Source organism: Heptranchias perlo, chromosome 27 (genome assembly GCF_035084215.1).
Source record: "Heptranchias perlo isolate sHepPer1 chromosome 27, sHepPer1.hap1, whole genome shotgun sequence".
In the NCBI taxonomy this organism is placed as follows: domain Eukaryota; kingdom Metazoa; phylum Chordata; class Chondrichthyes; order Hexanchiformes; family Hexanchidae; genus Heptranchias; species Heptranchias perlo.
The window spans coordinates 21,655,362-21,720,929 of NC_090351.1; the positions used below are offsets into that span (position 1 = coordinate 21,655,362).

The window sequence follows — 65,568 nt, forward strand, 5'->3', positions numbered from 1 at the left end:
GAAAGTGAAGGGGCAAAGGGATAAGGGAACAGCATCCAAGAGTTGGTTGAATTTATGATTCTTATGTCTAAAGAAAGAAAGTTTTTTTTAAAGCATCAGATGAGATGAAGGAGAATATAGAACTGTGGATCAGAACACTAGTATAAATTGAGCCATTCCTGTTGAACATGGACATTATGGGTATGCATGCGATACTGCGTGCTAGAGAGGGTGAATTGTATGAAGTGCCAAAATCACCTGCTCTCTAACGCTAAGTTTGGATTCTGCCAGAACTACTTGGCTCTGGACCTTGTAATTCCCTGATCCAAACAAGGACGCAGGGGCTAATTGCCAGAGGAGAGGTGAGAGTAGCTGCCCTCTAAATCAAGGCAACCATCGACTGAGTATGGTACCCAGGAGTAAAACTGGTCATTAGGGATCAAAGGAAAAACCCTCCAATAACTGGGATCATACCTGACATAACTGAAGATGGTTGTGGTTGTTAGAGGCCAATTATTGCTGCAGCTGTCAAGGTGGATAGAAGGCCAGAGGAGAGGAAGTTGGGAATTTGTGAGGGTGGTTGAAAGAGCTGGGGGCTATTAGTTCACCTTAGTTTTGATCTAAATTATACAAATTGCCATTTTCAGAAAATTCACTTTTTTTAGTTCTTTTCCATTTGAGATAATAATCAGAATATTGTACTTTGGAGGCTGATTCACCTGGAGGGTATTAGCTTCAGGAAGAATGATCACATTATTTGGTCAGCAGAAATAACGTTGAGACTTGTTCAGATTCTGCAGCGACTTAGTCTATGAAGTGATTCATGCTTGTGTATGAAACCAGTAAACGCTTGTGTTCAAAAACAAGCCCTTTTGGAAAATAATGTGCTTTTCACTCTCCAATATATTTCATTAATATCTGTACTTTGGAATTCTGGCAGTAAAAAATAGCCAATTTAAATCTGTATATTTTGGTTTAAAACTAGCTATGGCATGTATTATTCAGAATAATGTAATAGTATATAAAAAATATGTATTAGAGGAATTCAGCAAGGAAGAAGAGCTGTCCTGCTTGTAAACTTATAATTCCATTTAAAAAAAAATAGTATAGTGTGTATGTGAAGGACTTGATTCATAAAAAATAAACTAAGTTGTGTTGACTTCAGACTCTCAGGTTATGCAGGTCCAACTCAATGGTAGTTATTTTTCCATAAGCAGTCTGTGGTGAATCTGTCTTGTGTACACCATGGAGTGATTTTGAGAGTTCATTTCACAAAACAAAACCGAAAATAACATTAAAAAAGACTCATTAGTGAGCTCATAAAATGTCCAGGAGATCCAACAGACCACCTGAACCCTTTTTAGACCTGGCTGCTCACTGGATTGGAGTTGGACTCCACCTGGTGGGAAGCCCAAGTGTTATGAGATGGCTTCCTAGAGCGCAGCTCGCACCATTTGGCCTTATCACATTCGGGAATCTGACCCTTGAGTTCTGCTAAAAAGAAAAAAAAGTGCTGGAAGTTTGAATTAACAATTGAAAATGCTGAGAGTACAAAGCAACCACAGCATCTGAGAAGAGGTAGGTAATGTTTCAGATACAGATCCTTTATTTGTCCAAAACATTAATTTATGCGTTCTCTTTTCAGATGTCGATTCACCTGCTGCATTTTCTCTTTATATCATATTTCCATTTTTTGCTGTATTTCCTCATAAGAGTTTATTGACTTGTGTCATTTCTTTGTAAAGTTTTATTTCATGTGGTCTATGATATGAGGTTAGCAGCAAGATTACTTCATTGCCATGCAAAAATACATGAGGTCTTAATTTTCACAAGGTGTAACTTTGGTAACCCACATGGGTCCTAGCTATGCCTGCTAATGTATTCCTTATGCAGCTTTCTAAATATGTGAAATCCAATTATTCCAAGAGAAGTGTATTGAGGCAGGAAATTATAACCTTTAAATTACATTTGCAAAGATTAGCATATGAAATTCCTTGGTCCATTTTTAATAGTCCATTAAAATAAATAGATTGAATGTGCCTGTTCAAAACCATAGAATTTGATGCAAAACCATTAAACATTTGTCTACTAATCTGCCCAGCATAATTTCAAGGGCAATAATGTTTTATTCCTAACTCCATTTTATAAGCTTTAACATACTGGGCCAAATCTTCCTGGAAAAATAAGCGTGTAAAGGACCCATGCCATTATTAATGCGCAAATCGGACAGCACGTTCAGAGTATTAAGAGATATGCCATGGGTTGCAAATCTCCAGAACTTGCTGGTCAATTTATGCTGCTCTGTTGTTTGCCTTGCACAAAGGGCATCTCGCCTTTAGCCGCCCAGTGATTTTTAAGAACTTGCTGGATTTGCACATTAATTGCCCATTAAACGCACCACAGAAAGTTTGGGTGCATAATTAATAGCATAAGTACCCTTTTAATGACATGATAATTGTTAATGCAATGCCAATCAATCTCTCTGGCTCAGAAAGGGAACAATTTAAACTGTTAAATCTCATTCTTGCATGTAGTAAATTGTTAAGAGAATTTTAAATTTTTTTCTTACTTTTCCTTTTTGTCTCTTTATTCTCTCTCCCTTAATGCAATCTTTCTTTCCCTCTCTTTATTTCTGTTTCTGTACCTGATTTGACTCTAATTCACCCTCCTTCTCTGTCGTTCCTCTGTTTCTTTCTCAATCTTTAAATCTCACTGGTTAAGGAGATAGACTGTTGGTCCTGTCATTCACTAAGGTCCCAGATGCCCCATTGCCCTCGCCGTGTCGTTATCAGCTCGCACTTCCAGCAAGTTATGCCGCAAAAAATTTTTGAGCTAAAGAGTGCAGGAAAAAGTCTAACTAATGGCGCACAGCTTGAGATGCCCTGCTCTAGCAAGATTTGGGCCAATGTCTTCCAAATGATGGAAAGAATTATAGAGTAATGATGCTCTTGAGAAGTTTGATTTGAGGCAATGCACTGCACTTCTCTATGGAGTTGCTGACTAAAGCCAAATTTGTGAATGCTGCAGATTTTACACTCAAATTGAGTATACTTACTTTGCTTACTTACATTTAGGTTCCACTGTTTACATTTAACGTTTGCTGCAAACAATCTAAGCAGAAATGACATCATCAACCTCCTGCTGATAACCACCTATAGCCCCTCTTAATTGACAGATCACTATGGCTCCATGTTGAACATCACTTGAAGGAAGCAAGGGCACACATTGTACTCTGGGTGGAAGATGTCAATGCCTATCCTCCAAGAATCGCTCTGTAGTACCACCATTGATTGAGCTGGCTCAGTTTTGAAAAACGTAGCTGCCAGACTGGGCCTGCATCAGGTGGTCAGGAAACCAACATGAAGAAGTAACTTACTTGACTTCATCCTCGCCAACCTATCTGTCAGGCATGCCTGGCCACAATAACATTGGTAGAAGTGAGCATTGCACAGTCCTTGTTAAGACAAAATCTCAGCTCCATGGTGGGGACATTTTCACTCGTGGAGTGTGGCACTTCTACCAGATTAAGTGGATGATCCAACTCGGCTTCCCCCAAGGTCCTGACCATCGTGGATCCCAGTGTCCAGGTAATTTAGTTCACTCCACATGACATTAAGGAGTGGCTGAATGCACTGGATTCAGCAAAGGCTATGGGTTCTGATAACATGCTTTTCTATTGTATTAACAGAATGCACTATGCAAAGTGATATGAATATATTGCCACATCATATTTCTCAATATAGCCTCTTAATAAAGTTATGGGTCATCAGATACATGGGTGCTTGCAGTCTACTATGACATTACTTGATGTTTACATTTTGATGTTTGTTCTTTAGCATCAACAATTGTATTTGTCTAGCATTCCTTACATGCAGGAAGATGATTTAGGAAGCTTTACAATAAGAAGGAAAAGGATACAGAAAACACCAAGCATTGGAAAATGGAGAAGCTACGTTGGGGAACCAAAGGCGTAATTGAAGAGGAGGTTTTTAATAACACTTTTAATAGCAGGGTCAGAGGTGGCAAGGCAAAAGCAACTGGGTAGCAGCCAGAGGACAGGAGCATGGTGGTTGAATATGCAGTCACTATTGGCCGAGTGGAAGGAGTGAGGGGCAAGGAGTGGCCCAGTGTTGGGGAGTGAAGGATATGTGCAGGGAAGAGAAATCACTAAGGTAGGGTGAAGCAAAGCCATAGAGAGATTTGAAAACAAGGATGAGAATTTTGGGATCAACACACTGGAGCATGGGGGAGCTAGTGAAGTTTGGTGAGGATAGGGATGATGGGACTGTAGGGCTTAGTGTGGCTGCAGATGTGTGCTGTGGCATTTTGGAAGAATTGAAATTTGAGGGTTGGTGCTGGCTGGTTGGCTAGAATAACATTGGAGAAATCAAGCCTTGAGATGATGAAGGTCTTGTCTAGGATTTCAGTGGCAGAAGGGGAGAAATAGAAGCAGAGGCAAGCAATGTTGCAGAGATAGAAGAAAGTGATTTTGGTAATGGAACAGATGGGGAAGAAGGGGGGCCATACGAAAGTGGAAACAGAGGTTGGTTATAGGTGACCAAGAAGTATCAAAGGTATGTTCTGTATTATCTATACTGAGAGAAGTTAAGACAGTTTTGTTTTTTGTTTGTGCGTTGCATGGAATTGTGCTAAACAGTAACAGGGTGGAAGGCTGCTAACATACTAAAAAGACAGTTAGTAATGATAAAAGCAGCTGTGCATGTTTTTCGATCTTAAACTGTTTGATTTTCAATTTTAAGCAGGGTTCTGAATTTGAGTTATCCAAGTAAGGATATACCAGACAACTATTTAAATGCAACAGAACAACTTCGTTTTATTTATTTGCCAAGTATTATGTAATTGCACTTAAAACACAAATAGGTCAAGCGTAGAATCTATCAACATCCACAAAAGAACTGATTTATCATTTCTTTTTCCAATTTTTGATGTTGGTTTATTTGGTAACTTGATCATCTATAACAGCTACTTTTTGTGTAAATATAATTGCGACTGTGCCCTTTTAAATGTTTATATTGCCCTTTGACTGCGTACACACCCTGTACCTGGGCGGTTCATATTTTGGGAGACAGGAAGTGATAACCTGATTTCTTAATCATCGCGAAACTTTCATTACAACCATTGTTCAAGAAGTTTGGAGAATCGTGGCATTTGCAATCGAGGATTTCAAAGTTTTACGCTTTAATCATTCCCCAAACAACAAGACAATGAATGTTACTAGTACACGATTCTCCCGTCACGACATAGAGAATACCGTGTGGGAAGTACCAGACCGATATGTGAACATTTCTCCCGTGGGATCTGGAGCCTACGGGACAGTTTGGTAAGTTTATAAAAGTGGACCTATCAGCGTATGCTTGGGAGGTGTGGGCTAAAAGACAGATGTGCGATTATTTGCTTTGGTTGTAAATTGTGAGAAATATAAAACAATCGAGACCAGCCTCGTTTTTCTCTCTCACTGTGTCATTATAAAATCTCTCATTAACAAAATAGCAGAAATGCTGATGTCGGAGCATAAATATTTGTTTTATTTGCATTCTGGTATGAACAGCTCAGCCACTGACAGACGAGCGGGGGTCATGGTCGCAATTAAGAAGCTGTACCGTCCATTTCAGTCTGAAATTTACGCCAAGAGAGCTTACAGAGAGCTGAAACTTCTGAAACACATGAAGCACGAAAATGTAAGTTTCACGGAGACCAATTTGGTAACAGCGCGGCGTAATAATGGCTTTAAGGTTTTATATCTTTTCAGCCTCATTAAATGAAACTAAAGTTGGAAGAAGAGAATACCGAAGTAAAATTTTGTTTTAAACAATTGGGCTTTCTCAGTTGTTTCTCCATTTACGAGTGAATCTTTCATGGCATTACTCACTAAGTCAGAGCATACTCTGTTTTATTAAAGATAGAAACATTATACCACACTATTATTTTGCTGCTAAAGGGAAACTGTGAGTAAAGTGGTCTGTCTCTTTAAGGCCAAATAACTGTAAGGTCTTGAGGTTAATTAGAAGCTGTTTACTGTTGCTGGGGAAATTTCTCCCTACATTGGAAATGAATTTTATTTGAGTGGCAAGGAAATTTTACATGTGACAGTGTGACTACCAGAAGCATGATGGGCATATCTCAAAAATACATATAGCTTAGACTTACATTACACAAGTGGTAAAGCAAAGCAGGTGAATCTATTGAGGTTGCTATCGGTTGCCACAGAGTGCCTTCACAACAATCATATGAGACCACATCAATGAATAACTAATCATACACCCTAATATAAAATGTAAAATAACATATAGGGAGGTACTTGTGGAAATAAAAGCAACTTGGAGGTGGAGGATATTACTAAATATTGATTAAATCCCATGGCACATCTGGAAGAAGAGCAGGGGAGTTCTCCCCGGTGTCCTGGCCAATGTTTATACCTCAAGCTACAGCACCTAAAAAAAGATTATCTGGTTATTATCCCATTGCTGTTTGCTGTTTGTGTGACTTTGCTGTGTGTAAATTGGCTGCCACGTTTCCTACATTGTAACGGTGAATGCACTTCAAAAGTACTTCTTTGGCTGCAAAGCGCTTTGGGATGTACTGAGGTTGTGAAATGCAAGTTTTTTTTTAAGCTGGAAGATGTGCAAGAACAGGCCAGGGTGAATTGTCCACTGATTTTTTTCCTTTCCTATGAGAGAAATGTTTAGCCTCTGTTTTACAAATCCCCTCTGATGTAACTCACCATGTGGGAAATCGTGGGAAATCATGGGAACAAACCCTGCTACTTATCATGTAATACTGCTGATATCATGTTCGTGAGACTAGACGAACTGAATGGACTGGTTGAAATCAAGCACAAGCATTTTTGGACTTATCAAATTTGATTGTGTGTGTGTGCGCATTGCTCATGCAACCTGATCACAGGCTGCTAAATGAGCACTGAGAAGAGGGTTGAGGGAGAACCTGGCAGGGCCCAATTAATCCATTTAGATTGCTCTTTCATTGGCTGGTTGTGAAGTGCCATTGGCACAGTCTGAGGAGAAGACAAAGGATAGCCATTTGATTAGAAGGTTTTCTTTGTGCTGTTTGTGAAGTTGGGTACAGAAATATCATGTTGTCTATGATTTTCTCCTCCCAACCTTAAATATAATGTAAAAAGTAAAAACACAATTTCTGAAACTGAAAATAATAAACTCTAAGGGAGCTGGGAGCTGAGGATATGGACAGAAAACAAACCAAAACATTGGATTGCACTCAGCTTCAGAAACAAAAACAAGGTGATACCCATGGTTTTAATTTTTTTTTAAACTTGGGATTAGCAAATTTTTCAAAAAAAATGAGGATGTAGTTTTCACGAATGCTGATGGTGAGGTCATTGTAGGGTCTTATCCTGGAGTGTTCCTTTCAGGGAAAAAGATGGACTGAGATACAAAGGAGAGTTGGGGCATCTTTTGCTGGTGACACAGGACCATATGACCCGTTGTCAAGATGGCTTTCATGCTGAAAATCAGTTATGGTTAGGATAAGATATATAATAGCAATTTTGAGTTCAGGAGGATATATGCAGCATTATACTTGGGATAAGCAAAAGACATACCTTCTTAGTTAATGGGAATGCAGAAATGAAAAGTACAATTTAGTCCATCCAGTTTCAAAAGGAATTGCAGTTCCAACTCTTCGTTTCTCATTGCAGTTTATAGAATACAAATAGAATGCACTAAATGCAAAAATGTTATTTACTGATCCGATGAGACAAAAAGTATTGCTCACCGTGTCTAGAAATTTTTTTCAAATGTTCTTCATATGCAGTCAGAAATGGTCCATGGTTAATAATTATACACCAAATAAATTAACCATAGATAAGATTTGTAACTCTTGAAGAACCAGTAACAGACTCTGTATTGTTTGTATTAACATATCAGGTTTCTATTTAAATGACATCCTCTGTGACTGTGACTGAGGTGCACTATCCGTCCTCATCCATCTCAACCTATCTTCAGCATTTGACACAGTTGACCACACTATCCTCTTCCAATACCTCTCCTCCATTCTCCAGCTGAGTGGGACTGCCCTCGCCTAGTTCCACTCTTACCTATTCATACGTAGCCAGAGAAGCTCATACAATGGCTTCTCTTCCTGCCCCTGCACCATTGCCTCTGGAGTCCCCCAAGGATCTATCCTTGGCCCCCTTCTATATCTCACCTACATGCTGCTCCAAGTGACATCAACATGACATGACAACAGGTTCCAAATGTACACTCTGACACTCAGTTCTGCCTCACCACCACCTCTCTTGACCCCTCCACTGCCACTGTGTTGTCAGGCTGCTTATACGACATCCAGTAATGGACTAGCAGAATTTCCTCCATTTAAACATTGGGAAGCCCGAAGTCATTGCCTTCAGTCCCTGCCACAAACTTCATTTCCTGGCCACCGATTCTTTCCCCCTCCCTGGCCACTCTCTCGGGCTGAACCAGACTGTTCACAACCTTGGCATCCTATTTGACCCTGAGCTGAGCTTCTGACCCCATATCCTCTCCATCACACAGACCACCTATTTTCAGTTTTGTAACCACGCCCGTCTCCACCTCTGCCTCAACCCATCTGAATCCAAGCTTTTGCTACCTACAGACTTGACTATTCCAATGTACTTCTGGTTGACCTCTCATCCTCTATAAACTTGAGCTCATCCAAAACTCTGCTGTTCGTATCCTAACTCACACTCCATTTTTGTCTGATTATGCTGCTGTGAAGAACCTAGGGATGTATTATTACATTAAATGCACTATATAAATGCAAGTTGTTGTACTAATGGTGGTAGAGATAAGCCTTAATCTTTTGAATGAGTCAAAAGGTAAAAGTGTCCAGGAAACAGATCAGTTTTGTTTTTAAAAATCATACTCGGGCAGTGTTAAGAAGAATGTCTCTACTATACTATTACTAATTTATTTTCATTTTGGTGCCAATGTTTTGTTGCAATGAGTAGCAACTTCCTTTATTCCCCATATGCAAAGAAACCCAAACATTTGATGTAATGATTAACAGTGGCTCAATTTTTTTTTACAGCCTTATAAAACACAGAGTAGGTTAGAGCATAGGATAATTATTAGGTGATATAGTGTACATTAGTAAATGTTAAAATGTAGTTTTCTCTATTTACAGAATACATAAAATGTCTACAATCTATTTTGTGGGAAATTCTACTTTAAAATAACTGAATAGGTTGAACAGTTTCCTTACTTTGACCAGTTTTATCTTGTTCTTTATAACCACTTATTTGCACAATTTGCACTTTATAGTGAACATACGAACATACGACAAATGAGGGACACGAAAAGACCTATAGGTCCATCCAGCCTGTCCCATACAGTTGCGATGTCTTGCACACTCTCCACCCCGCCTGGAAGGCAAAAAACCAGATAAATACCCTGGCCAATTAGGGGGAAGGGAAATCTGGCAAATTCTTCTCCGGCCCCCTTTGGCGTTCAAAACTAATCCAGGAGACCACCCTGGCCCTAATTAACATTACAAGGTACCTACCTCTTGTATGAGGTGATCTCTGCCTCAGTCAGAAATAGATCCAGCTGTCGCTTGAAGGACTACAGCGAATCAGCATTCACCGCATGAGCCAGCTACCTGTCCCAGAGGTCCACTATTCTCTGGGAAAAGAAGCGTCTCCTAACATCCAACCTAGTTCTGCCCTTGTTAAACTTGTAAAAATGACCCCTGGTCCTCTCTGACCTATTCAGTTGAAACAATTGGTCTACACAAACACAATTGATGTCCCTTCATTATCTTAGAAACCTCGCTCAAATCACCCTAAGTCTACACTGCTCTAAAGTATAGAGACCTAGCTCTCTGAGCCAACCCGGGTAATTAAGATGCTTTAAACTCGGAATTAAACTTGTGGCCCTCCCCTGCTCTCTTTCCAAAGTCTCAATATCACCCACCAGGTGAGGAGACCAAAAGTGGACACAGTATTCTAACTGAGGCCTAACCATGGGCTTCTTTTATAGTGAATTGTCCTGTAAATACTTACTTCATTCCACTATGATTGCAATAAATTATATAAAGTACTCCATTTTTGATGACTATAGCATTTTATTTCACCATGTATATAAAACATTTTCCAGAATGTTTGTGCTTTTCACATTCTAAAAAGTCTGAGAATGTATTAGAGGTGACTTATCAGTGATATAAGGCAAACCTCATGTTGCAGGCACTGGTGCTTGTTTCCTTACTTTAACCAGTTTTATCTTTATTCTTCATAGTCACTTACCTGCACAATCTAAATGTTCTTCATTCCACTATGATTGCAGATAAATAGGCTTCAGACAGCTCCATGCTTGTTCTAACAATGCCTCTTTGCTCTACCAAGAAGGGGATCACCTATTGAATAGTACTTGGAGCAAGTTGGGGGTTGGGGAGGGGGTGATGTTTGTCCTTCTTATGCTTGGATGGGGAGTCCAGCAATTCAGTTGAGAACTGATCAAATGTTATGTATTTTCTGTGTTCTGGCTCTCCCATACAAGCAGTCCAGTTGTGGTCTGACACCTATGCAGCCATCTAAATTAGTCAAATAGAATCATTCTCAATTCATCTATGATAAGAAACTCACGCCAGTATCTCCTATGAAAATGGTGCCAGCAGAGTGGAAAACATCAAGACATCCTGCCCTATAATAGTAAATGTGCTGCTTCATTGAGCTCTGCAATGTCAGCAAATGTTCACTTCTGCACCATGGGGATTCTTTGGCTTCTCATCTGAAAGTAATCCATCTATTGTAGGCAATCCAACTTGGAATTCAGCCTATTGCAGTGCAGGTTCAAAACACTGGTCTGGAGAAAGTACTTGGTAAATATTATTGTTAAGGGATTCTTGCGTTCCCATCTTCCCTTATGCTATTTCTCTTTACAATAATGCTCAGTTAAATTCTCAGTTCTTGCACAACCCTGAGTTTCTTTGGCAGGAAATCCAAATTGCTACAGCAATAAACAAATACAAGTTTCAGGGAATCAAAACAAACTTTATATAAAGGTGACCTTCACTGACTATTTACCAAAATGTTTCCATCCATAAATAGATTTTTCTGTGTTAGCATCTTTGAAAAAGAACCAATAACATTGTCTAGAAAGGCTTCATAAATTATAAAGTTTTTCAGATTGGTAGCTATGCTTTTAACTGCATAGACTCTTGCTGCCTTTAATCCAGATATTTTAGTATTTTAATTCAGTCTCCTGCAAAATTTTATGATGTTGATTTAACTTCATAATAGTTAACCCTCTATACCAGTTAGAAGTTTTGGATCATGTTTGATTACTGCTCGTCAACAGTAACATGTCACTCCAAAAATGAGGATTGGTTATGAATGGATGCCTGGAAAACTGTAAATAAATATGCATCCATAAATAGAGTAATCCCACTTATTCAACTGCATACATTGAACTATAAATCACCCAGTTCTACATTTTAACAACTTTCTATTATTCAAGAACTACAATTCCCAAAGTTCTTTGTACATTTTGATGTTTGATCTGCAAGTTCAGCCTTTGCTCCATTTTTTTTAAGTGTTCAGTTCTTGTAACAGATTTTTTTTCTCAGGAAGGTTTTTTTTTGCAAGTAAAATGATGCATGTGTTGCAAGGAATAGTTAAGTAAAATACTAGGCAAGGGCACAAGCAGTGAATTGCAATTACATTCCTGTGTGTTCTAATAAGTACTTGATGCTTTGTTGGAAAGCAAAATTGGAAGTGAGCTCTTGCCATAGACTGTGCTTTCTATCAAAAGCAAGTGAGCTAAAAATGGGTAATCAGCTCAATAAAAAGATCAACTTTCAAATGTGATTTGCTCTCACCAAACTGCCTTGTGTTGGAAACCTGACACACTGGGAGCAGTCTGTATCAGTTCATGTATTGTAACTACATGCATTTTTCTGATAAGGGTAAATGATATTTCCCCTTGGACGCCTAGGTCTGTTTTATCAGTGGGGTTACTGAGAACCAACTTCTTGTATATGCTGACCGAAACAGACAGCTGAAGTGAGAACTTCTAAATTCATTTTGACAGGCAATGAAGCATCTAAGTGGCATTCAGCAGAATGCAAATCTCCTATCCATATGCATTGTGAAAGATTTATGGCCTATAATATGTTTAGAAACAACTGTCTCTGTCCTCCTGCAATTTCCTCAGAGTTTGCCAAGCCTCCTAATTTAGTATCATCAATAAACTTCATATTGTTCTCTTGTGTCTATGTTCAAATAATAGAGCAGAATAATGGGACTAAATTGAGATCTCTTTCAGCGAGCCAGTTCAGGTATAATGGGCCAATTGACCTCCTATGCTATAAAATTCTACAATTCTATGATTTTATAAATGGAAAACAAGAGGTCCCTGGGGCACACCACTGCCCACATCCAGCCAAACTTAAAAATATCTATTTATGCCAACTCTTTACTTCCTGTTTGCAATCCACTTCTCCATCAAGCAGCTACATTCATCGTGGCTCTTAATTTTTGTAACGAGTCTCTTAGCTGGCACTTTATCAGCTGCCTTCTGAAAATCCATATATAACATCCACTGTATTCCTCTTATCTGTACACTTTGCGATTTCCTTAAAAAATGTAGTGCAGGACTGCCCTTTACAAATTCATGATTCATTTATGTCTTTCTAACTGTTAACTAATTTCATCCCAGATTATGAACTCTGGAAGTTTACCTGCAACTGAGGTAGATTAACCGGCCTATAATTTCCTGTTTATCCTTTTCCTCTTTCTTGAATAGTTGCATAACATTTGCCACCATCCAGTTCTTTTGGCGCAATTCCTTTTTTCAAAGAGTTTTGGAAAGGTATGGTTAGTGCCACCCCTATCTCCTCCCCAAACTCTGTTCTTTCTTGCTTATCATGCAGGCCTGGTAGATTTTTCTACTTTTAGCCCTTTTGAGTTTTTAAATACAGTTTCCTTTTTTATATATTTATTTCTGGTACTGACTCTTATCCTCCTGAGTTACTCATACAGTCCCATTTTCATTTTTCTATATTAAAACTGAGGCAAAGTTCTTATTAAGCAACTCTGCCATTCCCTTACTCTCAAGTACAAGGTGGCTCTATTCATCTGTAAGCAGTCACACCCTTCCTTTAACTATCCTTTTATTTATGTACTTAAAAAATCCCGTGCTGTTTCCCTTTATGTTGACCGTAGGTGTTCTTTTATACTCCCCTTTGAACTTTGCCAATCTCCCTTTTTGTTTTCCTTCTATACTTTTTATATTTTTCATAGTTTTCTTCTGTATGATCCCCCCATCCCCAATATTTATCATACGCCTCTTTTTAAAAATTTCATTTTTGCTCTAACTTCTTTATTTATCCAGGAAATCCAATCGTCAATAAACCCCCTTTACTCCGAAGCAGGAACATATTTAACCTGTACCTTATTCAGCTCATATTTAAGTATCCCCACTGCTAACGCATTGTTTGATCTCCTAATTTTTGAACCAATTAATCTGGCCTCCTTTCATCCCCCAGAAATGAGCTAATATTAGACTCCTCGTTTTCTTTACTTATTTTCAAAGTGAATCCTAACTTTCATTATGGTCACCATTCCCAAGTGTTTTCTTATCTTCAGGTCTGCTTCGTTACACAGACGCAGATCTGGCAATGCATCCTTCCATGTTTGAAATGCAACATCCTGAAATGTGAAAAACGTCCTGGCTGCCAAGTTTTCATTAAGGCTGCAGCATCATGCCCCTCAAATCTAAGTGATGCCTGTAGTTGCCTGATTTCATTTCTAATTCTTTGCACATTGCTTGTAAATGCAGCAACCCTAACTGTTTTATATTCCTCAGCTGTGCTGCTTAGCTTGGAAATGTAACCAAGTGGGAGATTGAGTTTGGCTCCCACTAGTCTTTGGCATCATGCCAAACCACTGTTCTTTTCTTTTAAGTTGATAGTTTTTCTACACCTTTTGTAAAGTCTCACCACACTACTCACATTTCCAAGAGAATGGACAGAGACATGTTCCTTGGCTCCCACCAGGACCATTCAATATTTTTTTTTTATTCGTTCACGGGATGTGGGCGTCGCTGGCGAGGCCAGCATTTATTGCCCATCCCTAATTGCCCTTGAGAAGGTGGTGGTGAGCCGCCTTCTTGAACCGCTGCAGTCCGTGTGGTGACGGTTCTCCCACAGTGCTGTTAGGAAGGGAGTTCCAGGATTTTGACCCAGCGACAATGAAGGAACGGCGATATATTTCCAAGTCGGGATGGTGTGTGACTTGGAGGGGAACGTGCAGGTGGTGTTGTTCCCATGTACCTGCTGCTCTTGTCCTTCTAGGTGGTAGAGGTCGCGGGTTTGGGAGGTGCTGTCGAAGAAGCCTTGGCGAGTTGCTGCAGTGCATCCTGTGGATGGTGCACACTGCAGCCACAGTGCGCCGGTGGTGAAGGGAGTGAATGTTTAGGGTGGTGGATGGGGTGCCAATCAAGCGGGCTGCTTTATCTTGGATGGTGTCGAGCTTCTTGAGTGTTGTTGGAGCTGCACTCATCCAGGCAAGTGGAGAGTATTCCATCACACTCCTGACTTGTGCCTTGTAGATGGTGGAAAGGCTTTGGGGAGTCAGGAGGTGAGTCACTCGCCGCAGAATACCCAGCCTCTGACCTGCTCTAGTAGCCACAGTATTTATATGGCTGGTCCAGTTAAGTTTCTGGTCAATGGTGACCCCCAGGATGTTGATGGTGGGGGATTCGGCGATGGTAATGCTGTTGAATGTCAAGGGGAGGTGGTTAGACTCTCTCTTGTTGGAGATGGTCATTGCCTGGCACTTATCTGGCGCGAATGTTACTTGCCACTTCTGAGCCCAACCCTGGATGTTGTCCAGGTCTTACTGCATGCGGGCTCGGACTGCTTCATTATTTGAGGGGTTGCGAATGGAACTGAACACTGTGCAGTCATCAGCGAACATCCCCATTTCTGACCTTATGATGGAGGGAAGATCATTGATGAAGCAGCTGAAGATGGTTGGGCCGAGGACACTGCCCTGAGGAACTCCTGCAGCAATGTCCTGGGGCTGAGATGATTGGCCTCCAACAACCACTACCATCTTCCTTTGTGCTAGGTATGACTCCAGCCACTGGAGAGTTTTCCCCCTGATTCCCATTGACTTCAATTTTACTAGGGCTCCTTGGTGCCACACTCGGTCAAATGCTGCCTTGATGTCAAGGGCAGTCACTCTCACCTCACCTCTGGAATTCAGCTCTTTTGTCCATGTTTGGACCAGGGCTGTAATGAGGTCTGGAGCCGAGTGGTCCTGGCGGAACCCAAACTGAGCATCGGTGAGCAGGTTATTGGTGAGTAAGTGCCGCTTGATAGCACTGTCGCCGATACCTTCCATCACTTTGCTGATGATTGAGAGTAGACTGATGGGGCGGTAATTGGCCGGATTGGATTTGACCTGCTTTTTGTGGACAGGACATACCTGGGCAATTTTCCACATTGTCGGGTAGATGCCAGTGTTGTAGCTGTACTGGAACAGCTTGGCTAGAGGCGCAGCTAGTTCTGGAGCACAAGTCTTCAGCACTACAGCTGGGATGTTGTTGGGGCCCATAGCCTTTGCTGTATCCAGTGCACTCAGCCGTTTCTTGATATCACGTGGAGTGAATCGAATTGGCCGAAGACTGGCTTCCGTGATGGTGGGGATATCGGGAGGAGGCTGAGATGGATCATCCACTCGGCACTTCTGGCTGAAGATAGTTGCAAATGCTTCAGCCTTGTCTTTTGCACTCACGTGCTGGACTCCGCCATCATTGAGGATGGGGATGTTTGCAGAGCCTCCTCCTCCCGTTAGTTGTTTAATTGTCCACCACCATTCACGACTGTATGTGGCAGGACTGCAGAGCTTTGATCTGATCCGTTGGTTGTGGAATCGCTTAGCTCTGTCTATAGCATGTTGCTTCCGCTGTTTAGCATGCATGTAGTCCGGAGTTGTAGCTTCACCAGGTTGGCAGCCATTAGGAAGCATGTATGATTAGACCTTCAATTTTCTCTCCCTCTGAATAGCTGCCTAGCCTCCAATTGTCACCTCACTACAGCAACACAGGTGAGACTGGAAAATCACTGGCATGAACCACATCTGACTAGTCCATGGTACAGGAGTTGAAAGGCAAATGTACTGCAACTATCTGATCCCCTTCATAGGATGTATATATTCATTTTTTAAAATGATGTGTATATATAGGAGTGATATACAAAGCTGTAATCTCATTTTGGGATATAGATAATGGTTATAAACTACTCAAAGTTTGCTTTCATAGCTTGACAAGAGTATCCAACCATTGGAGCAGAGGCCCAGATCCTTGTGGTGCAACCATTGAGTGGGCTGCATATCATTAAGGGTGAATTGTAAACAGCTTTTTCCTAATGCTGAAGTTGTACTGTAAATGCTAAATGTACTAAATTGCTCTCCCCATCTTTCACATAATCTCTCCCTCCTCCTTCACTTCAGTCTCAATCTGCCTTAATTTCAGCCTCTGTCCTCCTTCGTTTGAGTGTGCCTCTCCCCTTCTCTGCACTTTTACTTTGCATTTTTTCTCTTTCCCCTTCTTATTTTTCTGTTTTTATCTCTCTCTTCCTTTGCCTCTATAACCACAGCTGGTGATTCGGGTAGTGGGCAGAAGCAGCAGCATCAGGACTGAAGGTAGGTGGGCGGATTAGAGATAGCCACTGTGTTGCATAGCAGGAAGGAAAGCATGTGTTTGGAGTGGGGATCCCAGAGTCTCTTCATTGGTGACCAACTACAGAGGCAGGTGTGCTGGGAACTGCATTTGTCAGCTCGAGTCAGTCAAGGTGGAATATTCGATGAAAAATGCTTACCTCTTGGAAAAACCTGCTGGTGGAAACTGCTGATTGCTAATGGGTTTGTGGAATTAAAAAAAAATCTCCATCAACACTATGAGCTTTCTTAACAGGAGTGCACTGGATTAACATGCAGCTCCCACTTCCAGTAGTGCAGCTCTCCTCCTTTGGTCACAACCTGCCTCAGGAATCTACAATACTGCAGATCCCAACATGTCAAAGCAAATAGCGCTGACTGAGGTTTTTGTAAAAAAATTTCCATGAACTCATCAGCAGATCAACTGTTTCTATCGGTGGAAGGGACAGAAGCTGAGGCCCCTTATTTGCATATGCAGAGGGCCTAATGCCTGTTTCAGGCGTGGGGTCTGGGTGCCTTTTTTTTTCCTTCACCAATATGGCAGGCGGTGTACCTCCGGCTGGAAATGTGCACGGGCTTCCTACTTGCTATATTGGGGGCTTAGTAGGCCAGTTAGTGCCTGAAAAATGGGCGCTCTGTGTGGTCAAACATGTAGATTAACATCTCTGCAGAACAGATCACCACTGGCATCTGCTGCAAAATCCAATATTGGCAGCAAAAACGCCTCAACACAGAGTCCCTTCCAACAATTTTAAGTTGAAGATTATGTTTAAATCTGTCCACAGTATATGTGATGTTTCACATTAAATTCTGTACCCTTGTTGTGGATGGAAGGAAGGGAAATGGTAGCCTGGAGCCCAGTCAGTCCTCAGCAGGACAGGATTTCAGTCATGCAGAATATAAGAAGTTAATAAAACAATATAAATTCATTTACACCCACAGGCAGAATTACTGCAACCTGTGCTTTGTTGTTCCATTAAATTCTAGTGAAAGAAATGGCCACCGTACCTCATTTATTGAAAATATTTCATTTAAACTTTTAGCCAGGGAATAATCAGAATTTCAGACGTTAGTAAACAAAATAGTATTTATATTCACTATCCTCTGCCCTGGTTACTTAACAGTTGACAGCATCAGTTGAAGGCATCAGTGTTTTAAATGAGACATCACAGACACAGCTGGGCACTACTGGGTTTAATTGCCAAGTGTGATAAATCTACAGTTTATGAATGCTAAAATATGAGGTATTTCACAGTGAACTAAAGCTAATAATTTTCAATACCCTTCCAGTGCATTGCATCTTTTATGCTTTTAGCAAAAATTCAAATCTGTAAAAAGCCCTGAATTATGTGGCATGAACATTTTCTCTCCAGCTGGTTGCTGACTGTTCCTGCAGTGTCACTGGAGCTCTGCATATGGCATTGACTGTTCCTGTTTTAACATGTTTAATGATTTTCACTTTGAGTACTGTGAAATATCGATGTAGGGAATCATAGCAATAGCACAGAATAAAATTATTTACAACATTCAAAGCAGTTTATGTCTCTTTATCTCTGTTCTCCTTTCATGTTTCTCTGTTTTCTTTCCACAAACTGTTTAAATTTGTCTGTGGTCTTTTAGCTGTCTCATGCAGTAAACCTTTACGATTATTAAATCTTTACCAGTCAATCAGGTCCACACAGAAAATCAGCAATTCAACACGGGAAGTAGGTGTATTGGCCCGAAGTGCTGCCACGGCATCTACAGAGTTAGAACCTCAGGCACATCATGAGCTCCCACTCCTTACAGATAACAACTTCCCCTCATTAGTACTGATCTATTCTCTTCCTACTGCTGTCGATGCTTGTAGAATATTTGTCGGGATGGAAGAGAATGGTCGGGCATTGTATGGGAATCGTTTATAATTCTTGACAGGATGAACGTTGCGGGTAAAAATGAAACAGGACATTTGAGGCCTGGCAAACATCACATCATTTTTGAAATGCTCCCTGTAGGGATTAGCAATGTGTCCAAGGTGTTGTGTTTTCTTACATGTGTAATGTGTTTTTTTTGGAAGAGGAGTAGTACCTGTTGTTTTATTAGGACTTTTGAACATCCATGAGCAGTAAAAGGGCTAATGGTTAAACAAATGCATTTATTCAGATACAACTGACAGGCATAATGATGGTCGCTTTATATTTTAGAATTTTTACTGCGTATTTTTATTTAACTCCTTTTTTGGTTTCCCCAGTTTTTGATCCAGCTTCATCACATACCATTCTTCCAACAGAAAGAGTGTGACCAGCTCTGAGGATTCTAACAACACCTCTCGAGAAGCAGCCATTTTCTTTGCTTATCTTTGATGAATTCCCCACCTTGCCTCACTTTGGATATGAATAGGAATAACATACATGCCCACATGTTACCAATGTGCGACACAGTGCTTTAGTAAACCAACCTACTGGTCACTCTATAGTGAAAGGGAAGGCTATAATGTTGAACAGCTCCCGATACTATATGGGTTGGCTTTCATTTCAGTGTAAATATGCTTTTGCGAGGCTAGCTGCCCTCACAAACAAGATTACCTAATACTTCTGCTCCAGATATTAGTGAAATTGTGCCCCCTTGTGGCACAAAATATTATCACCAATTGATGTATTTTACACATAATTAAAAGTGTTCAAGTGTGCAAATGTCACATTATGTCTTTCAAAAGCATTGGCCTACATTTTAACCCCACCAACGGGTGGGTGGGAAGGTAAAAATTGTAAAAAAAAACTAAAACCCAACCCCAACTCACCTCCAACCCGCCCAATTTCAGTTTTAACTTAGGGGGGATGAGGGGCGGGCAACCAATTTGCTCTCAGGAGATGGGCCGGTCAGTAAAAGCTTTCAAGGAGGCTGTGGGCCTCCATTTTTGCAGCTTTTTTATTTTTAACTCCAAGGGGCCAGATTCCCGGGCCTTCTGCTTCACGCCACATGAGAGGAGGCGAGAAGGCTCGAAATAGCAGGAAAGTGCCTTTATCGCATTTCTTGTAGGTCTGGAGGAGCAGGAGTGCTTCCCCCAGGCCCAACAGGACTACCTGCAGTGACTAGCCCCCCCCCCCCATATCAATGGCTTATCTGCTTGCATCGGCTTCCTGACTCTTCTCCTGTCTGACTAACAGCCGGCCTGTCAATCAGGCTGGCCTGTTGGGCAGGAAAGCATCAAAGAAAAAGACGTCCTTATGTCAAAATCGTAAGGACACCCGGGAAACCAAATTTCAGGTTTCACGTCAGGAATTCCCCTTCCCCCCGCCCTCTTCTGGGCTCCGGGTTAAAATTTAGGTCATTTTGTCTGAAAGTGTCACACTTCAGGGTTATCAATCAAACATCCAATTGAGTAAATATAAGCAAATCAAAACCAGTTTGATTGAGTCGCTACATACCAATGAGGAATGAGTATACATGGAGTATACGCTATGAGTATAATAGAAAACAGAGCATTCAAATCACTTAACCTTTTTTTCCAAAGCCACCAATCCTAAACTAGCAAGTAGTAGAAAATGGGCAATTAAGTTGCTAATAAAATATTGTGAACTTGGCTTAAACTGCCATCTTTATTCAGCCAACTAAAATTTATTTATGTAAGATTTACAACATAAGAAACCGATAAAAATTGAACAACTCAGAATAAAATGAATATTCTTTCTCATGGAATTGCCTATATGGTGTTGTAGGTCCATGGAAAATGCTTATCGCAAAGGCTCTCTCCTCTATCGGGAGCCTGGGGCCCAATTTAAAGTATTTGGCTATAGTTTGAATCATTGTGTTGGGCTTTATTGCCCATTTTACTACTGATGCCTTATTCCTCCTGGTTGGTTGCAATCCATGTTAATCATGACTCTTCATGGTTACCATCCATCTGTTTCTTAGTGGGATATAAAATTAGTAAAGGTTTAGTTTTCAGCTGCTATTTAAGAGCAAGCGTTTTGCAAATGCACCAGTGTGTGATTTCAATCAATTACTTAGTTTTTATTAATGTCATTATAGCCTTGAGTCAATGAATTTCAAAATTCTTACAATTGCAATAGACTGTCAAATGAAGTGTGAAACTCCTCCTTTGTTGTTTTTGTTCAGTACTGCAAAAGGTGCAAACTACACTGCTTTATTCCTATTGGGTTGTGAAATTCATGGGATAGATTTTCAACTTGCCGCACGGGTGTAAAACTGGCGTTGGGGATCAGCCGCTTATGATTGAAATGACCCAATTTTTATTTCCATGGCCACAGCTCCCAAGCTCTCATCTCTCTCTCACTGGCAACAGACCTCCGTGTCCCCTCAATTCTCCCAAATCCCCAACTTCCTAAGTCCTCTCTGATTTCCACTTCAGTGCTCCCTTAGTACTCCAAGCCCCCTTCCCCACACATAGCAGTCCCACCAGAGTCCAGCCAGCCCCAAGTCCTTCCAGGCTCCAGATCACAATCCTACCAAGCGTTCCCAGATCCCAAGCTCCCCGCAATCCCTCACAAGTAATGGCCCTTTCCACCTGCTCCCTTCTATGCTCCAAACCCAATCCCTAGCTAGCTGTCACAGCTCTATCTCCCCTTGGCTTGATCCTCAGCCCCACCTTTTCTCTCAACCACCCATCTCAACACTTGAGGCATATGACAGAGAGGAGACTGAGGGAAGGAGACACTTGCAGAAATAGTAAGACATAAAGAGTCAGACACTGATACAGACACCACAATGAGAAAGGTCTGTAACATCCACACAGAGGGGGAGGTGGACAAAAACACAGAGCAATGCAAAAAGAATTGAAAGAGTGGAAAACAAGCTGACAGACACAATGGAAGGGAGGTATTTTTTTTTTGTCCTTGAGCAAAGCCCTGAAAGATCAACTTTATTAATTATACATTGTGTGGTACATGATATCAAGCTGCTGACATTAGAAGTTAGTATATCCTTTGATTCACCACGGCATTGCTCACAGTGAGATCCACAAATGAAGATAAACTTTGGATAACTGAATACGGAAGAAGCATGTGCACTTATTATTATTATATGCCTTAGATAATGCTTGAATAAGTATTATTTGAAAATAACTTGCATTTATACATTGTCTTTAGTGTCCTCAGCATGTCCAAATTGCTTCACAGTGAATGAATTACTTTTGGAGTGTAGTCACTGTTGTATGGGCAAACTCAGTAGCCAATTTGGGCACAGCAAAGTCCACAAACAGCAAATTAGATAAATGATAAGTTAATTTTGGTAGTAGTTGAGGAATAAATATTGACCAGGACAAAGAACTTCCTTCTCGTCTTTGAACAGTGCCACAAGATCTGTTACGTTCACTTGAACAAGCAGATGGGGCTTCAGGTTAATGTCTCATCCTAAAGCTGGTATCTCTGCCCATGCAATACTTCCTTAATGCTGTACTAAAGTGTCAAGCCTTGATTATGTGCTCTGGTCTTGAGAGAGTTATCAAATGAGCCAAACTGACATCTACAGCATAGAATGGGACCCAGAATAAGAAAGTGATTGTAAACAATTACAATTCAAATTAATGGAAATTGATCAATAGATCCAGTTGGGGAGATAAGCCATGGTTAAGGTTATATGGAGAGTTACCAGTTGAGTGACTGTCCTTGAATTGCCCAAAGCTCCATAATACATACGCATCAGGGAAACATAAATGGACATAAATGAAGCATGTAACTAGTCAAACTAGATTAGAGATCAACCTATGTATCCTAAGGACCTAATACAAGAACATTGGTGCAGGAAAGGACTTTGGGTATACTACCTGAAAAATCATTCAAGAGGCACCAAGGTGGTGAATAAAATACAATCAGAATGAAATACTGATTTGTAACAAACATTTGTTAATTAATAGTAATGTTTTGCTTTAAGTATATGTTGTGAAAACTGCAGTTGGTGTTGAAAAACAGTTGTGAAGACTGCTTTATGGAGTTGCAAAAGTAGCATGTTGGGTGTAAGGACACTGTGATTGTCCTTTCAAGGAACTGTGCAAAGCAAGTTGCCTTTTTTCCCTTCTCCCCCTCAAAAAACGTCCTAATCCCCTGGCAGACTCACTATTTTGAATCAGTGCTAGCTGCAACTATTTTAACTGTCCATTCCTAACTCTGGCAGCCTGACCCATTTCCACAGGGCACAACTGACAGATAGGTTCACAGTTATCAGTCCATCATTATATCTGACCCTGGACAATCAAGGAGGTCATCAGGAGGTTGGCCTAATTGAAACTACAATATCCTAAAACTTATAGAATTCAATATTAAAGAAACACGGTGCAGAAAGTTTATTTTTCTTTTATTTAAGAAAACTAAGAGAAATACATCTGCTGTGAGCAGGAACCAGAGCTTGGAAAACATGATCTGGAGTGTCATACAAAGAAAAGGTCAGGAACTTGCCAGGTTTTCCTCAAGATGACTTTACAGTTAGAAAAACACATTTTTGTCTCCACTCTAATAATCTTCCTGAGGTTGGGAAGGTGGCCAGGTTTCCGAAACAAGAAATTAACTTGCATTTGTAACACAGCATTTATTCAGTTTTCACAGGAGTTGGTGAAAAGTGGTTTATGTAAGGCAGAACCTGCCTGAATTACTGTACAATTCGTTTCCAGGTTATTGGTCTTATTGATGTCTTCACACCAGCTGTTACACTGGATGGATTTCATGATTTGTAAGTGTTCTGAAAATATATTTTATATTATTGCCGTCACAATCACATTGAACCATTAAGTTTACTGTCAAAAATAAATAATAAAATCTAGTGACAGAGAACAATCATAGAGGCACACTGCCAATATCAAAAATGAGGAGATTATATTTAGTAGGCTTTAAGCAATGATATTTCAGCAAATATTCAGCTCCTCATAGTTCTGCTCACTTTTACCACCAAGTCTCGCCCACCTGGATTTGCAGTTAGATAGTCTCTCTTTGGCTGCCTTGTCCAAGTACCTTTCAAAATTCAAATTTTGGTATCAGTTTAGCATTTGGCAGCCATTGCCTGCAACCTTCCCAGACCTCAGTAAAAAATAAAATATGGCATGAGGCAAGCGGAGCCACCTGCACGCCTACAGCCCCACAAGTCCTAAAGAAGATAAACTGAAAAAAAATTGTCTCAAATTACCCACAGACTCATGGCCTTTGGCCAACTTGAGGACAAAAGAAAGGAAATTGTTTCCTGTTATTGGGGATGCATTGCGGCCCCAACTGGTGATGCATTGTGGCCACAGTTTCTCCCATGCCGCCCTCAAATTGCCACCTATGGATCAGCACTTAATCAGAGTAACAGCTGAGAATGGAGAACCCAAACCATCCAATTGCAAATGGATGAGATAGCTTGCATTAAGCATTAGGGCTGGGTTGAAGCAGTGACTTACTCTTGGAATTTGATGATACTTCAGAGCATTGATTTTGTCTATCAGTGACTGCTGTTTCCCAGATCTTCTTTGCCCGTATGATCTAAGATGGAAGTTGGTGTTTGTGAGCCTCGAATCCAATAGAATTGGATTAAAGGATAGGTACAGGAGATATTTTAAAAATAGTTGTGCTAATCTGAGCACATGCAACCCAACATTCACTGAGAATACTTTGGTTGAATTTGTGCAGCTAACTGTCATTTTAAGTAAAGATTTGGTGTACTTATCTTGAAATATTTTAATTTTAGCTACCTAGTTATGCCATTTATGGATGCTGATTTGAACAAAGTCATGGGAAGGCTGACAGATGATAGAATTCAATACCTTTTATATCAGATATTAAAAGGCCTTAAGGTAAGTAACAAAAAAAATACAAAAATGTTGATAACTTAGAAATTTTTGGAAACTTTATTCAGAAGTGTTTTGACAAACTTAGAAATCAGTAAAATAAATTTTGAACTCGAGTGTTTAGTTCTAAGCCTAAATGTGTAACAGCAAGAATGTGTGAGTTGAAGTAGGTGAAATGGCCTTTCACGAATCTTCTGAATGGTGTAAGAGATCACAGTGACACTGTGTCAGCGTCAACACTATTCAAATATGATCCTTTTGGTAGTGGAACTGCTTAAGAGAAATTGTTGTTTTCTCTCTTTCCTTATTGAATGCCTCTGCATTTCTTTTGTTTGACTTTCACCTGTGACATTGTGAAACTCAAGCTGAGAGTTCAAGTACAAGGATCTGTAGTCTCATTTACAGTGTTAATAGTGTGTTCAATGGAAGGAGCTACATCTGTTTTTGAAGGATAAAATAGCTGAACGGAGCATCCATTAGGGTGCAGATGTATCCAGACAGTACTCTACCATTTGTCAACAGAAAAGGCTAATAAAATTATGATACTTACTTTCTTATTTCACAGAATGTATTTGATTTTTTTATACAGTCAGGTTTCTTTGTAGGTGTAACACATTGTATACATCTATCCCGATCCTTATTTTGATCAGAGCGAGTAAGTTATAGATTTCTCAGTGATTTCAATATCAAAGGCTTTTTGTGCTCGATCAACAGGAAACATGCTGCTTTAAAACAAGATCCATTATGATGTTCCTGCCCTCTGGATTTGCTGGAGTTCTATTTATAACTAGGACAAGTTCCAATAAAACTCCTCACAACTGTATGCTGATAGCTCAATTTGTTAGGAATTGCCAACCTTTGAACCCATGATCATGTGAAAATTTATTGCATTTATGCTGTATGAGTGTTGATTTCTAGAAGGACGTAAACCTACAATGACGATAGATGTGAGGTTAATTGGTTAATCACCAAGTCATTCCCACCCATTAAATCATTGGAAAATTCTAATTATCCCACAAAGTAGGGCTTTGCTGTTTGATATGGATTGATTGACAGGTAGAGATTATGTAAATAAAAAGAAAATAAAATACATATGGAGGCTTTCATTATAAGGTGCATCATCTTTGATAATGGCACAAGTTTCCTTTTGGGATATTTGGGTAAAAATAATGTGTAGTCAGAGAACAACTAATTAAGAAACATGGCTTACAATTTTTAAACTGGTTGCTGAGATCAGAGGAAGATCTGGGGAACGTGTACCAGGGTGCCAGTGGGCAAGCCAGATGTGTGATCCAACAACCCTGGTTCAAGTAATGACCATTAACTCTATTTGAATTTCCGCTTACAAGGCAGATGCTGAATGCCTAAATGATGTCTATTCCATTCTTGTCCCTGTTTTAGAGGCCCCTATGAAATCCATCCCTGACAAAGGGAGAGTCTGGCAGTCTGGCAAGGACTCCTGTCTGTCACTTTTGAGGAGAGCACAAAGAGATAAAATAGCATCATAAATGTAGTCACCCTCCACTTTTTCCTCTTTTCTCCTAACAAACTAGAAATTAGGAGCTCACAGTATACCAAATTGGGATTGTAACACATCATGTTGGTATATCGATGCACCACACTATGTGCCTGCTCTATGGATTCTTTCCATTATGCCTATTTTGATACTATGGTTCTGTGCTCCCATTTTACAATTTCACTTTTGTCTTTGTTCATCTGATGAATTTACTTTGAATAAACCAGAAAATTTGATGAAATTAATTAGTTATAAAAATTCTTGTGATAATAAATACTATTCATTTTGTTTCAGTATATTCATTCAACTGGAATTATCCACAGGGTGAGTGTTTTTAAAAAGTCTGATTTTAAATTTCAATGCTATTAAGAAGAATATAGAGAGGAGCTGTATTATGATTCAAAAATTAAAAGTTGCATATGGCAGATGCAGAGGATCCATCCTGTTTTAAATCATAAGACTATCTCCATAATACATACTTTTTAATAGAAATTTGTAATTATGCCAGTTTTGTAACAATTTTAATATGGCTTCTGTGACTATCTTCTGGGAGAGAATTTCATTTGTCTTTGTTTTCCTATGTTGGGGGAAAATGTAGAACATACAACCCTGTCTGGTTTGTATATTGTAAACAATTTTACAACACCAAGTTATAGTCCAGCAATTTTATTTTAAATTCACAAGCTTTCGGAGACTTCCTCCTTCCTCAGGTAAACATTTACCTGAGGAAGGAGGAAGTCTCCGAAAGCTTGTGAATTTAAAATAAAATTGCTGGACTATAACTTGGTGTTGTAAAATTGTTTACAATTGTCAACCCCAGTCCATCACCGGCATCTCCACATCATGGTTTGTATATGTCCACATCAAAGGGGGGATAACGCACATCTGTTGATATATTGATTACTTAATGTATTAGAAAAAATAAAGCCCACCATCTACAGGATACACTGCAGCAACTCGCCAAAGCTTCTTCGACAGCGCCTCCCAAACCCGCGACCTCTACCACCTAGAAGGACAAGGGCAGCAGGCACATGGGAACAACACCACCTGCACGTTCCCCTCCAAGTCACACACCATCCCAACGTGGAAATATATCGCTGTTCCTTCATCGTCGCTGGGTCAAAATCCTGGAACTCCCTACCTGACAACACTGTGGGAGAACCTTCACCACACGGACTGCAGCGGTTCAAGGGCACCTTCTCAAGGGCAATTAGGGATGGGCAATAAATGTTGGCCTTGCCAGTGACGTCCACATCCCATGAACGAATAAAAAATAAATTGATAGTAGCCCAATGATCAATATTAATTACTTCTAAGTGCCTGTACTTAGTTTATTGTAATCACTGAAGCCTCCTATCAAGGAGCCTTGCAAGCAAGACTCTTGTGGCTTTGGATTGTCCTGAAGGTGTGTGATGTGCTGGTGTCAGGAATATAAGAGGCCTTTGAAATATTGAATTGGTTGACAGCTTTTATTAATTGTGTAGGTACCTTTTTAACTTCCCTTTGAGGAAGAGGGGTATACAACCTGAGCTGGCAGCCATTGTTCCTCAGTGTTTTCATGTGTTGCTATTCTGCTGTATGAAGTGCGGGGCTAAAAGGACATGTCATGGGTTCATTCCCATGTAATACTTGTTATCGTGGGTGCATGGCCCAAAGATGGAGTAACGTTAAGTGAAGTACTGCAATCTAACTAAATCTGCTAATATTTTTTGCTTCTGTATAATTTTACTTCTTGATAAATATGGAATCATTAGTTTTTAGCCCAAGCTAATGGTTTTTACCATCATGCTTTCCATCAGTCAGGGAGATCTGGGGAGTAGGCATGTATCCCCTACAATTTCTAATGTATATCCCAATAGTGAAAAGATTAATTCTTTACACAAGGGCCTACTATACCAAGATGTTTTAGTTAGTAAGAAGTATGTGCTTGCCTATGGAAACTGGATTTTGCATTGCACATATGTACAAAATATTGGGGAAGAGCATAAATTGTAACATTGAGTTTCAATTCTAACTAGACAATTTGAGTTCAAAGGAGACAAAGCTTATTGGTTTGACTCTGGTATTGTGGAGATTGCTCAATTTTACCTCATTGTACCGCACAGTTTCAATAGTGGTGGTGCAGCAGGGAAAATGGGGTGGGAGGTCTACTGACACATTCCTGCCCCTATGTCCGCTCTTTGAGAAATTCCTTACACCCCCCCCCCCCCCAAGCAGGAATCTTGGCCTTCTACTCCTTGACTGTCCTGTTGAATTTCAATGACTGTGAGGGGAGGGGCTTAATTACCCAGCCAATGTCCTTGCCTTACTGTCTGTGGTACCACAATCTATAATCAAAACAGAAAGAGGGGTGGTGGTACTGACTGTGCAGTAGCAGTAAGATCACTGGAGAGAATAAAGGAGGAAGAGGGCCTGGCCCTGACTGTCTCTTCCTCTCCTGTGCACTAATGTAGAGTCATTTGCAGAATTATTTGTTCACATCTTCAGGGGGCTTATGACCTCTTTAGCACATCCCCCTTTAGGGGCTACAAAAATAGCACCACAGGATTTTCCAGGTGACTCTTCCCCAAAGACTAATTTTTAGTTCCATGGGACGAAGGGTATGTAAACAGGGGCAACAAAGTAAACCAAACTGATAGGACAACAATTATGTACATTGACTACCTGGTTACTGTTGGCTATGAAGCTTGTTCTTTTTCTAGGATTGTAAACAATTTTACAACACCAAGTTATAGTCCAGCAATTTTATTTTAAATTCACAAGCTTTCGGAGATTTTCTCCTTCCTCAGGCAAATGTTTCAAGATCTCCTTGAAGCCTACGCATTTATACATATTGAACAATAATACATGGTGTTTACAGACTGCCCCTGCAACTGCCCGTTGCCAAGGCAATCACCGTGTTCAGACAGAGAGGTGTTACCTGCAGAACCTCCGAATACACATTCAACAAAAAAACAAACAGGGAAAAAAAACAGAGAAAAAAAAAACACAGAGAGAGGCAGAAACATCCGGAAGGCAGAGAGAGCCAGCAAATGACCCATTATATTAAAAACAGATAACATTTGTTCGCTGGTGGGGTAACGTGTAGCGTGACATGAACCCAAGATCCCGGTTGAGGCCGTCCTCATGGGTGCGGAACTTGGCTATCAATTTCAATTTCTTTTTCTAGGATAGCATGTCATGGATGAACAATGCACCCTTTTATTGTTACTAGACAGCAAATAAGAATTCCACTATGTCTGAGTACACTTCAGAAGATCCGCCTCACCAAATGCTTTGTAACCATCTAAACTATTAAGCAGGTTTATTCATTAATAGAGTTGTTTACAGAAGCAGGAAATGAGTGAAGAGCTGAATCTGTTCAAATACAGCAGTCTGGAGTCAGTTCATAAAGGGGTAAATGGACAAACTAGTCAGATGAGATGCTTTAAAAACTTCTGTGCAGAACTTGGGATAAAACAATTGCTTTCCAGAGAGATGTAAGGACTTGCACAACACCTGACGAAGGAGGTAAGCTCCGAAAGCCTGTGATTTAAAATAAAACTGTTGGACTATAACTTGGTGTTGTGCAAGTCCTTACATTTGTCCACCCCAGTCCATCACCGGCATCTCCACATCATGGCTTTCCAGAGAGAGTTAGCAGTCTGATTCCTTAGTAAGCCAAGAGATTCATGGGCAGATTTTACTGTTATTGTGTTTAGTGTAAAGAATCACCAAGGTACAATGCATGGAGGAAAATTGGACAGGGAGGACTGCAAACCCATAATGGAGCTTACTGAGTTTTCCATCCATTTAAATTACTGAATGGAAAATCATGGGGCTTATTATAGGTGTGCAACCCTCTGAGCCTACTGCAGTAAATCGCCCTTAATTACACACTGATTGGCAATTTACTCTACTCCAGCCCAGCAATGCGCCACAATCCCTTAATACATCACTGTGACATTTTTTATTTCCCATTCTAGTCCATTCCCATTTTATTTCCCATTTGGAGATACCCATTCCTGTGGTATCTGCAAAGCTGATTTTATAATATTCAAGACCTACGTTAGCCTTGCCAATTCCGAATGTGCCAGATCTTCCCAGCTGCCAGCCTTAGTGAATCCTGGCAAGTTTTTCCTTGGGTCGCAGCCACCTGCACAAGACTTGTGCATCAGAAATCACTAGGGCCATCACATTTCTGCCTGCAACACTTGTTAGTTATGCTGCCTAACATATTTTGTGGGGGGTTTATTCAAGAAAATTATTTATTGCTTTCTGTGTCTTCTAATTATCTTTCCAGTCTAAGGCAATGGATTTTAGCCTCTATCAAATGACTGGCCGATTTAAACAGAGAAGGTTTTAGAAAGTATGCTTATAACTGTTAAGTTGATTGAAAATAAAATCATAAATATTTGAGTTTCACTATGAAATATTTATTCACCAATTTTCAAATTTAGCACAACAATTATTCCTATATGATTTCTGTGTGTTTAAACAGTTGCTGGAGCGAGAATATTTGGAACGATCACATATTGCTTTCATCATAATGACATAAATGATGTTTTTGACATAAACTTGTTGCTCATTACTCTGTAGCATTTGTAGACAGTTTAAAAAAAATCAACAACCAAACTGAAGGGTCAAATCCTCCAGTGCACAAAAGTAAAATTTAAGTAAATCAGGAAGATCTGATCAAATGATGCTGAACTTGAATCCTAAAAGCCTAAAAATTGGAGGAGGAAAGAAAGACTGGGAGAGGTATGAAGTTCCACAGCTTTAAATTCCTGGAAAAGAATGTCTTAATTTCAACATAGTGGACATATACAATAGTGTATTTGGAACTTAGAAGAAGCAAGTTAGGAATATTCAGAACACTGACCGCAGTAGAGAAAGAACAGAATAATTGTGAGAGAGTGGAAGGTTACAGGGTCAAGATGAGAGAAAGACAAGAAAGGCTATGATAGTGAGAGAGCAAGAAACTGAAAAGGTTTGTCAGACACTTGGACAAAGATAATGCCTATCCAGCAAGTAATATGTACCATTAATTTCATATTTCAGAGTGTGCGATTGATAGTAAGAGCAACACTCTGAGGCAGCCTTTTTATAAAAAAAAGGATCGACTCTGCACTTTCTTTTTGGTGTTTTGAACAGCCAAGGCTGTTTCCAGTAGCAACAGTGATTGTTGTATTTTCTAAAGCATATAAGCAGAATCAGCAGCTTGTGTACTGATGAGTACTAAACCCTAACAATTCAGACATGTTGATCAGATTATATAATTAGGATATCCTGTCACTTTTTTATTTGCTTGCAAGCAAGAAAATCTACAACACTGAAAACTTAGGTTAGCACAACTATTTTGCTGAAGATATTTCCTCTGAAACAAGGGAATTAGAATTTATTAATTTTATTGTTTACATGTTGAAAATTACTACATAGATGATTGCAAGAGTTAATAAGTGTATTTTAAAAATCATTTAATTAGCAATAGCTCAAGATCAGTACTATTGAAACTAAAAGAAAAGTTTATGAATGCTCAGTTTGAAATGGTTGAATTTAACAAAAAGTCACGTAATATAGGACTTTATTGGGATTGCACCATGATTTGCAACAAGTTGCAATAATCTGAGGTCATTTAAATTAAAATGTTTATTATATTATAGGGCTCTATTTTACCACCCGCTATCAGGTGCGTTCCTGGTGGGGGGGGGCTCCGAAAATCGGGGAATCCCGGAGCGGGTCGGGAGCCCGGCTCCAAACCGCCCACTTCAGGGTTCCCCACAGACGCGCCGACGTGCGCGTGCAGCCCCTGCATGTGGGACTCCCGCAGGCAATTAAAGCCGGCGTGGTGTCGCTTGAGAGTATTTATTCAGGTATTTCAGGTCATTAACAGACCTGATTAAGGGAATATGTCAGGAGGGGTGGGATTTTAGAAACAACTGGGACTGTTTCCCATACTGGGGGAAACACTCCCAGTTGAAATGGACGTGTTGCAGCTGTCAGCCTGTGGCAGCTGCAAAGGTCCATTTGACAGGTTGGGGGGTGGTGGGGGAGACCCTCACTCATTGCAGGAGGCCACTCTGTCACTTTGGACAAAGTTTGGCCTCCACCACCCTCCTCCTGACAATCAAATTCACCAACTTGCACACTTACCCCGGGGTCCAGAAACATGTACCTACCTTGCGGTCCCCCTCAGATGTACATCTTCCGGATGGGGGCCGCCGTAGCTGCAGTCATGACCTCCTCGGAGGGCGAACAGCATCACCAGCCTCGCCGGCCAAGCCGTCCACCTCTGACATGTGGAGCTCCACAACACAGTGCTGTGACACATCCACCTGCACAGCAGGAGGGAGGGCAACCGCAGAGAGAGATGCGTCACAGAGGGCACTACCCTCGCCTCAGGGTCCACAGACCGAGGCTCAGCTTCCTGGACCTCTCTGAGCAGCAGTGCACACGGAGGCTCAGAGTCACTCGACATGTAGTTGTGGACATCTGCAGCCTCCTTCGTGCCAAGCTGCTCCCGGCTGGCCCGAACACCATCTTCTTACCTGTCGCTGTCAACATCACCACTGCCCTCAACAACTTCTCCTCCGCATCCTTCCAGGGTGCCACCGGGGACGTCGCCGACGTCTCTCAGTCGTCTGCACAAAAGAGCCCTGCAAATACACCTACACCCACTTTGCAGTGACACAATGGGTGGCACCAGGTGTGGGTCTTCATTGTGATCCTCAAGAAAGGGCATTATTGCACAAACCAGACAAGATTCGCAAAGACGTGGCAGTAGCGGTGCCAATATAATATGTAATGTGAGTTGGTCAGAAATTCAATATAAGTAAAAACCATGACAAACCCTCAAACACCCTTGTGCATCCCCTTCATGCTCACAACACGTTTGCCTTACGCTTCCTACTGCACATATGTGATGCATGCCCTGTTGCTGCAGCACAGGTAGTGGCAGGTTGAGTGAGGCTGACCATGAAAGAGATGCATGAGAGGGTGAGTATGAGATAGAGCCATGAGATTGTATTTAGGATTGGGTTGAGTGGTAGTGGTGGGATGAGTACTGGCGAGGTGAGTAAGTGCAGGTAAGATGAGGATGAGGTTTGAGTGGGTGTGAGGGGTGATGTGACAGAGTAGTGTTGGCAGTGCAGAAGGAGATGTGGGGTGGGGGCGGTAATGTGGCAGACGGAGTGAAGAGGAATGAGTAAGTGTACTCACTTTGGCTGACCTACTTAGGTCATTGCAGCGCCTCCTGCATTGTATGCAGATGGGCGATATGTTGGTGGTGCAGGTGACCTCCTCTGCCACCTCAAGCCAGGCCTTCCTGGTGGCAGAGGCAGGCCGCTTCCTCCTGCCCGCCGGGGGGGAAGATCTCTGTCCTCCCCCTCCTCCTCGCCCCATCTAATGATACCTGGAGTGAGGCATCATTAAACTGGGAGTAGCCTTCCCCCTGGGCTGCTCCATGCTGTAATTTTTTCTATTTGTTGCAGCATCAGTCAGTGGAGGACTGCCCCTTTAAATAGAGCTCCTCCAGCTGACAGAGCTTACTGCGCATGCGCAGTCAGCCCGACGCGCAGATCAGCAGTGGGGAACCCGGAAGACCAGGTAAGTGGATCCAATTAGGCTGCGTACGCGCGCGGGGCAGACTGATTTCGCCGGGCGCGTTACCCACGTGCCCAATAGCCCCCCCCGCCGCGAACCCACAGCCCTGGCAATGTCGAGCCCATAGTGTCTATTTGACATTCCCATCTGAAAAACTAGGTCTGATTTGAATGGTGCAGGCATGTGTAGTACAGGTCCCATCACTGATTCAGATTCAAGAGATTCACATAGTGAAGGAGTAGGTTCACTCTGATGCTTTTCATATATTCCTTGAATTATTTGAGTTATAATATCAATAAATTAGTGATCTTCTAATGCTAATTACATCCCAGAGAAAAATAAGCACATTACATGGAACAATTTGCAACAGTCACTCTGCAGAGGCTTTTGGTTTTTATTGTATTAAGAATTACATTTAATGTGTTTCTGTGTAATTAATAGTAGGTTACAATTGTGTCACAGTTATGTGTTAACCTGGTCACAGAGCAAACATTGTAATTGTTGAAATATTTGTTACTTTATTGGAAGACTTTTATATTTATGTTAAACTATTTTCTGCTTTAAGGATTTGAAACCTGGTAATTTGGCTATAAACAAAGATTGCGGGTTGAAGGTAATTGAAAAATACATTTTGTTAATAAGGAACTAAGTAGTAAATATATTTTACTTTGCTCCCTAATATCTAAGAATTTCATATTGAATTTCCTCCATTTTTTTTAAACTTTAAATTCCAATTAGTTTAATTGCAAGATGTAATATGGTTGTAGACTGAAGGTAGAGTGCAGTAATTTGTGTAGATTTTATCTGCGAATATAAGTTAATTTTTTTTTACATAGAATTACTTATAAATTATAAACAGGGAAACAGGCTATTTGGACCATTCAGTCCATCTTGGTGTTCAACCTCCACACAAACAGTAGTCCTAATTCTATGTGCCTGCTTTGTTCCCATATCCCTTTGTCCCCCTTTCTTTCAACCACCTATTTAACCTATTCTTAATTGTTGACATGATCTCTGCTTCAATAATTAACTTTGTTAGTCTCAGAACCTTCTGTTTTTAAAAAAATGGTACATCTGTTCTCTATCCTAAATCTCTTACATTTAATCATATATCCAAACCTCCTCATTCTTGACCCCTCAACCACTGGAAAATCTGTTTCTATCTACCCTGTCCCATCCCTTCAGAATTTTAAACACCTCTAATCAAATCACCCAGTAATCTCCTCTGTTCTAACGAAAACAGTGCCAATTTTGTCGAGTCTTTTTTCATATTTGTATTTTCTCATACCAGGCAGCAACCGAGTGAATCTCCGCTGTATCTCTCTATTGCCTCAACATCCTTCCTACATATCCACACTCCATTACGTCTCGACTTTTATATTCTACACTTCTTGCCATAACACTCAGTAATCCGTTAGCTTTTTTATGACCTTATCCACTTGAGGTGCTGCTTTTAATGACTTAACCTGAATCCCCAAATCTCTCTGCTCTTCCACATCACCCAGCCTTGCCCATTCAAAGTAAAAAGTACACCAGATTCACTACATTTTCCCCATTCTCCATATCTGTCACCTTCTCAAAGAACTCTATCAGGTTTGTCAAGCATGATCTTCCTTTCTGAAATCTGTGTTGGCTGCTCACCCCTGAATACTAAGGAGTTTTTTTTGGCAAATTTTAGCCCCCTTACAAAGGCAAGTGGCTCACTGCATGACTTCCCAAAGCCTCTCTACCATCTACAAGGCACAAGTCAGGAGTGTGATGGAATACTTTCCACTTGCCTGGATGGGTACAGCTCCAACAACACTCAAGAAGCATGACACTATCCAGGACAAACCAATCCATTTGATCGGCATCTTATCCACTGGCTTAAATATCCACTCCCTTCACCATCGGAGTACTGTGGCTGCAGTGTATAGATTCTACAGGATGCACTGCAGCAACTCGTCAAGGCTTCTTCAGCAGCACCTCCCAAATCTGTGACCTCCACCACCTAGAACACAGGGGCAGCAGGTGCATGGGAACACCATCACCTCCAAGTTCCCCTCCCAAGTCTCACACCATCCTGATTTGGACATATATCGCCATTCCTTCATTGTCGGTGGCTCAAAATCCTGTAACTCCCTATCTAACAGCACCTTCACCACATGGATTGCAGCAGCTCAAGGCGGCGGCTCACCACCACCTTCTCAAGGGCAACTAGGGATGCACAATACATGTCGGTCTTGGCAGCAACGCCCATATCCCGAGAATTAATTTTTAAAAGAGCCTTGGGGTAAATTTAACCTAGCCCGGAAAGTTAAATCGGGTGGGGTGTAAAACAGGCAGCCGATCCAATCTCCTCAGGTTAAAATGACCCCTCAGCTCTCTCTAGAACATCCTCCCCAAACTTGACCTTCAAAAACTTTCTCAAAGCTTATCTTTTTGTTCAAGTTTTTGGTCACTCCTCTTAATCGCTCCCTCCTTGGCTTGACGTCCATTTCCTCCTTCATTCTTAATTTGTGCAGCTTGGGACTTTTTATTTAACAGTACGTACCGATGAATTGATATGTTTCTTTTAAATCTTTAGTTGTTGCTCTAATGTCTTAGTGTACATTTACATGACAACTGTAACAATTGTACAATTTTACAATTATTGTGTAAATACAGCCTGAATTTGGAGTCAGGGCTTGACCCAACACACAGGCCCTGAAAATCCACGGTTATAATCCTGAGAGTTATGCTGGGATCATATACATTGATGCCCTCCAGTGCCAGCCACACTGGAGTTTGCCAGATCAGCGGGGGGGCACCTAACATGCATGGGGCAGCAGGCATCCACGCTACTATTGCCACATTTCTGGCCTACCACATGGAGTTGGAAAGCCCAGCATTTACCTGCCATTGGAGGAGGGCTGCTGGGTTGGCATGATTCCTGCAGGCCCCATTGAGCATGGCCTCAGCCCCCAGTGCAAGTAGACCGATTTGGATCTTAAAATAAAATTCCAGTTTTGGAGGCTTCCTAACCCTGGTACTGCCAACTCGCCCTAGTAAGACCCATTTCTTCCCATCTGACGGCCAGTACAGCTCATCTTTCGTTTCGTGTATTGGCCTCCAGTCCTATGCCAGGTCCCAACTGAACTGAGGAAGCAGGAATTCTCAATATAAAGAGTCCCTGCCCCTGTTCCGCCCCAGGGGAGGCTCCCTGAAGATCTTCAGTTTTCAACAATACTTATGCTTTATCACCAATTCACTAGTAGGGGTAATGGCATATGTGCATTTGTAGGCCTATCTTTAGTTGTAGCCTAATTGAGAATAGAATAATATTCCCTACATATGTAGAGCTAAAACATTCGGTTAGTTCTGTTGACCAGAAAAGTGAGAAGCGCTCCATGTTGTGATTCTAAAAGTTAATTACTTTTTAATTATATAGTGAAGCTTGTGTAAACCAATGGAACGTGATATATTGCAGCACAATTTAATGCATTACAACTACAGCTGATTATTGATTTCATTTATATTTGTCTTTTTTAAAAAATGTGACCTTGAATTAACCAGAAAGAAATGTTTCAAATTGCATCTGCATATTTGTGTGACACTGTAGATCATCGACTTTGGTCTTGCCAGGCACACAGATTCGGAGATGACAGGGTATGTGGTCACACGGTGGTATCGTGCTCCTGAGGTCATCCTGAACTGGATGCGCTACACTCAGACTGGTGAGTCCCCACCACTTTTAATCACAGTCATTATTTCCAGATCAAAATATTTCTATCACAACATGAGTAAAACTGATTTTGTATAAATGTTTAAAGCACATTAATATAAGATAAAAATTCTGGATATACACAGCAGGGTCAGTCAACATTTGTAAACACAAAAGACTGTCATAGTTTGGGTGTAGGACCCTTTATCAAAATTCTTCTGTTTAAAGATAGTGAGTGATCTGTATATTTTCAATGTTTTTGGCTTCAGATTTCCAGCATTGGTAGATTTTATATAGAATGATGTGTTTTCATTTCTGTAATTAGATTAAAAATATTGTTATCCTTTATTATTGTATATACAGTGTTCTGTAATGCTATTAAAATGGTTTGAAATTGTTTAATTGCTGACTGCAAACAAAGTAGTTTGTTAGCAAAATGTAGCTAACCTAGTGAACACAAGGTTAAATTTGGGGGGAGGATTTCAAGTGCCCTACTAATTTAAAATGTTTTATGAGCCATATGCCATAAAATTGAGATTCATTGGTTCAGTGATGCATGTACAGTAAGCAAAGTTATAAAATATTTCAGATTTTATGGCCCTCTGCCCCAAAATGCTCACTTACTGGGATCCCTCAGTTATTTTACTGTAACCAACATTGGAAATATTGCCAGTTTGTATTACAGATGTAATATCGTCTATCTTCATTTAACTCATCCTTTTGCCCCGTTGGCTATTTTTTTCCATATCCTGTTTGATTCCTGGATAATATTCTCTGCGCTCATTAGGTTTGAAGACAGTAATGTAACGCAGACTTTAGAAACATGGAACCAATAATAAACGCCTTCTGTGAGTGCTTGCAGCAAATCCATTGTCCAAATCATGGACATCCATCTAAATTCTGTTGGGTATGGATGCCACAGTATTTTTGTGTCAAGGCTGACAGGTAGGTGAAACAATAAAGTGACATGCTGCAGCATCCTGCAGAGCACCCTGCTGTTTTTAAAAAAAAATTGTTCTCAGGATGTAAGTGACACTGGTAATGCTGCATTTATTGCCCATCCCTAGTTGCCCTGAGGTGGTGGTGGTGGTGGTGAGCTGACTCTTGTGGAATTTGTTTTAATAGCTGAATGGTTTGCTAGGCTATTCCCCACCCCTACAAAGGCAGCCAGTCCATAGAGGGCGCTGATAGTGCCTGGAGCCCACTGTGAATATATAATGAAGATTCCCGAAGGAAGATTGGCAGTATAACACTAGTGGGTTTAATAACAGTTCTAGTGCACTTCCAGGAGTAAATCTGCTGATGAGGAAAATTCACCCCCGAATATGGAAGCAATAACCTGAAGGAATGCTGTTAATGGCTTTTCTCCTTTTTGTTTTCAATTTCAGTCGATATTTGGTCTGTTGGTTGTATTTTCGCTGAAATGATCAATGGCAAGATACTGTTCAAAGGAAAAGACTGTATCCTTTTTCCAGCACTGGTAATGTAGCTCATGTGTACCTAGTGTAGGTCACTACTTTAAGACTAACTTTATAATAAATTGATTATAGTAACAAGACCAAAATGTGGCTTAAGGTGTAGTGGATAATTTGTTTATTTAGTAATCTGCATGTGACACGGATATCGTTTCATATGACTTTGGGTTGTGGTCACCATCAATATTTGTAATATTTCATTAATAGAATTATCAACTTTGAAAGTGCCCCCAAATGGTTCAGTAAGTAATGGAACTGCCTAGTATGTAATAGAGCCATACAGACCCAGAAGGTACCAGATTCAATCTCTGGTCTATGCTAATTTAGGTGATCTCAGTTGAGTCAATGGTGCAACAATTTTCTTCAATGCCCTTGGGTAGGGTAGGGACAAATTAGACAGATTGCTGTCTATTAACTCCTGATGAATAGTGTGCATGTGAAGCAGTGGGATGCAGAAAATAATTAACAGTGGCACAACCCACAAGTCCAAAAGCCAGTGGGTTACATGTTTCCCACATCATGCCATTCTCAAATTGAGAACATTTCTCGTCCCAATTTTTTCCACTTGTCTTCCAGATGTTAGATGGGAGCAGCTGTGAGTGGGCTGTAGTGTGTACTGCAGTTAAGTAGCCTGTTCACGCTTCGTCTAACTACACTTGAAAAATGGCCACTTAACGTGCATTTACACTGCAACTGTTGGGTTGGTGTGAAGAATTTTGCTTTATATCAGTGCTGCAATTACAGTATAAATGCGGCATGAGTCTGAAGTTAGGACCCAGTCAGACACTAGAGCAAAGTGGGGTGAGAATTCCTGGAGGAGGGAATCACTCCACTTTATTTCAACAACAACTTGCATTTATATGGCACCTTTTAACGTAGTAAAATGTCCCAAGGTGTTTCACAGGAGTGTTATCAGACAAAATTTCAAACCGAGCAACACTGAGATGACCAAACAGGTGACCAAAAACTTCAGAATCATGGAACCCGATAGCCCAACATGAGTGTGATTTCTGCAGACAAATGGAAGAAATTGGGACGAAAAATGTTCTCAATTTGAGAGTAGCATGATGTGGGAAACATGTAACCCAATGACTTGTGGATTGTGTCTTCTGATGCCACTGTTAATTATTTTCTGTATCCCATTGCTTCATGTTTGCACTACGATTCACTTTTTCTGTACATTTTGTGTTTCCTATTGATTCAAGTGCTTTATTTCATTTGCATGTTTATTTTTTGTAAAAGTTTTTTTTTAAGGAAGATTAGTCTCATTTGATAAACAGTCTAACTGTATCAACTGTGCTCTCTACACTTGTGCCAGAAATTAGAATATTTGAATTTAATCTACTTTTATTAACAATTACATACAAATTAAGTATTTAATAAATGCCTGTTTTAATAGCAGTAATTGATTCTTGACCAAAAGGGCCAGATCTGGATCAGTTAGCACAGATTATGAAAATAACAGGAACTCCTGGGACTGATTTCATTCAAAAATTAGAAAGCATTGAGGTAATGCAACGTTTCAGTCATTTTACACACTGCACATTGCATTCACTTTGATAAGGTGCATTTAAATTTTATAATACTTCATTTCATTATTGTTCTTCTGTTCAAATTTCTCAGACTTGTTACGGGTGCACTATTATTTATGCAGCCTGCTTTGGTATCTGGCGTAAACAGAGCCATTTTTAGGTTTTTCATTGTGCTTCCATTAACAATATATTGCAAGGTTAGCCATGGGCCCCCCTACCCTGAATTTCTGAACATTAACTAATGAGTTGTTAATAATCATAATTATAAAATGTTCTTAAATAACTTCAAACACTAAAAATGCTTTCAATGTATTATTTTCAAATTGATTAAGTCAATTTAATTTATACTTAATGCATGTGTCCCCATATGTTCTTAAGTTGTTCTTCTTCAGTGCTTTACACTCTTAACGTGTTATATCTTCATACCACACTGTTCTCCTGTTTTTTTGTTTTAAGTGTTTGAATAATTTTATAATTAACTTCGCTGCTGAACTAATTTTCAATATTTCTCTTTAATCACTCACTAATGCTGATTACTCTCTTAGTAACTGTCTTTCTTAGTTGTGCACTCTCTGTCCTTTGCCAATCTGTCAGTTCCATTTGCTCCAGATTCCTTCAGATCTCTTGCATCCTTTCCCTCCAGTTGGAGAAAGCAGCATTTACCGGGAAGCTAGGGACACCTCCATACATTGGGGTGTGTCCACGGCCATGGATTTCAAGGTGCCTACAGCTGGCTCCAGTGTAACTTAAAATTACTTAATTTATTGGTAGGCTTTCCTGCAATATCTAAGACATTTATTTTCATTTTTAGGCTCGACATTATATCAGAACTCTACCCTATATTAAGAAGAAAGACTTTTCTTCCCTCTTTCCTAATGCCAGTCCTTTAGGTAAGTTATTTGTTCACACATGAACAAAGTCAATTTCATTCACAGCATTTACTAAAGCATTAACAGAACTGTTTCTTCCCCCCCACTGTGAATAACCATTTGGAATAGCCTTTCAATTTTAATCCTTTGGAATTTGGCATTGATGAAGTCTGCATGATCTGAATCTGAATATCTTTTATCTGATGAAAGGTCATCGACCTGAAACGTTAACTCTGTTTCTCTCTCCGCAGATGCTACCTGACCTGAGTATTTCCAGCATTTTCTGGTTTTATTTTATATCTTTTATAATTATTGGTTTGTCTAGCCTATTAGCAATGGGAATTATCTTTTAAATTTCAGTTATTGAAAATTGATGCATAAAATAAGAATCCTTATTTTTAATCAGTGGCTCAAGGGACATAAATTGTTGAAGCGGTGATTATTTGTAAAACAAAACTATTCTTCTGGGTGATGGCAGGATGCTTATCTTGGAAGAGTTACTGAAGTGTCTAAGAATTTTCTCCTTTCTTACTTACCATATAGGTATGCAACAAGTTGCCTAAAGGTACAAAGACCCATTAAAATATTAAGAAATGTTTGTTGAATATTGCATTATTGTGAAACATTCTGGATATTTAATTAAAAAGTATAAGTGTGAGGTGTTACATTTTGGTAGGAAGAATAAGGAGGCCACACACTGCTTGGATAATAAGAGTCTAAATGGGGTAGAGGAGCAGAGAGATCTGGGGTTACAGATACACAAATCACTAAAAGTAACGACGCAGACGATTAAGGCCATAAAAAAAGCAAACCAAGTACTGAGGTTCATTTCTAGAGGGATAGATTTGAAAAGCAGAAAAGTTACATTAAACTTATATAGAACCTTGGTTAGACCACAGTTGGAGTACTGTTTACGGTTCTAGTCTCCGTATTATAAAAAGGGATATAGATGCACTGGAGAAAGTGCAAGAAAGATTTACTAGGATGATATCAAAACTGAGAGGTTATACCTAGCAGGAAAGAGTGAACAGACTGGGGCTCTTTCCTCTAGAAAGGAGAAAAAGAGAAGGCTAAGGGGTGACCTGATAGAGGTTGTTAAGATTATGAAAGGGTTTGATAGGGTAGACGTAGAGAAGATGTTTCCACTTACGGGGGAGACCAGAACTAGAGCCATAAATATAATATAGTCACTAATAAATCTAATAGGGATTTCAGGAGAAACTCCTTCACCCAGAGAGTGGAACTCGCTACCACAAGGAGTAGTTGAGGGGACTGGCATAGATGCATTTAAGGGGAAGCTAGATAAACAAATGAAGAAGAAAGGAATAGAAGGATATGTTGATGGGGCTGAATGAAGAAGAGTGGGAGGAGGCTCATGTGGAGCATAAACACTGACATGGACCTGTTGGGCCAAATTACCTGTTTCTGTGCTGTACATTCTATGTAATTCTATGTAAAAGAGACTTGTGTTTATATAAAAAAAATGTGAAATGTTTTGGAATGGCCTTTTGCTCCAATATTTTGTGTAAGATTACAACAGTCCTTCTCGTGTTATATTTAAAGCTACAGTTATATTACACTAGAAATTTGAGACCAGCAGGCTGGTAAAACCAGTTACACTGTGAACTGTGACACACACACACTGCCAGCCAGGAGAGAGCTCTGTGTACATGTAATTACGTAGAAAAAAAGAACATGCTGTTATCTACACGCTTTACTGCTACAGCAGCTATTTTTTTATATGTTAGGAGAGAATGAGCGGGGATGGGCTTCCAGTCATAAATTTGCACTCCTCTCCTACTCTGTTTGCCTGCTCAGTTGTGGCGAGCTGGTTTTACCTGTTTGAATTCCCAGGCTGGACAGTTGTTCCTGTGCTGCAATTGGTGCGTTTCGTCTAAATGCACCAAAAGCAGCACAGGAAACAACCCTCCACCTTGAAATTCTGGAAATTCAAACAGGTAAAAGCAATTGAGTCAAAAGTGAGCAGGCAAACTGAGTGGGAGAGGAGCTGATCCATAGAGAGTAAGGAAGCAGGGGGACAGAAACGACAGCCTCATAATCTCCACACCGCCTGCCTTAGACTTATACCACTTCCGGGCCAACAAGTATTCTTCACTAGCTGAGTTGCATTTGACCTTTAAACGCGAATACTGCCTGCCTCTATCTTCCACCTCTCTGGGGCTGAGGAAAGAGGGAAAAGAATGGGAAAGGAAAGAGGAAGAAAAAAGCAAGAACTTACATTTATATAGCGCCTTTCAGGACCTCCCAAAGAGCTTCACAGCCAAATAAGTATTTTTGAAGTTTAGTCACTGTTGTAATGTAGGGAAACACAGCATCCAATTTGCACACAGCAAGATCCCACAAACAGCAAAGAGATTAATGACCAAATAAACTGTTCTGGTGGTGGTGGTGGTGGTGGTGGTTGGGGGATAAAAATTGGCCAGGACACCGGAAGAACTCTGCTCTTCTTCAAATAGTGCCATGGGATCTTTTACGTCCACCAGAGAGGTCCACGAGACCTTGGTTTAATGTCTCATCTGAAAGGTGGCATCGCCAAAAGTTAAGCACTCTCTCCTGAAGCATCAGCCTAGATTATGTGTTTAAACCTCCGGAGTGTGGCTTAAACCCACAACCTTCTGACAGAGGTGAGAGTGCCACCACTGAGCCATTGCTGACAAGAAAGAAACAGAAAGGGGAGGGGTGAGTGAAAGGTTGAGGGCAGGTGAAGAGCAAGCAAGAACAATTCAAACAGTGTGAGAAAGAGGTGGTCAGAGAGAGAAACAAAGTTCAGACAGACAAAGAGAGAAGTTTAGACAGAGACAGAAAAAGAGAGAAAAGTTCAGAAAGTGAGATAGAGACAGAGGCCCCGATTTTAACTCTGGGTTACTTTTTAGCAAGTGAGTTTTGGTTTCAGTTTAAAATTCATCCTTGCAGCCAAAAACTGACCCAACCGGAAACCCGCCCACCTGGGTGCAATTTCCGGTGGGTCAGCTAAAGGCCTATTTAAAGTGGGAATGCAAAGCTTAAAGCAAGGTTGCATTTCCATCGGGCTTCTTTTGTTTCCAGGGCACTGGAAGAAGAATCACCTGAGAAATGAGTCACAGACAAGTTCCTGGGTTTTCAGAAGCCTCTCTGGTGGTGCTTATGGAAGAGGTGAGGGCACAGAGGGAATTGATGGCAGCAGGCCTTCAACCTCTCCCCCACCACTCAAAAATTCCATTGCCTCCATCACTTCCTTCACCATCCAGTAGCACGAGGCCACACTACACCACCTCTCATCCTCAATACAAACACACACTCACTGCTTCCTTGCTCCCTTCACACCAGCTACTAGCAGCATTCTCCTCTCACTTGATACCCTTTGTACAATCACCAACTTCTCTCAGCATTTCTTCCTCACTTCACACTCAACACACTTGCATCCCATTCAACATCTCCTCATCCTGCTTGCATTTGCTGAGAGGGAGAAGAAGCAGTACCAACATAAGCCCCATACATCTGCACTCCTTTTCAGTAGCCACTCACTAACTCGTCCTCTCTTTCTGCAGGACAAAATAGCACACAATAATTGTGAGGGGAGAAAGAATGGGGGAGGATCAGCAAGCTCGAGCAGCAAGGTATAGAATTTTATGGGCCTGCCAGAACTCTGCGCAGCGGGCATTTCAAGGCTTTGGATTTAATTGAACAGGGTCTCTGACAATTACTTGTACCCCTTCATTAAGCACATTCAGCCAGCTTGACTACATCAAATTACAGTGATACATGTCTTCTGCAACTGCAGCCTCCCAATGCCATAGTAGTTCTCCTCCCTTTTCTCTAGGTCCTTCTCAACAGCCAGAGCCCTCCAAAGAAGACACCTCCGAGGAGGAGAATCTTTGAGGATGCATCGTCACAAACTCCATCACTCCCAATCACCAGCACTGACATTTGCACAGTGGCTGGGTTAGAGAGTGAGGTAGAGGGGTCTGCACATGGTGATGCACCTAGCACTCGTATGCAGGAGCAGATACTGGTGGCAGGGACAGCCCAGGACAGAGCTCACTAGAGCTCTGCTGAGGAGGACAGAGAGGAGGACTTAAGGAGCCTAGCAATAAGAAGAAAACTGCTTGCCTCACAAAAGTAGTTGTACGCACTATAGTAAGTCCTGCCAAGGAGTTTCATCACCATGGCTGAAAGTATGGATGAGTCCGCTTCCAGCCTGCGTGGTGTCATCTCTCATGACATCAGCACTTTGCAGTATACCTTGGAGAGTGTGGCCACTTCCAGGGACGCTGCAGCCGAGCCATTAAGGGAGTCCATGTTTGCACGCTTTGAAATTTGGAGGTAGTTCAAACGGCTGCTGTGCAGACTCTGGGCTCAAACATCTGCTCCACGTTAGATAGATTGATGTCCGCCTTGGACAGATTGGCAGAGCAAGTGGATAGGGGCTTTCAAGGAATCACCCTTCTTCTGCAGATCAGTGGAAGTGATAAGCCCTAACCACATGGTGCAGTGGTGCAACGGGAGTGGGACCTGTTGACCCCTCTCAGGATATCTACCTCTATCTGTAGAAGTGCTATCCGTTCCTCCTGGATCATGTGCTCCTGGGTAAGTTCACCTTCCACTTTGGTAGCCGCATTGGAGATGCATTTTCCGACTTTACAGAAACACCCTTTCCACATATACTAGATGCAGAACTCCTACTCCTTCCACAACAAAGAACACTAAAAAAACTAGAACTAAACTAACAGCTAAGGACTGAAGAATGAAAACTGAACTTTAGAATCAAAATAACTAGCTTATATATCCTCACTTTGCAAAGAAACCTCCTCAATTCTATTGACCGATCTGAGTGACGTTAGAAGAATTCAGCCCTTCTGGTTTCCCTCTTAACAAGCTGTCTGTGGGCCTGTGGTCTTCATGGCTTGTTTTCTATCCCTGGTAAGGAATGTTTTGTTTGTATAAGCCTCCATGGTTTAATTAGCATTAGACTTTTCCTTCCCTTGCATTCAATCTGAATACTGACTCCATTTTGAGGACACATTTCAGGCAATTCTTTGGGCATTTCTCCTGTATTCCATGTGTACACAGCATGAGGTTGTCTTACTGGGACCAATATTGTGTTTGGGGGGGGGGGGGGGGGGGAGGGCATAGTAACTAGTTTGATGGGTAGCATAAGTGGCCAACCCCCAGACAGAGAGTCAGATGTCAAACTGCTGGCTTCCTGTCCACAAGGGACAAAGAAAGAGAACACATGATTTGGAGTTGATCCCATGAGGCCTGCTGAGAGAGACACAGTGTCTAAAAGCCGCCTTCCTTAACATGGAGCTGACTAGATTCAGAGAGAGTCCCGACCAGAAAAGGTGAATATTTAGCTCACTATCAGGGAGAGTGTAGCATATTTTGTATTGTCTATTCCTTAAAAAGGATTACTGAAATTAAGCTGAAGTAAGGTGAGATTTAATATATATATTACTCTTAACAGTCGTAAAATAAACCAGTTTGACGACTAGCATTCGACCTCATCTCATTAATGTGTGAATCAGTCTAACTTTTGAAGACAGGAGAAGTGCACTTAGGGACATGTGCAAGATAACAGTATCCAATTAATTTAATATGGGGCTTTATTGTTATAGTCCTGAGTCACACTATTGTCTGACTAGTTATTGGACAGTAAAGGTAAACTCCTGATCATAAGGGGCACAGGATCTGCTTATGGGACAGAACAATGATACTGAACCTGAGAATATCTAGAGCAGACCTGAAATTTGTAACAGTGGCAAATGGAATTAGAGAAGAACTTTCAGTCCTTGTGATAGACACTAAACCACAGAGATAAAAAGTTAGAAAAATCAGACTCGAGGTTAGACAGAAGTGAAGAAAAAGATAAAGAACTTGCATTTATGTAGTGCCTTTCATGACCGTAGGCATCCCAAAGCACTTCATAGTTAAAGAATTACTTTTGAACGGTAGTCACTATTGTTACATAGGCAAATGCAGCAGGCAATTTGCACACAAGGTTCACAAATAGTATTTGAGGTAAACAAACAGTTAATCTAATTTGGTGGTGTTGGTTGAAGAATAATTCTTGGCCAGACACACTGAGAACTTGCTGCTCCTCTTCAAATAGTGGGATCTTTTACACCACATGAACAGACACTGTTTTATCAGAGATTTGATCACCCTCAACTTTGCTGCATTTTCTCAGTGCTGCACTCAAGTGTCAGCCTAGATTAGGAGTTCAAGTTCTAGAATGGGACTGGAACCCGCAACTTTCTGATTCAGAGGCAAGAGTGTTACCAACTGAGCCAAGCTGATACTTGGAACACAGGGATATATATTACATAGATTATAATACACATATATGTACAGCACAGAAACAGGCCATTCGGCCCAATAAGTCCATGCCAGTGTTCATGTTCCACATGACTCTACTTCATCTAACCCTATTAGCATATCCTTCTATTCCTTTCTCCCTCGTGTGTTTATCTAGCTTCCCCTTAAATGCATCTATGCTAGTTGACTCAACTCGTCCTTGTGCTAGTCAGTTCCACATTCTAACCACTTTCTGGGTAAAGCAGTTACCTTATATTTAGGGCCCCTTGTTCTGGTCTCCCCTGAAAGTAGAAACATCTTCTCCATGTCTACCTTATCAAACCCTTTCATACTCTTAAAGACCTCTATCAGGTCACCCCTCAGTCTTTTCTAGAGCCCCAGCATGCTCAATCTTTCATGATAGGTATAACCTCTCAGTTGTGGTATCGTCCCAGTAAATCTTTTTTGCACCTTCTCCAGTGCCTCTATATCCTTCTTATAATATGGAGACCAGAACTGTTCACAGAACTCCAAATGTGGTCTAACCAATGTCCAAACAAGTTTAATTTCTCTGCTTTTCAATTCTATCCCTCTAGAAATGAATCCCAGTGCTTGGTTTGCTTTTTTTATTGCCTTATTAACCTGCATCACTACTTTTAGTGATTGGTGTATCTGTACCCTTAGATCTCTCTGCTTCTCTACCCCATTTAGACTCTTATTATCCAAGCAGTATGTGGCCCCCTTATTCCTCCTACCAAAATGTAATACCTCACACTCATCTGTATTGAAATTCATTTGCCAATTACACGCCAATTCTGCAAGTTTATTAATGTTTTCCTCTATTTTGTCGAAGTCCTCCTCGGTATTAACTATATCCCCCAATTTGGTGTCATCCCCAAATTTTGAAATTGTACTTCCGATTCCCAAGTCCAAATCGTTTATGTAGTGACCAATCCTTGTGGAATGCCACTTTCCACCTTTTTCCAGTCTGAGTAACTACCTTTAACTCCTACTTTGTTTTGTAGCCAGCTTGCTATTCATTCTGCTACTTGTCCCTTGACTCCACATGCTCTGACCTTAGTCATGCGGTACCTTATCGAAGACTTTTTGAAAATCCAAATATATTATATCTACTGCATTATCCTTGTTTCCCCTTTCTGTTGCTTTGAAGAATTCAATAAGGTTGGTCAAGCATGACCTTCCCTTTTGAAATCCATGCTGGCTATTCTTTATTAAATTTTCAGTTTCTAGATGTTTTTCCACTACATCGTTGAGTAAGGATTCCATTACCTTTCCTACCACCGACGTTAATTTAATTGGTGTATAGTTCCCTGGACTGGTTCTATCTCCCTTTTTAAATACAGGAATCACATTAGCTGTCCGCCAGTCCTCTGGCACTATTTACTTTTCTAATGAATTTTTATATATATATGTAATCGTGCCTCTGCTATCTCTTCCCTAACTTTTTATATGCACATTTACAATCCATCTAGACCAGGGGTTTTATCCTCTCTATGTGTGATTATCTCCCCCCTTTCGATCTGAAATGTCTTTATATCTTTTTTGATCTCTTCTAATGTCATGCTCACCAAGTTAGTCTCCCTGGTAAATACTGAGGCAAAGTAATTATGTAATATTTCTACCATTTTGCTATCATTACCTGTGAGTTTATTGTGTCTATCCCTTAGTGGCCCTATCCCTATCCTGACTTTTCTTGTTATTTATGTGTCTGTAGAATATTTTACTATTTCTTTTTAATTTTGAGGATTCTCTTTGCCTTCCTAATTGTATTTTTCAAAACTTCTTTCCTAACCATAGTGTATCATTACTGGCTAGTTTGTTCTTACTTTTTAGTAGGATATATTTCTCCTGGATTCTATTGATCACCGTTTTAAATGTTTCCCACTGCTGTTCCATTTCTTTATCAGTAAATTTTTCCAGTTTATTTTCCTTAGTTCCATTTTCAACCCCTGAAAATCAGCTTTTTTCCAATGTATTACTTTGGTCTTTGTCTTACTTATGTCCTTCTCAATCTTTATCTTAAACCTTATTATATTGTGATCGTTATGTTCCCCTATGCTTGCTTCTCTTATTTGTTCTGGTTCATTTCCCATTACGAGATCCAGCAGTGTTTCCTCTCTTGTTGAGCTTTTTACATACTGGGTAAGGAAGGAGTCCTGCACACATTGTAAAAACTCCATTCCCTGTACCCCTTTACTTACCTCTTCTTGCCAGTTTATTTGGGGATAGTGTAATCATCATGGGAGATTTTAACTATGTCCTTTACACATTTCACATATTTGCTTACATATTTCTTCCTCCACCTCCTTTCCACTATGAGATGGTCTATAGTATACCCCTATTAGCATGATCGGTTCCTTATCTTTTATTTCAATCCATATGGATTCTGTTTCTATCCTTCTGTCCCTTTTTCCTACTGCCATTATGTTATCCCTAATTCGTACAGCTACTCCACCCCCCTTCTTCCTTCTCTATCCTTTCTGATTATGTTATAGCCTGCAATATTTAGTTGCCAGCCCTGTTCTTTACGTAGCTATATTTCAATTATTCCTACTACATCTGGTTCTTCACCACGGATTATTGCCTCCAGTTCCACGTTTTATTTTGGATACTGTGTGCATTGCTGTACAGGCAATTTAATTCATCTTTAATAGTTCCTTTTACTTTATTTTTAACAGTCCTTTTATACTTCTGTTTTATAACTGTATTTGTTCCTTGACCATTTGTTATCTTTATTCCTTACTCTGGTCAGACCTTTACACTCATCTCCTGTTTCTTTTATCTTTAAGCTTTTTTTTTATTGCCTCTAGATCCCTCCCCTCATTTTGCTAGTTTAAAGCCTTATGCTCCACCCCATTTATCCTTTCCGCTAGGACTCTGGTCCCATTCCAGTTCAGGTGGAACCCGTCCCAGCAGTACAGCCCCTTCCTGTCCCAGTACTAGTGCCAGTGTCCATGAAATGGAACCCCTCCTTCCCACACCAGTCTTCCAGCCACACATTCACCTTTCTGATCTGCCTATCCTTATGCCAATTTGCACATGGCTCGGGTAGTAAACCTGAGATTACCACCCATGAAGTCCTGTTTTTTTTATATAAACTTAATTCCTAGCTTTTGATATTCACTTAGCAGGGCGTCCTCCTTGTTCTTCCTTATGTCATTGGTGCTGATATGGACCAAGACAACTGGATCCTCCCCCTCCCTTTCCAAGTTCCTCTCCAGTTACTCAGAGATGTTCTTTACCCTTGCACCAGCTAGGCAACACAACCTCCTGGACTCTTGGTCGTGACTGCACAGGATGCTATCTATCCCACTGATTATAGAATCCTCTATGACTACAACCTTTCTATTCTGATCCTCCCTCTCCTGGACTGCGTCATGCTCCATGGTGCCATGGTTAGCATTCTGGGCATCCTCCCTGCAGCCTTCATCCTTATCCTCACAGGCATCAAGTACCTTGTATCCGTTGGATAGGACCAATGTCTGTGGGACCTCCTTCTCTACCTCCACCTCCCTTACGTGTCGGAGTGTCTCTAACTCGCACTCCAGCTCAAACAGTTGAGTCGCAGTGTCTCAAGCCAGAGACAGTTACTGCAGATCTGGCAAACTGGGACAGTCTCGTTATCCACAAACTCCCACATATTACAGTCCCCGACACAGCCTGTATTGCCATCTCTAGTTTTTATTTATTTAATCAGTTTATTTCTAGGACTAATAGAATCACTTGAGATCTAATTATATTTAGTAAATGGATTTAGCTTGATTTCAAAATAATTATTAATTACATAGTCTTTAAAAAAAAATTTGATGTATTTTTTATTTAAGTTTTAAAAGTTGATAGATTAGTTTTAGTCCCTTGGTTTAAATTGCTTAGCATCTCCTTCCCCCTCTGCACCTAATTCCCACACACTCCAAATACCCAGTTGAAATTCCTCTGTTAGCAGTTCACTCTGTTAGAGGTTCATTCTCTGTCTTTACCAACCTCATTTAAGTGCATATTTTTAATATATAAAATATGTTGTGTATGTGTATAACTTATACATACAAACAGCTTGCATTTATCTAGCTCTTTTAACGTAGAAGAAACCTCACAACATGCTTCAGAGAGGCATGAGGAACAAACTACACAAGCCAATGCAGGAGAGATTAGGAGGGGTGAACAAAAGCTTGATCAAAAGGTGGATTTTAAGGAGAGCCTTTAAGGAGGTTGGAGATGTGGAGGGTTTTGGGGAAGGAATACCAAAGTGTGAGGCCAAGCACCTTAATGCACAGCAAATGGTAGGACAAAGGGAGATGGCATGCATAAGAGGCATTAAGGGTTTGGGGAGGGATGTAGGGCTAGACGATATTACAGAGATAGGGAACAGTGAGCCCATGGAGAGATTTAAACAGAAAAATTAGAATTTTAAATTTGAGGTGCTGGGGGTCTGGAACAGGGGTGATGGACAAAGGTGACGGTGCAGCATAGGATACAGCAGCAGAGATTTGGATGAGCTGAAATTGGGAGAGATGGAGTATGGTAAGCCGGCCAGAAGAACACTGGAGTAATCAAATGTGGAGATGACAAAGGCAAGGATGAGGGTTTTCAACAAAATTAGGAGTTCTCACCCCTGAATTGCAGCAGTGTCTGCTTCACATAACATTAAAGAAATTCAATACTAAGTTTCTAAAATACCCAGGAGATCCAATGGCTTCATACTAAACTGGAGAGCTCCTTCACCTGGTAGGAAGTCCAATTGTTGTGAAACGGCTTCCTGGGGTAGGTCTTACACCAGTTGGCTTTAACATATTCGTGAGTCAGCCTGGGAACTGATGGCAGGGTTATACTAAAAAAAACTACAAATGTTGGAAAGCCGAAATAAAACATAAAATGCTAGAAATACAGAACCGATCTGTCAGCATCTAAAAGAGAAAAAATAGATTAACTTTAACCTGCCGTTTCCCTTTTCAAATGTGAACAGACTTCCTGTGTATTTCCAGCATTTACTGCTTTCATTCTGGAGTTACGTTATGCACCCAAAACTGCCTTTCAAAAAGTGGCAGCATGACTTCAGCTTAATGTACTAATATTCTAATGTAGTTTTATCTGAATACAAATTATATAGTGAATAAAACTTCCTACCTAAGCTTATACTGTTAAGATAGAAAGAACTTGTATTTATATAGTGCCTTTCATGACCTCAGTACACCCCAAAGTGCCTTACAGCCAAAGAAGTACTTTTAAACGTAGTCACTGTTGTAAAACGGAAATGCAGCAGCCAATTTGCATGCCGCAAGGTCCCACAAACAGCAAATAAATAAATGAAGAGATTATTTGTTGGTTGAGGGATAAATATTGGCCAAGGCACTGCGAAAATTCCCCTGCTTGTCTTTGGATAATGCTGTGGTATCTTTTACATCCACCTGAAAGGGCAGACTGGATCTCAGTTTGACGTCCCATCCGAAAGACGGCACCTCCAACAGTGCAGCACTTCCTCAGTACTGCACAGAAGTGTCAGCCTAGATTATGTGCTCAAGTCTCTGGCGTGGGGCTTGAACCCTCAAACTTCTGACTCAGAAGGAAGAGTGCTACCACTGATCCAAAGCTGACACCATTTAATTTTTAATCCAGTTTTCTCTCCTCCCCTAATTCCATACCCCTTAATTTTCTCTAGTAATCTCCCACGTGGCAGTGTGCACCCAAACAGGGAGGCCCAAGGATCGCCAGGAATTGGTCCTCGGGCTTCATCTACATATTTGCGGCAAGCTACCAGTGCCTGTCACTCCTCCAGAGGTAGATCGCCCAACAGGAAAAATCAATTTTGGGCCTCCAGCCTCGCCGGCAGCAGCCCTTAAATAAGTCCCGTGAGAAGGGTTGGAGCCAGCTTCGGGGGGTGATCACGGCGACTGTGGCATGTAGGATACAAATCCGAATGCACCTGCTGATGTACTGTTACATCATATTGGGACAAATAGATAGATGTAATGTTTGATATTCTGTCCAAAAAAGTATTACACCAACAAAAATAGTAACACTAGAGGCAAAACTGCAGACATCCCATAAAATTCAGTCTTTAAAACTGTTGTGAAAATAACAGTTCTTTTAACCCCTCATCCTTATCCCACTTGACTTTTTCAAATAGCAGACTGTTGATGTTAAAATCAAAACATAGCCAAGAGGGAGCAACCAATGGCACATCACACAAAAAGCAATATCCTTCTCATATGGGCATTGAGTACTCTGAGAATTCACAATTTTCTTGAGGATGTTTTACAAGTTTTATGCACTTTAAGATCAAAAAAGAAATAAGTTTTGCATTAATCTGCTGGTTATTCATCTTTGGCATCAATCTGCCTCATGTGGCTCAGATCTGTGTGTTTCAATTTATCCTTGTAACTACTGTGACCTCGGGCAGCTCCTCAGAACATTCCTGACATTCCAAACAGTCCAATGCCACAACTGCAGAGGAATTGTTTTTTGTAGAATTATCAACCTTTACTGAATTTAGTTTGTTACTTGTATTCATTTCTAATGTTTTTTTGACAAAACGTTTTTAAAATTTTGTTTTAACGGAAATAATTTATCTATTTATGTTTTGCACCTCAAGTTGAGAAAAATAAACTCCCACTTGTTTATTCAGAGTGAAGACTGATATTTCAGGTCAAATGGAAACTCTGAATTACATTCAGGGAGCACTTACACTGGCACATGCTCCTTCTGCATCAAGAGCAGGAGAGTATTTGACATGTATGTACAGTGCTAGAGTTTGCAGGCCCTATTTCATTATTTGAAGGAGTTGCTTCATAACTTTTAGCTCAATTTCTCATTGTTAATTTTTCAGACAGCCAGGGGTGAATTGGCTGTTGTATCTTCTGATGGGTCTGCTCCTGAGCTTGGCTAAATGAAATGTTCACGAGACCAGGATGCACGTGATCATTAGTCATGGTGTCTCTAACTGATTGGCCCGGTTTTGAGCTTCGGTACGTGTTGTGTTGACCCTGGAATACAGGCATAGAATGAAGCATTCCATGGCCCGTGAATGCCAAATGATATTGATTGCTTCCTTCAACCTGATCTGACAATTGTAATTTAAGCTACTGTTTGTTTACCATATGTTATTAGTTTAGTTGGACCATCCATTCTTATTAGTGGTATCCTTTTCTTTGTTGGGGAGTCACTTGTGGATGCACATGGAGGTACAGAACACAAATTAGAAATCAGCATCCTTTCTGTTCCTGAATGTCAGCTGAGCAGAAATCCATTCATTCACCGACCCAGTACTGAGCTATAGAATAGCTCCAGACTGATGAGCAGAAACAAATGGATGTTATGTCAAACAGGCAGTTCTTGACTTAACCCATGGTGGACATTAGATTATGACAAATCATGAGCTCTATCAGACCTAAAATGTCAGTCTCTCCAGAAAGCAGTGCTGTAAATCAGTCTTTATATCTGTCTTTAAAACCCTGGATTAAACAGTTAAACTTTTGTTAATCAATTTTACACTTTAAAAAAATTTTGAGTGTCCAACTGCAGAAAGCTTAAACATGAAAATCTTATCACTATGATTCTGTTCCAAATGATGAAACCTCCCTATCACATGGGATAGTACTTCTCACAGGATATTCAATATGATACTTTCTCTCCCCCCAACATCCGAAAAAAGTTAGTGGAACAGCACATTTCTAGTGAATTAATTTTTCCTGTATTTTTAAGTTAAACATAAAACAAACCTCAGTTTAATCCAAACATAAAGTCCCATTTATGGCTGGGATCCTACATTTAGACCAGGCCATAAATTCCAGGCTAGGGTACCGTGGGCAGATCTTTCACCAACCCCAGTATATCAAGGATGCATTGTCATGGGGAGTTTCTAAGCTTCCCTGGGGGCTTCCTCAGGAAATTCATTGTTTTATGGCTTTGAAAGATCTCAGTGGAACAAACCAGTTGAGACTTGGCACGAGTTCTTTTTACAGTAAGGTTATCAATCCTGGAAGGGTGATTACCTTCTCTAACATTGAGTGATTCCAGTAGGAGCTGAAGATTAAAAAAAAATTCCTAGGCCCATCGGGCTAAGGGAAGACTCTGCTCTCCATCAGAAGGGCAGATCAGCTCGGGCCAGGACGGTTGCCACGGAGGTGCACTTACAGGCACCAAAGGCTAGGCAAATGACTACATCCCCAAAATTGGGATGGGGTATCTCACTTTGGGGGAGGACGGACAGGGATTCTGCTCTGCCGCACTTATACGAGTGGAGCGAGGCCCTAAGCATTTCCAAGTTAGTAAGCTTAACTCAACCAACCAAATTTGCTAGGATTTCTAACCTAGTTTTATGTGGCCAATCCAACTATCAGTTTTTATTCATGAATTTTAATGTGCATTTAATGTTTGGAGTAGATGAGTTTTGAAATTATTGTTTTTTTTTAAAAAGCTCTTTAATCCTGCCATCTTCAAGTGAAAAAATTAGCTACCAAAGGTGCAAAATCTCATGATGTATAAGAACCACTCTTTTTGCACCCTTCCCTCCCCAAAATACCATTTTATTCAACACTTCTCAGAATGAAGAAATGAATTGAACCCACTGCAATTAATAAAACACTATTGTGAGATTGATGCTGAGGAATGTCAAGACATTTTACTTCTACGGAGCTGACTTCTTTCTGTAGAAGAATATAGATTAACAGAAATGTAAAGGAAAGCTTCATAAAGGTATTTGATTGTGAACTTTTGGATGCAGAACAGTTGAAAGTTCTCTCCTTTTTTTAAATATCAATGACTTACCTCAGCTGTGGACCTCCTGGAGAAAATGTTAGTGTTGGATGCAGACAAACGTTTATCGGCTGCAGAAGCTCTGAGCCATCCCTACTTTGAACCATTCAGAGATCCAGAAGACGAGACTAAACCTGAGCCTTTTGATGATTCTTTGGACCAGCTGAAGTTGTCAGTTGATATGTGGAAAAGTAAGTGATTATAGAATGTCTAATAACTAAGCTACGTCAACTTAATTTTATACAATAAAGTATGTATATTTCTAAAGCAAATGTTGAAATGTTACTGTATTCCAGACATAATGAACGAAAGGAATATATATTAAAAAGTAATTTAATTGTAGAAGTTTTTTGATACACTGATACTGATCAATTCATGGGATGTAAAAAGGAGAAAAATATAAAAGTAGTTATTATTTACAAGATAAACAAAATTGCTGAGAACCATGTGACTATATTTGTTTAATAATTTTAAAATCCAATTTTCTTCAATCTCAAGATTCTGGACATATGTAAACTGTTCAAAATGCTTAGAAATAAAAATCTAAACTTGTGGATTCTGTACACCAGAAAGACAATAAATATAGTACTGTTATTTTCAGGAAATGCATTTCAGGAGGTGATGAGCTTTAGACTTGAAAAAGGAACAAACATGAGACTCAAGGAAACAGCATTGTAGCTCCATGACCACCCTCTGACCCATATAGTCTGTGCCACAGTTTGAGAGGTAATAACACAACAGGAAAATGCTAACAACTTTTTTGTATGTGCGAAGTACTGTATTTATCAACTTTAAAAATTCTAAATTGTACATGTATGTTTGAGTTACAGTATTTCATCCATTCTAGGTTTTAATCATTTAAACCAAACTGTATCTGCTTATGATTAATTCAACTGGTAACGTTCCAGAAAATTATTAATGAGTAATTAATAGGAAAACTGGATGTGAATTTTAGCATTTTTATAATGTCTCCAGCATGCGTAATAAACAGGATGTTCAGTGTATACTCTGTAATAGACTGTTACTTTCTTTAGCTTGTTTAAAGACAAAAGGGCTGATTTTAACTTACAGTGATAGTGGATAACGGGTAGTAGCGGATTGGCTGCCTGTTATATACCCTTCCCTCCCTCCCAAATTTCTCTTTCCATTGACTAAAATGGAAAGGGAAATCGGTGGGGTGTATAAAGAGCCATTACTGCCCGTTTTCCGCCACTTTCGAAAGTTAAAATCAGCCACAAAATATCCATTATAAATTGCATGTCCATCCATCTATTTATACCCTAATATAGGAGTTACTTATAGGACAAGACTGTCTTTGTGGACCACTTAGTTGTGTACCATGAAGCTCCATTTGGCCACATATGAACAATGACAATTTAAAACACTAATTCAAGGAATATTTTATTGCGGACAATACCACTTTTGTCTTTCACCAAGGTGCTAAAATTGAATTAAAGCAGTCTGTTATTTTTCGTTAATTGGCAAGTTTCTGATGTGTTGACCGTTGCAGTGCTACCCACTCCTTCTGAATTATCAATTCATCTTGTATAACTAAATACTCAGAAAAGCACTTGCCTTAGCTCAGGTATGGATTTAAGTTACAAGTTAATTTTAGGCAACTAATAAACCCCCTCTCAGTCAAGTGATAGCTTTTTTTGAAGTTAACAGACAGTTGCTTAAATTTGAGGGGTCCTGGACCCTTTGTTTTGAAAAGTGCTTATTTACCTTGTCCCTTTTGTTCAAAAAAAAGTGTGCCTGGCTAAAATCTCCAAAAAAATACGGTCAGGCCAGTTTATACAGTAAGAAAAGGAAAAGTATTATTACATAAGACTATTACTTATAGTTTAGCACAGCAGTTGCGAACTGTTTATTTTCTACTAAATAAGGAGCAGCTAAACTTAAAAACTACTGTAAAAGTATGTGTTGTGTTACTGCTACTTTTCTTAAACTTTAACTACCAAACAAATTTATTGAAAAAGTGGAAGTTAAAGACCAGTGTAGTGTTATTCTGCTGCTTTCTGAAGACAAGGAGGATCAAGTGAGATAATGTGATAAAACCAGTAGCCGAAATAAACTGAAGAGGATTCTCTATTAATGTCTTGGGCATGCTTTAAATTTACCTAGATCTCTGGGATGTAGGACTCACCTACAAGAGTAGTTTGAAACATGGAAGCCAAATATTACTGGTGCACTGATACTTCTGGCACCTCTGAATGCAGTATTGGAGGAGTACTGCATCATCAGAAGTGCCATCCTTGAAATGAGAAGTTAAAGCAAAGATTCCATCTGCCTGTTCTGTGGTACAAGTGGGCATTAAAAATCCCATGGCATTACTTAAGAAGAACAGGGAGTTCTTCTGTAATTCTTCCCTCAACCAACACCACCAAAAATAGACTAACTGGTCATTCATCCGCTGTTTAGCAAACATTGTTATGCCTAAAATTGCAGCACTTTTTACCTACATACTAACAGTGATGGAAATTCATTATATGTGAAATGTTTTGGGATATTCCTCAGAGGCGTGATAAAGTATTATATAAATGCAACTTATTTTTTTCTTTATGATGAAACAGCTTTCTCTTCTTCCCAAAAAATAAAGTTTCACAAACACTTTAACATGAAGACAATGGGTTAATTTTACTAGTTATATTTCAGCAGTAAAAGTTTATTGGAAATGAAGTAATGCCCACAAGAGTTCTTGGCCTGGGAAAGAATTACAAATTCAACTCAACATTTTCACTGTTACTTTCACTTGCAAGAAACTACTTCCATCGGGGAACATAGGTTCAGCAACTGAACTGCTGCCAAGAAAAATACATGGATAATGGCATTAGACAAGGCAGGAAATTTGTAATTGAAGCTGGTGCATTTCATTTGAAAAACTGTTGTTTTAAAGAACTAGATCAATTTTTGCTTCTATTTTTACTTATCTAGCTCTCTGGCTTATAAATCACCCGATTATAGAAACAAATATTACTAAATACTTGCTACATAAAATGTTAGGTAAATTTAGTCCAATCTGAATCAAATTTCATTGTTTAAGCACTCGATACAGTTTTGTAAACTCTGGGATGTTTTGCTCTGGGAAATAGGAAGCTAGAATCTAGAACAGTTGGTACTGGCTAAGCCTGGTAGATAAAGTGCTGTTTTACTCTGCCTTATCAAAGTAGTGCACATGCCAAGACTATCTAACTGGACTTTTATGTTGAATTTTTCTTGTAAGCTAAGGATAATGCATTACCAAGTTCACTGTGCATCGTGCCTGTATTGAAAAATGGCACTTTGTTTCTTTCTCTGCGTTATAAGCATTTTAATACCAATAGCTCCAGTTGGATATTCTTGCATGTCACTCTGCTGATTACTGACCAAGTGCTTTTGGAGGAAATGCCAAAAATTACAAATGCTTTTGTGTTGTTTGTGGAATCTCAGTTTTTTTTAAAAATAGTGTGCACATCCTACAAGAATGACTTCTATTTCATAATCACTAACTTCTATTGAATGGGTAGATCGCCCGTTGTGTTGCTCATGGGTAGTCTTGGGCTTGTGGGCCCACAAATTCAGGCAGATCAATGTTCAATAGGGCAGCCGGCACGCCTATGCACATTTTGCGCCGGAAATGCGCCCTCCAGCATATTGGTAAAGGCTTCCGTATAGATATCCAGGACCCATGCCTGAAACAGGTGTTAGGCCCCTTCCCGAAATTGAGCTGCCCTGGACGCAGATGTTGAGCCTACTGCATTCAGGTCTACGTGCGGCCTAACAAGTGGGCTTTAAAAGGAACTGCAGGAGGCATCACCAAAAGGATAAGTTTCATTTTTAAATACCTGAATGTGGAACTGGGAGGAGGAGGAGTGGTAACACCGCATTTAACCAAGCTTTTGGTCACCCCTCCTAATATCATCATCTTTGGCTTGGCATTCAATATTTTTCCTTATGCTTCTGTGAAGCAACTTGGGCTGTTTTTCTATGTTAGAGATGCTATATAAATGTAAGTTGTTATAAATTTGAGTGTGGTTATTAGTGACCCATATAAGTAATGTATACAGAATACACAGCGGTGTACCCAAGTCAGTACATGTGAAGGAAACTTCATAACTCATGATTAATCAAATCTTTCTCACTCATGGAATAAACTGGGCCCTTGAACACTACAATCTGGGGACATGGATTCAAACGTAGAAGAGGGAAGGTGAACACAATTAAAATGAAACTGTTTTACACAGGGGGTACTGAACGCATGGACTGATTGCCCAGAGAGACAGCCCAGAGTAGAAGCTCGATAGTTTTTTTGGTCAAAATAAACAAACAATTGAGAGATGCAAGACAAAACATATTTTTGAACTTTGGAACTGGCCTGATGAACTGCAATAGTATTTTCTGATCCTGTACATTCCTGTGTTCCTATGTAACAGTAACTAAGACAGCCATTGCATTACATGTTATGGAGCGCTCCACCCTCATGACTCAACAGAACATTCCTTAGGAGCTACCATTTTATATATATTACAGAAATATCCTGAGACACACTAAGATTCAACATGAGACAGGTGACACCGAGATCCTAGAATCGATTTTCTTTCTCACATCTGTAGTGTACGATAAGAAAATATAGGTGGATTCTTTGAGGCATGTGATTCTTCTACCCTCTCCCCACTCCACAGACTGACAGACGGAGAGCCAACTGTCAGGGCTCAAATTGGCTAATGTAGTAATTTCCTATCCAGTTTTCTACATTGTCCACTCTAATCTCTCCCATGGTCATAAAAAGACAGCTCACTCACTGCGTCTCTGTAGATGTGATTAACGTCTGAAGTTCTATCTTTAGTGGCATAAGATTTCAGCCATGCATTTTTAATTTAGTGCACAAGACAAAAATGCAGCTCTTAGACTAAGTTGTATTTTAAATCATCTACTCTATGGTCTTCAAAAATCCCACAGGTGTGGTACAAGATATACCATAATTATATTGTTAGGAGAATAGATGACATTACAAATTAATTTGAAAAATTCAAAATAATTTCCTTACATCCAAATGTTTCCACGAGACTTCCTTCAGCTACGAGAGTACAATAATTGAGTTGCAGACTTCTCCACAAGTTGACTTTTTGTGACTGTAGCAGAGATTAAACTAGCTTCACTGTGGACAGCATAGAAACTTGGATAGGAAGTTATTATCATTGACCAATCTGAGACCTGAAAAATTTGCTCCATTTCTCAGGGGGAGGGGAGTGTAGAAGGTTCACACCTCACTATCTCCAAGTATGTAACCAGCTGACAGAAAGTATACTTGTAATGGGGTGTGGAGGATACAATTTTCCCTGGCAGAAATTAAAAGTTCCATTTTAGTTTAAGACCAGGCCAAAATTTTGAGGAACCTCATCCTAACTGGCATAAATGTAAGGAATCTTACAACACCAGGTTATAGTCCAACAATTTTATTTTAAAATCACAAGCTTTCGGAGATTGTCCCCTTCGTCAGGTGAGTAGTGAATGAGAGCTTCTCAAATCGCATATCTTATATTAGGCTGGGACACCATCACACCAATCAAAAGGTGTCGTTGGTGTTCAGACAGGTTAGCCACGGAAAACAGAAGGTCCCAGTATACTGAATACACATTGTGTCAAATTACACAGAGAAAGAGACCCAAAAGGCAGAGAAAAAGAGAGAATATTAAAAACAGAACGTTTTTTCCCCCCTTGCTGGTGGGGTTACGTGTAGCGTGACATGAACCCAAGATCCCGGTTGAGGCCGTCCTCATGGGTGTGGAACTTGGCTATCAATTTCTGCTCGACGATTTTGCGTTGTTGTGTGTCTCGAAGGCCGCCTTGGAGAACGCTTACCCGAAGATCGGTGGCTGAATGTCCTTGACTGCTAAAGTGTTCCCCAACTGGGAGGGAACCCTCCTGTCTGGCGATTGTTGCACGGTATCCGTTGTCACAGTGTCTGCATGGTCTCGCCAATGTACCATGCTCCGGGGCATCCTTTCCTGCAACGTATGAGGTAGACAACGTTGGCCGAGTCACAGGAGTATGAACCATGTACCTGGTGGGTGGTGTCCTCTCGTGTGATGGTGGTATCCGTGTCGATGATCTGGCATGTCTTGCAGAGGTTGCCGTGGCAGGGGTGCGTGGTTTTGTGGACGCTGTTCTCCTGAAAGCTGGGTAATTTGCTGCGAACGATGGTCTGTTTGAGGTTGGGTGGCTTTGAAGGCGAGTAGTGGAGGCGTGGGGATGGCCTTAGCGAGGTGTTCGTCGTCATCGATGACATGTTGAAGGTTGCGGAGAACATGGCGTAGTTTCTTCGCTCTGGGGAAGTACTGGACGACGAAGGGTACTCTGTTGGTTGCGTCCCGTGTTTGTCTTCTGAGGAGGTCTATGCGATTCTTCGCTGTGGCCCGTCGGAACTGTCGATCGACAAGTCGAGCGTCATATCCTGTTCTTACGAGGGCGTCTTTCAGCGTCTGTAGGTGTCCATCGGGTTCCTCCTTGTCTGAGCAGATCCTGTGTATTCATAGGGCCTGTCCATAGGGGATGGCCTCTTTGACGTGGTTGGGGTGGAAGCTGGAAAAATGGAGCATCGTGAGGTTGTCCGTGGGCTTGCGGTAGAGTGAGGTGCCCGTCTTTGATGGAGATTTGTGTGTCCAAGAAAGAAACCGATTCTGAGGAGTAGTCACCTTGATACCATAGTATCAAACTCACCGTGGACTCTAGCATTATACTAGTGCAGCTGCATTAGCTAAAGTAGTTTAATAGATAATGATTACACCAATCTTACAAATAAATTATCTTCCTAAACCATAATGCACTAAACTTCATGAAGGTTTCCAGATGAACAAAGACAACAAGTCAAATTTTGTAATAATTCATGCTAATTGGTTTGCTGCTTTGCTTGAAGAAACTGACATCAAAATAAATTGAGGGGCTTGTCATTTGAAGTTTGTCTTGGAAACCAGAAGTGAACTCTGTACAAAAATTACACCGTTGTATATGCTACACAATTAGCATGCAGTTCTGTGAATAAACCAAGTTTCACAGCTACTCTCAATTCTGAATGGTATTAAAATTCAAACAGGTCTTTTGAGATCCCATTTTGATGACATTATCTAATATTTTCATAGACCTCACAATGTTCTCTTATCTACTATAAGTTGGGAACTTAAATGTCCTATGATACTATAGCTGTTAAACCTAAATGTCCTGTGGACTCAAAAAAAAAAATCTGTAAAGTATGTCATGGAAACAAAATTGACGTTAAAGCGTTGAACAAAGATACAAGTATACAATTCCATTATGTTTTATGAGAAAGTCCTGTTTGCATTTAGAAATATATACATATTTTAGAAATAACTGTAGTGTTGATAGGAGTTTATGATGCAAGACTTGTAAATGCCTTATTTAGTACTGTTCATTTATCACAGTTCTAACAGGGGTGTACAGTTTTGGTGGCATTCAGCAGGTATTACAACGATGGACATATTATGAGTATGGTTACCGAAGCAAGTGCTTTATGGAGAACTGGTGAATGGCAGAAGACAGCGGGGTGCACAACGAAAGCACTACAAAGATGCACTGCTTCAAGTGAATCTTCAGTGTAACATGGTCGTTGACTCTTGGGAAACCCTGGCCCTGACTACCGATGGACGGCATTGGTGTGCAGTGAGAGGAGTGAAGGGCTTTGAGCTACAACGCCGTGCCAGTGGGGCAGCAAGATGCGAAAGGTGGAAGTAACAGCAACATCCGAGGGATCAACAGAAAAAACTCTTTCATTTCCCCCCCCCCCCAAGAAACGTGGATATGTGAGGCTTGTGGTAGACAATTGTGTCACATATTAGCCCGCATAGTCATCAGTGCACCCATCTGCTATGCTCCCTTCATTGTTGGCACCGTCATCCTCTAGTATGAGGGACGCACCACTGCTACTACAATAATGGAGCAACCACATTTCTTGACTAACTCTTTAGGCAAAATGCAACACTCAGTACATGGAAATATATAAAATACAGCTTAACATGTTTTCTAAAGTGCCTGAGGCCATGCATAGTAAATAAGTCGTGAATTCTATAAAATTGCATATTTCATATTTTATTGAACTCAGATTCGGAACCAAAAAATATTGAAAGTTTGTGTCTAAATGCTAGTCCGTGTTTTGTACATGCAACGTAATGTATACCGACACCGACTCGACGCAGATTCATTGTGGAGTGCATCTTCCACTTCAACAGCTAATTAATCACTGAAGTGAATGTTTTATCCGAATCAATTTAGATTGTTACGTGGGGTGACAACTTACACTAGCAGCTTGATAGGAAGGACGGTGCCTAATCTAATAGGGCTTCAAGTTATACAGCTGTGCTCTATATGGTGACGTGTATCACCCAACAAAGCAACATTTCTTTGATCATTCACAGAATACTGGTAGACAAAATGGTTTAAATAGACGGCTAAATTGTAATGAAATCACTTAACACCCCTCCCAAATGGCAGTTTTAAAATATAATTTTCTGAAATAGTATTCTGTAACCAGGCATTTTCAACTTATACAAACTTTTGGTTTAGCATCTTTACAAATTGCTTTACTTTTGCACCAGTTTATTGGCCAATAGCAATCACGTGATGGTAGTGTCACTGGCCAATAGTAATCATATGGCTTGATGTCTTGCTGTCTAATTTGTAATCAGTTGAACAGTTTGCATAGTGAAGACCTGGTTATTGTCGTTGTTTGACCAGCATTCCGGTAATAGTACCTCGTGCTGTACACATTAACACACCGAGTGAAGCTGCGAGGCCAAACAAACCAATTGCACCATTTCCTCCCCATTACTAACCATAATTTCTCAGTCACAAACCATTCTGTAAGGAATCATGCAAAAGAGCCACTCCCTGCCTCAACGTCCACTCATGTCACCAGATTGCACGCAAGTAACTCAGTCTGTTACAACCCAAACAACAGTTAAAACGAAATAATTCATTTAAAAAAATCTAAGATTAACAATGATTGAGTAAATCCAAAGAAGCAAGAAAGCTAATCACACCTTTGAGGGGAAAGTGCAAAGAGCAAAAAAATAAAATATGCAATCCAATTTTGAGCATCCAGATGTTTTCTTGCATGTTACTGTGATGTCCCCATTGGATGCGACGTCTTACTCGCGAGGAGTGGCATTCTCCTATCTAGGTTTGAAAATGTAACCTGAGGCCTTAGAAACAGCTCCCTCGTTATAATAGGGGTTTTAATTCTTCATCACAATTCTTACTTCTAACATTGCACTGGGTATTAACACCGCGGATAACTAAAACCACTCCTCTAAGAGACTGTCCAGTGGGTACAGCCTGCCCATTATTCGAAGCGTTAACAGCCTCACACTGCGCTAAGATTCACAGCTCCTCCGCAAGTGATAGCCAGCGCTCTCAGCCTCACTGCA

At 40.4% G+C, this 65,568-nt stretch overlaps 1 protein-coding gene across 2 annotated transcripts; it reads left to right on the plus strand.

Moving 5' to 3' along the window:
- The first annotated feature begins 5,102 nt into the window (after positions 1 to 5,102).
- On the plus strand, positions 5,103 to 58,748 carry LOC137344464 (mitogen-activated protein kinase 13-like). Of its 2 annotated transcripts, XM_068007445.1 has the most exons (12): positions 5,103 to 5,320; positions 5,549 to 5,678; positions 23,283 to 23,341; positions 24,332 to 24,437; positions 26,242 to 26,271; positions 34,094 to 34,141; positions 37,109 to 37,223; positions 38,599 to 38,670; positions 40,115 to 40,194; positions 41,029 to 41,107; positions 56,167 to 56,340; positions 56,751 to 58,748. In XM_068007445.1, exons 1-12 carry the CDS (start codon positions 5,205 to 5,207, stop codon positions 56,825 to 56,827), a joined length of 1,086 nt encoding a protein of 361 aa, XP_067863546.1. In that variant the 5' UTR covers positions 5,103 to 5,204; the 3' UTR covers positions 56,828 to 58,748. The 2 variants fall into 2 exon arrangements, with proteins under 2 accessions (XP_067863546.1, XP_067863548.1); XM_068007447.1 differs by lacking the exons at positions 56,167 to 56,340; positions 56,751 to 58,748 and adding an exon at positions 41,338 to 41,375.
- Positions 58,749 to 65,568: the final 6,820 nt, after the last annotated feature.

Bases quoted from the DNA above. Each gene is read 5' to 3' on its own strand.
- LOC137344464 (XM_068007445.1), top strand. From the start codon at position 5,205: ATGAATGTTACTAGTACACGATTCTCCCGTCACGACATAGAGAATACC. The intron at 5,321-5,548 runs GTAAGTTTATAA...TGGTATGAACAG, and splicing joins GGAGCCTACGGGACAGTTTG to CTCAGCCACTGACAGACGAG. The intron at 41,108-56,166 runs GTAAGTTATTTG...GACTTACCTCAG, and splicing joins TCCTAATGCCAGTCCTTTAG to CTGTGGACCTCCTGGAGAAA.